This window comes from Maylandia zebra, linkage group LG19 (assembly GCF_041146795.1).
Source record: "Maylandia zebra isolate NMK-2024a linkage group LG19, Mzebra_GT3a, whole genome shotgun sequence".
NCBI classification, from domain to species: Eukaryota; Metazoa; Chordata; class Actinopteri; order Cichliformes; family Cichlidae; genus Maylandia; species Maylandia zebra.
Genome location: NC_135185.1, coordinates 23,571,755 through 23,632,702, shown reverse-complemented (window position 1 = coordinate 23,632,702; position 60,948 = coordinate 23,571,755). Strand labels below are relative to the sequence as shown.

At 40.3% G+C, this 60,948-nt stretch overlaps 2 protein-coding genes across 6 annotated transcripts; both read right to left on the bottom strand.

The window, feature by feature from the left end:
• Positions 1-401: 401 nt before the first annotated feature.
• On the bottom strand, positions 402-37,295 carry fermt2 (FERM domain containing kindlin 2). 4 transcript variants are annotated; one of them, XM_004540347.6, is made up of 17 exons: positions 37,056-37,295; positions 35,734-35,891; positions 22,869-23,102; positions 16,786-16,914; positions 13,578-13,610; positions 11,745-11,970; positions 11,514-11,616; positions 11,046-11,153; positions 8,956-9,090; positions 8,359-8,408; positions 7,673-7,797; positions 7,382-7,488; positions 7,085-7,300; positions 4,699-4,719; positions 3,348-3,472; positions 3,070-3,211; positions 402-2,705 (listed from the first exon to the last, which is right to left on the bottom strand). In XM_004540347.6, the coding sequence occupies exons 2-17, from the start codon at positions 35,888-35,890 to the stop codon at positions 2,532-2,534; spliced, it is 2,085 nt and encodes a 694-aa protein (XP_004540404.1). In that variant the 5' UTR covers position 35,891; positions 37,056-37,295; the 3' UTR covers positions 402-2,531. The 4 variants fall into 4 exon arrangements, with proteins under 4 accessions (XP_004540404.1, XP_004540406.1, XP_004540407.1 ...); XM_004540349.5 differs by lacking the exon at positions 4,699-4,719 and having other exon boundaries at positions 37,056-37,292; XM_004540350.5 differs by lacking the exon at positions 13,578-13,610 and having other exon boundaries at positions 37,056-37,292.
• Positions 37,296-39,677: 2,382 nt separating this feature from the next.
• On the bottom strand, positions 39,678-60,150 carry ddhd1a (DDHD domain containing 1a). Of its 2 annotated transcripts, XM_004540345.3 has the most exons (14): positions 58,913-60,150; positions 57,485-57,661; positions 53,829-53,930; positions 50,736-50,864; positions 49,577-49,724; positions 47,363-47,472; positions 47,138-47,244; positions 46,789-47,051; positions 45,894-45,969; positions 45,513-45,662; positions 44,689-44,753; positions 44,416-44,588; positions 43,546-43,743; positions 39,678-42,642 (listed from the first exon to the last, which is right to left on the bottom strand). In XM_004540345.3, the coding sequence occupies exons 1-14, from the start codon at positions 59,556-59,558 to the stop codon at positions 42,458-42,460; spliced, it is 2,529 nt and encodes an 842-aa protein (XP_004540402.2). In that variant the 5' UTR covers positions 59,559-60,150; the 3' UTR covers positions 39,678-42,457. The 2 variants fall into 2 exon arrangements, with proteins under 2 accessions (XP_004540402.2, XP_004540403.2); XM_004540346.2 differs by lacking the exon at positions 53,829-53,930 and having other exon boundaries at positions 58,913-60,149.
• Between the last annotated feature and the right edge of the window lie 798 nt (positions 60,151-60,948).

Sequence of the window (60,948 nt, the reverse complement as noted above, 5' to 3'; positions counted from 1 at the left end):
CCTTCTGAGGCCACTTCTGCTACACTGCAGTAGTGATGTCGCGGTGGGAAAGCTCCACTTTACACAGTCTGCATTTGTTTACTGTGAAATGTTTTCACTTTTTAAAAAACCTGTTTCCATTTCCTTCCTTCTTCGTTTTGCCGTTCGCGCTAGTTTCTTCTTTGTAGTATTGAGTGCAGTCTTAGCAGAATATAGCTTACTGCAGTGTACTGCAAGTACAAGAAACACACTTGTGGGTTGTTTTTTGTTTTTGTTTTTTTAGAATAGGACGTGTGGACAATAAAATTCCGCGTCGTCGAGTATAACGACGAATTGTTGCAGCCTTAATGTCATATTTTACTTTTGTGCAAATGTTATATTGTAATGGCAAATTATGTCAAATCAAGGACAGATACAGGTAATTAAATAAAAATTATTTTATTCATTTTTTTAAATAAATGCATTTTTACAGTCAGAAAACAGAACAGCAGGACATGCACTGCTACTCTTGACACTGAAGGCAAACAAAAAGTCAGAGAAATTAAAAATTAACAGAACAGTTTTCGCTTACCTCTGTTCTTTTTTTCTTTTTTTTTTGCTGATTTGTCTCTCCTTCATATGGACATTATTTAATTGCACACTTCAATTGTGTCAAATACCAGACAAATAGTAAGTAGTGAAGTAACCTAAAATGGCATAGAGTCAAACTTGCAGCAAAAAAAGCACATCAATGACAATGTCAGTTCTTTTTTTAAATGAGCTAAAAATGACAGAGCTACAAATGGAAATGTAGAAGAGAAAGCAGAAATGGGGGGAGACAGGGCACAGTGAAAAAGGCTTGTGTATCTGTATTTTAGAAAAATATATATACTCAACAGAACTTCTTAACCAAACCTGGAGTTTGAGACTAGTGTTATCTTCATATATATTCACATATATCTTCATCTGAAACTCAGTAAGACTACAACATGAGCAGGCACATTTACTACACGTGTTGACAGATGGCTTACCTGCAAACCCCCAAAATGCAGAAAAACAAAACAAAACTGTACAATTCTATAAAAATGTTTGTGTTTTTTTTACATTAGTTACAAAAAAAATACTTCATTTACTGATCCTTCATACTGAGGACAGAACAAAAAAAGTTTGCATATTTATTTTTTAAACTCTGTGACCTTTTGCTGGTGTGTACTGATAATAACGATAACAACAACAACAATAATAATAATAGTAATAATACTATATGGTGTGACAAACAAAACAGCGTTAATGTAAAAGCCAGTACAAGGGATATGTGATAATGTCCCTCCTGTTATGTAGTGTACATGCACTACGCTATGAGACATCAGTGGTTTCAGATCTGAGGATGCCGTTCAAAGCTGACCTAAAACTGTGGTCAGAAAAAGAGCCATAAACAGATGTGTTAATGCTCTCTGGCATAAAATCTGTGCACTTTAAGCTTTGTCTAAACAGAAGACTGCTTACAGTTTGGAAAATATAAAAAGACATCATGTTTTAAAGGCATGTTAATTACCTTAGTTGAACATTCTAACTGAAAATTTTTACACCTTACTTTAAAAAAAAACTAGTAGGCGGTTGTAGTCAGCGCTACACTCTATCAACATTTCTGCAGCAAGGACATTTACATCAGCCGGAAACCAGATAACTCAAACCCACTTGATGCTCATGCTGTTGCACTGAACTGTAGTGTGCTCTCATTTTTAGCGGTCTATTAAATACAGAGTACATCTCACAATGTCAAACCTGTCAGCTAAAACATAATCAACAGAGAGACTCAACAGGAAGGACACAAGTTGTGAGGCAACGACAGAAATCAGAAGCAAAAAAATAAACGGAAAGTTCAGGACAGCTTATTCATAAACAGGACTATATACTGCACAAGTGCACTTACACGTGACTTCAAAGAAAAACCTTTCACAGAGTGGACAGGATGGACATGCAGATCTGATCGACTGACCTCTGCTGTTATAGATACTCTTGATAACCACCTTTTAGGATGAGTAACTGTAGGTCCCTGAGGCACTACAATTACATTTTTATCTACGTTGTTATGTCAGCCTCTTTAGTCCAGTTCCAAAAGAGAGAGAAAAAAGGAAAGTGAAAAAGAATAAGTGGGGAAAAAAGATTCTTTGGGATTTATTCTGATGTTTGAATGGTGTTAAAGGGTCGTCATGGACGTAAGTTGGTGGCCAGTCCAGGAGGAGAGGAGACAGGTGGTTGTAGGACAACAGACAAACTTAGCTTTCTGCTCAACCACTGGAGTTCATCTGAACTGCATCCACCACAATATTAGTGTTGCAACAAATGACCTTGTCAGCATTAATGCAAAAAAACCTCCAAAAAACTATGACCTTAAAAATAGCGTCAACCATGGCAATAGTCATGCTGCTCTGGGCTTTTCAGCGCAGACCTAAACAATTAAAAAGAAAAAGTAAAATAAATTCATATATTGAGGTTTCCCCCCGACCTCCAGCCACTCCCCCTCCTGGCCCCTGACCTACAATCATTGAACCCTGGCAGCCTGGAACAGCTCAGACCCAGCCGCTTGTCAGCTTATAGAACATTTCCTCATCTAGAGACTCATTCTGGTCCTTGGCACGCGTGGACAGGAAGATGTAGCCACCAATGAACTCGTGGACCACCTTACAGTCCACTTCGGCGCAGATGAATGAAAGACTGGGCTCGTCTGCAAATTCCACAGTCACCTGTGCACACAGAGCACGTCACATCAGTCACATCAGTCGTTTTTTGGCTGACATAGTCGTTTTATATGTGTGATCAGCTAAGCTAACATCACAACAAGCAATGCAAAGAACTTTCACTGTTGACTTCCACCCTTTTTACTAGATTAATAGATCAACAAATTCAAGTCATTCACTTAATTATCAAACACAATTAAACAAACCAGCAAAATAAATCCAAGAAGGTTAAAAGGAAGCTAAATTTGCCTCTTCTGTTTTATAACACTGTGTTAATTTTGTATCTGATCGAATCAGTGTGCCTGTCATGTTCCAATAATGTTTTTAAGAAGGTAATACTAAAGGTAAAGCAGTTATGTGGGTTTCCTACCATCTTGATCTCCCAGTTGACGTTCCACTGTTTCATGTTACTAAAGCGCCATGTCTTGATGGCATCTCCGGTGCTGGCGTCCATCCGGATCAAACGATTATAAGTGATACCGATCAGCTCCTCCCGCTTTCCACCCTGGAACCTGCAAAGAAGAAAAGAGTTAGAATCTATTGTGGAATGAAAGTGTGTTGATACAATGACTAAATATGTGACTGTCAGTATGTATGATGAGTTTTTTTGGATGAAGACACATCTTTAGTCAGTTGTTACAAACATACTTTGCAAGGAAATGAGTGATCCCAAACTCAGGAAGGGACTGCCATGCCTGGATAAAGCGCATCTTGGCCTCAATGAGACTCATTTGGGCCACATTCTGGTGGGCTTCAAGAATCCGGGCTGAAATCTGACAGAAACAAAACCGCACTCATTACACACATGACTTTTTTTTTTTTTTTTTTTATGTATTTTTTATTTACTCCCACCATTTAAAGTATTCACGAACATACACACTAATGACTGTAAACAAATGCATCCCACACACCACACTCTAACAACCCAATGCACCAATTTAACACACGCTTAAAGTGTAAACAAGCTGTGGTTAACCCCATAAAGCTTTCAGAGCAGGGTGTCAATAACCAGTGAACGTTCACAGTGAATGTCTACTACGTACAGCTAGAAAACAATTATGAATCCGAGTCTGCTTTAGAACCCAGACTGAGGTTAATGAGCCAACTTAAGGAAGCTTTCAGGGTGAACTGTGTGAATTGGCATGCATGTATTCACACATGTGTGCCTCCCTCCAGTGGTGCTACATGATTCTTAAGGCTGTAACCTAAACCTTACCATGAGCACAGGAGCAGAAAGTCAAAATGACCACATAGCCCAAAACAAGGATTCTACCATTTCTGTCAGTACACTTAGAGAATGAGTAGTAAACTCCCCTAAAGATAAGTAATCCATCATGGACTGATCATTTTATACATTAAAAAGGTTGCAGTGAAGCTGCCTGAACATCACAGCTTCTCTAATGCACTTGAAAAGCTTTAGTGGTCTCTGCCGGACTGCATTACAATAAAATACGTAAATTAGATTTACCGTGATGGATCACTTATCTTCAGCAGTCTGGGCTCTGCTTTACATATATTAGAAATACATGAACTAAAATAAGCATCTAACTAAAGGCTAAACATATTATTAAAAAAAAAGAAAGAATAAAATACATTAAACTATTCATCAGTCTAAAAACATTTTCACAAGGGTCTGCTCTATTACATCAGTGAGGCTAACGTTAAATGCTGCATATGGACTGTGTGTTAAATGAGCTAAAACATGCAAAAGACCTGCATGGTCCATTTGTTTCACTCAGTCTGTATATTTATAGCCCCACACCACACAGATGCTCACTTGATATAATTATGTGTTACTTTCTTATCTTGTACACCCCAAAGAACACTGTTAGAGTTAATAACAAGTGACATACAGAAACTATACCATCTACTATGGCGGCCACTATGACTTGCTATAGTTATTGTTAGGTTTGATAACCCAGATACATAAATTGTTCAGAGTTCAAACAATCATGCAAGTATCTAAAGCTTAAAACAGCAGCCAGTGGACACAACTTACCAAGTCCCTGATATAGCCTGGCTGAGGAGGAGAGGTAGGTATGGGAAGATAGATGGGAATGAAGGAGATGCATACAGATAGAAGGAATACAACGTTTGGACAAAGAGAAGAAGACAGTAAGATCACTGTTGAGAGAGGAAAGATTAAAAAAAACAACAACAACAATGCAGGACATGACTGTAATAACAGAAAGCGGGGAGGAAGGCTGTGGAGCTAAAGGGGCATGCAGCGTTCAGCCAGGAGGAGGAAAGTACAGCTGCAATCAAGGAAATCACACATTTTCACATAAAGGAAGTGGGCAGTGTAACTGCAGATTTTAGGTCAGATCATGCCTGCCTGTTCTTTGTAAACACAATGAGCCATTAAAAAAAACAAACCAAAAAACCCTGAAGTCAGTTTCTATGTAATATCTTTGTCAGCCACAAGATGGCGATGTGTGACAGCAGCAGTGAAAGGTGTTGGGCTTCTCCAAGCTGCAGGTCTTTATTTTCTGTTTAAAATAAACCCATTTATCCAGAAACCACCCTGACTCACGTAATCACAAAACTCCTGTGTGCGTGTATCTGGCTGGAGATGCAGCACAGAAGTCTACTCTGACAAATCTTGCAACAGGAAGTCCAGTTTAAGGGAGGTGGGGAGGGGCTGCAGCTGGCCAAAGAGTTAATGGGCTTATCCCAGACAGTTTTCCCGCGCAACATTCCCAAGCATGGCTCATTTCCGGATGTCCCACGCCCACTACATGTGTGTGTGTGTGTGTGTGTGTGTGTGTGTGTGTGTGTGTGTGTGTGTGTGTGTGTGTGTGTGTGTGTGTGTGTGAACAAGGGACTGTACACCATTACGCTTTAATGTTATGCCCAGGGAGATCATCTATTAGACTGTGTTTGAGTGCGAGACTGGATCTGTGCCAGAAAGGACCACAGACAGACACACATCCTGTGCTATTACTACTAATACTCAAAAAACAAAAAGGGGAAAAAAACCTTCCTATTTAAGCTAGCCCCAGTTCCATGCAATTATTTTGCTACAGAGTGTTTCTTTTCTGTAACCCCCCCAACAAAAAAAAAAACCCTTATCTATTTCTACACCCCTTTTTTGTCACTGGCCACAACTGCAGCTCTGATTAAGTTATACAGCAAGCATGTAAGAAAAATGTAAAGAGCTCTAAAATAGTGCAGGAAAAGATGAGCCAAAGTGAGCTAGGACTCTTCTCTGTCTCTCAGTGACATCAGGTAAACTGTAGGTTGGGCAGTGACACACATTTATGGCATTTTTACCTGACACTAAATCAACTCTTTGATTTTATTTTTTTTATCAGTAGGTTTTGTTATAGATGTGGAAGTAATTTCATGTGGGTGACCCCAAATATATTTAAGGGATTTCCTGACTAAACTAAGAAGATAGCGAGTCAGGCTCAAATAGAAAGACAGAACTGAAACTTTAAATTTGAGCTGTTGTAATTTGGGATTAACTGCTGACTTTTAGTACTGCTGTGTGTTTGATCTCTTAACATGCACATTTCCTCTATGAAAGGAGCATTAAAGAGAAACACTGCTTTGTACTGTGGTAACCTATAGGAAGTTTGCAGCACAGACTAACAAAGTCTAACTTCTCCTAGAGTGTCAATAATTTCTATTTCAACTGCTTTTAATAACATTCCTGGTTTCCTATGGTTCAAACCTGCCTAGATCCTTTCCTGTTCTACGTCCATTTTTACCCCTTTATTCCCTCATTTCTTTGAGCAATTTTTTTCCAGACATCAATGATACTTAAAGTTATGCTTCAGATAATATTTGAGTCGTCACCTGCTGTACCAGCAGCAGCTTCCCAACATCATTCTAGCCTCCTAGCACCACTGTATTTTCCTACTACGATAAGAACAAATCCAGATTGAGTGAATAAGCTACGAGAAGAGAACCCCCTCCCTCACCCATCCCTGACCATGGCAGCTGTGTACTCAGCTGTTCCAGGGTACACAAACACACAAATCTACATAACACTTGAGAACATTCATCGTTAATGATTAAATGTTACACCAGATTATAACGAGGTCCATAATAACGGGTTTTCTGATCCATTGCATCTGATATGTATCCATATGACTCTCTGCTCTTTAAGTCCTTTTTTCTACAATCACAGAGCTGAGAACGTGGTGGGTAGAAATGTAGAGAGGAGGAGTAGAGGAACAGGTATTTAAACAACTCAGATGTTAGGAGGACCCCACCTGGAATGAATCAGATGCTTTTCAACCTTTCAACCATGTAATCAGCTTTTCTAAAAACACACACTAGACTAGATGATAACCCTTTTTTTCCCCTTACCAAACATTTCTACCATTTTAACCTCCACATTGCTGTAAACAGATCCTAACCTGGACTACATGGCTTACCTGTTTGTTCTTGTACTTCTTCAGGTAGCGCGGAGACACCAGGCATTCTGGGTTGATATCAGTAGCAACTGGTTCAATGGGTAGGTCAGGGTTCATGTGCTGCATCTTAAGGAAGGACAGAATGTTCTGGACCTCCAGGTTGTATGAGCTATCCGCCATGGTCTTCCCCTTGGAGGCCAAGCGGCATGCAGCCATCCAGTGGGCGTACTGTTTCTCCTGGAGATGAAAAGTCATAATTAACCAACTCTAAAAAGGAATAAGACAGCGCATTAAAGGGTGCACCAACTTCAGCCTCACCGTGTCACACCGAAGCCAGATCTCATTCATGCCATCAGCCACAGGGATTAGCAACTTGATGTTGAATTTCTGACCAGAGATGTTAACATCTGGCGTTACCTCACAGCCTACAAATAGAAAAGCATGGTGCAGGCAGGAAAAAGAGGTCAAGTGTCAGAGCCTGTTCTTTAGACATGCAACCTCAGATTTTTTTTATTTGCAGGGAAAAAATAAATGGGCATGACATTGAGGGTTTTTTTTTTTGTGTGTGTGTGTGTGTGTACTCTTATGCAACTAGGGATGTCTCTGCACCTCTAAGATTCATTTGATGGGAAGGTGTCCCATGTGCCTCCTCTTTACTCTTGTAACAGGAAATTGTGATATCCTTGAATGTGCACCAGTACTGCTTGTAGCCCTTCAACGTCAGTTTCTTGGGTCTAGAGAGAAAAAAAGCGGAAGACATGTCAGAGTTCAGGTGGGAGAAAAAAAGAAAAAAGGAAAAAACAACCATTTTCTTTATTGGTGGTGAGGAGGAACAGCGGGGGAGGGGAGATCATAAGTACAAAGGAGGGGGAGGAAAAGAAGTAGAGCTTCTCAAGTGCAAAGTCAGCGAGATGAATAGGAAAGAAGCCAGCACTGTGGAAAACCATTAAAAGAGGAAATGCCTCTTGATATCATACCCCCCATTTTATGAGACAACCACCCAAGGGGCCACCTGCCTGTCAGCAAAAGCTTCAAGCCAAAAATGAATATGATTCGAAAGCTTGGTCCAACTATAATCACTCTAGATTTTTTGCCAAAGAATATTTGCAGGCTGAGCTTTCAGGTTGCCTTTTAAGCTCATAAAAAAATAGAAAAACAGGCTTACTTGGCCAGAGAATGGTCCCGCCATAGTCAACAGCTTTTGGATAAAATGTAATCTTGCATAGACTAACATGCAGTGTTTAGTGGTTTTGCTAATAGTAAAGGTGCATTTAACCTCATGGCACTGGACTTACTTGAAGACTTTAACATAGTCTGCTAGCTCAGGAATAGATGTGATGTCACCCTAGGAGAAAGGGGAAAGCTATTGTTAAAATAAGCCTGGAACACTTTAACATACATACATATATGTGAATAAAAGGAAAGAAAAAAAGGGAAAGGATTAAACACAAAACAATGACCTCACACTTGACTTTGTACATTTTCAATGTCATTGCTCAGCACAGTAAGCTGGCTTCTTATGTAATATCTCAGAGGTCAGTTTCCTCTGATAAGCTAAATACATGTTTCAAGAAGTTGTTGTAACAGTAGAGACATATTTTCAGTGGGGCCTTAGAACCCCCAGCTCTTTGTTAGATGCAGAGCTTTTGAATAACTGTGAAATTTTGCACTTCCAGCAAACTGTAGTGCATTGCATTGTCTTTGTGCGTTTCCTGTCATGTTTATGAGTGCTGATGAAAGGAGACTTCGTCACAAGTAGAAACAAAAGCACCTAACTGATGCCAAGATTTCACAATTGGGGAAAAACAAATTCACATAATGACGCCCATTTGGACAAAAAGGATGCAGGCAAGCCCAGTGCACACTCAAGCACCAGTGGTTTTGTCTCATACCAGTGTGTTGGAAGTCTTCCCTCCCTCCAAGGTAATCTCCAGATCTGACAGGGCTGCATCCACTTCATCCACCTCCTTCTCACTATTATTCATGTGGTTGTCTGATGACATGATTGACAGCTTGTTGATGTGGTACTGAGAATGAAACAAAGAGCGATGCTCTGGTTAAAAGCATGAAACCTGCAATCTATTACTAAAGTGTCCATTCCCTTAAAGCTTCCAGGTCTAAAATAAAACACTTGAGACACGGGGATTTAAAGAAAGTGTGAGGTGGAGATAGACTGTTAGCAGCTTGTTATCTGTTGCACCAACATGGTCAACAGTATTGCTTTTTTCTATAAAGTTTTGCTGTGTGCTACCGGTGCATAAACGCTCCAGCTACATCTTATAAAAAGGAAAAACAATCTGTGATAATTGCCATATAAATACTTTAAGATGTGATGGCATTTGTGTTAGCAAGTGCTGCCAGCATACACCACTGAGTTTACCAGCTATGCCGTTTTTTTTGGAAGAAGCTGAAGATAAAGAAAGTTGTCTAAAGAAGAGAAGTGTGCTAAAGTTACTGGTAAAGATTCACTGAGGTCAGGCTGTTATAGGCAATGAAATTGTTTTTACCAAGTGTATACTGAATGTAGGACTGGTGCAAGACTGTAGTAAGAGATTGTTCTCTATTACAAACCCCCCACAAACAAACCCATCAGTGAGTCACAGATACCAAATTTAGCTTGTAGATAAATGGTATTTATAATGTCACCCCATCAGCAACCCCCACCAATATATGAATGAACAGCTGTCAAGAAAGTGAGCGATACAATGCAGCGTTTGATAGAGATTTAGCTGATTTAGCTAGGATTTAGCTGGCTAAGGCTTCATATTGTAGGACAAAGAGCTTGCCATGATGTCCAATCCTCTGGCTCATCTTTAAAAAATGCAACTCTGTGAAGGAGTGTTTCCCATTTTTCTGTTTGTTTGTGTGATCATCAGAGTTACTTCTTTATCTGCTGAAGTACTGACTACAACCTGTGTCCCAAGTCCATGACTATGAGGTCAATCACTAATCTTGACCACTGATTACCTCATATTTGAGAACTACCATAGTGATACATCCGGGTGACAGCATGCTAAGTCCAGCCAGCTGCATACCAGAGTTGGACAATCATTGCTCTTTATTTAGACCTTAGTATCTGTCAACAGTGAAACCTAAGCTAAAAGCCAAGACTGAAACGCAGTAGTAGCTACTAAAGTGCTAAAAGATAGGCAGCAACAGTCTACCTACCGGCCCAAACACCCAACTTAGATTAGCATCTCTCCCAGTGCAGTGTAAGAAGAAACCAGTGAAGTGTAATTACAACTGGTCAGACGAAACAAACCTAACACCTCAGAGTGAAAGAGTGGGAAAAGGAATGTGAACAGGTCTACAAGACCTTGTCTTTCTGGGGTGGGTGGTCTGAGGTATGGGGTCCTGTGCTCCAAGATGCCCTATAATTACCCTCAGGGTGAAGACAGGGTGGCGTCCTCAGGTCTTGGCACCCACAGTTTATGGGGGTCAGAAATAGAAGGAACACCACCCCAATGGTACATGAGGAAACCTAGGGGTGTAAAAGAGCTTCAAATCTGTACATCACTCCCATTCGAGCCAATATCCATTCTAGCGACTGTCATTTCTACTGATCTACTTTGAACTTGTCTCAAAACCCAATAATCCAATGCCACCAGTGCCTTTAAAGTCCACCCAGACCAAAATTGTGTTTCTGTTTTACCGAGAGTCACGTAATAATTCTTGGGTTCAAACTGTTTGACGAGTACACTTCTGTAATAAGAACCTCTCTTTAAATCTAAAAGCCTATTTACTTTGTTATTAGTATGAACTAAATAGGAAACAATACACAATAATCAAGATTTAGCCTGCATGCTGCAACAGGGCTTTCAGCATTACAGCTTCACTCTGAGCTGCAATCCTATCCAATTCATTACCTTGAAGCTGAGAAGAAAGCGTGCCTTCCACCCAATAAAAAAAGGTCAGCGTTTCTTTAAATTTCATACCTTGCCAACTTAAACTGTATCAGTACGCAAACACTCAACCTTCTTACCTGGAGGGCAGCAAACATCATCATTTCCTCCTCTGTGCATTCAATTTCCTCCAGGAGAATGGCCCACTTGGCCTGTTCATAGAGCTGGTTCACTCGAATGGCATCATACTGTGGGCACATCAAACCATATTATTGAGCAAACTGGACAACTTTGAATACAGTGATGTCAAAGGTAAAGGTTGTATGAGATTAATGATACAAAAGTATCAAATAACTAGTCTTTCAAACGCCCCATTCAGGTCATCGGTACCAGATATAGAACGTAAGCTCTACAGGCCAGTGTTAAACAAATATTTTTACCCAAATCATGGCAACTAATGGCTGGATGTATCCCTGCTTACTTTATGATTATAATAACTTATATCTGGTGCTTTTAGGTTATGATGATACAGAGCTATTCAGCATGGCAGGGTCTCAATAATTATCTCAACTGACTACAATGTGCTGTGCTTTTTCTGTATGATTTACCTTTGGATTGAGGTCAAAGAAGCTGTGATATTTAAACCTCAGCAGCAGCACCTCATTCTCCTTTACATCCTGCTCCATGAGAGACCTGGACGAGTCCAGCCACCTGTACAAACAGGGATTACAGCTAATTAGAATATGTTATTTTTTCACACAACATGAAAGCAGTCTCTTGTAAATGTTGTCTGTTAATGACCTTTTTTTAACTAAACCACTAGGCAAAGTTTAACTCACCCCTGATTGATTTTGGCTTTGTCCAGCAGGGACTGGGGCTTGTACAGTTTGACCAGAATGTCTGGTGAGGAGATTGGCTGGCTCACAGCAAGGATGCTGGGATTGCCCTCTGACAGGGGACTGTCTCCGAACCAGGCGGAAGTTGGTGACAAAGGGCTGCCGTCCCTTGAGTCATAGGTGGGGGTCATGGTCTTACTGTATAAGCCTGGACTAGAGTAGATGCTCCCTGAAAAAAGATAACCATCAGTTACCGTATTCCCTTGCGGAGCCAGAAATACAAACCTAACACAAAAAACTTCCAAATACTGACACTCACAATCAAGTTAAGTACACATAAGTCACTAACACAGCATTGAGGGGGAAGAGTGAAGACTTCTCAGCACACGCAAATGCAGCCTAGCCTGACCAGTTAGTGGTCAAAAACACCATGTGACTACCAGCACAAACTTTGCAGATGAGTGACTTCAACACCACCCTCCTGCTGATGGTGGGGTAGATGTTGATCAGCATGCAGGTGATGCACAACATGATCAGGTTTACCCATTTACTTACAGACCAAAAGAAAAACCAGCAGGAATGCACTGCACACAGCAAACTACAGCACAATTTACCCACGAGAAAGAGAGAGAGTACAAAAATATTGGAGGAGAATACATTGAATATCTTTTAAACATGTTAAAGGAATATAACTAAATAAAAAAAAACCTTTGATAAACTAAGTGTCTAAGCAACTTAAATGCTGAGTTATATGTATATTTGGTCTGCAGTGTTTTAATTTGGGAGTCTGGCTACAAACAAAAGCCCCCAAAGTGAAGTTATTTGCATTTCCTGTTAGTCCAAGTTCCAAAGTATTTTCATTCCCCTCCATTCCAACTCTCCCTCTGTAGGGTCAAGCAACACTGGCTAAACCATTAAACCCCTTCTGAAATGAGGAAGTGGGCTTGGTTTCTGTATGTGAGTGTGCATGTGGATGTTTATGTTTGCAAACTGAGGTCATGAGAACATGTTGCTGGCTATGGCCTCCCCTTCCTTGTGGGGGAGGGTGATCAGTGGTTCTTTCAAGGTTTTCCTCCCAATGCAAAGTTCATCAGGTCAAGAAGACTTATCCTATCACCCGTAGGGTCCCCTGGGGAATGCCAAATATCTAGGGAAAGTGTGTATAAATTGAAAGCTGGAGTTCCATTAATAACACAAAGGAGCCTCCTCCATCCTGTTTATTGAATCTCAAATGCTGGTGCAAAAACAAAGAATGCTAACATGACTTTACTCCCTAATACTCCCACACTAGTGATTCATAGAGGGCTTAGATGGAAGGAGCAGGACCACCATCAGCTGTTGAGACTACAAGTAAACCATGGGATGGTGGTCAATAAATGAACTGTCATGGATTTGGTTTTTACAGCGCTCCTGTGTGGGCTGCTATTTGAAGCATGCAGATAGGATTATAAGCATGTGATTTTAATTCTGAACACAAGTTTATGGGTAAAAACACAAATGTCCTACATATAACTTGCCCGATAACAACCATCTCATATCTGCATACTCAAGCAAGTGATTGGCTATCCTGCAGGCACAGTGAGCAGGCCCCTGGAGTAGCTTTAAGAAAAGTGAGCAATGAGCTAATTGCTAAAAGGGCGCAAAGCCTTTGTCATGACACCACCCGAATCAGCTGACTTCCTTAGGAGGACCAGTCAGGTGACTCGGTTGCTAGTCTCAAATGCTACATATGTCATGTGACCTTAACACACCAGCTGTGGGGTGTAGAGAGGAATAAGGAGGCAATGCTGAGGAAGCAGTGCTGAAAAGAAAGGACAGAGGAAGGGGAAAGCTTACCTTTCACAGGTCCGATGTATATTATCTCAGAGGCTAGGATGAAAAGAGAAAGAGTAAGAAAAAGAAAGACAGGAAAATGTAGAGGGAAGGAAACGGGTAGAAATCAACTCAAGTGGACAGATTTAAGACACAGAAAACTCTACAGGCATAGAAGGAAACAGAGGAAAAAAGACAACAGTTGAGGAATACAAGAATGGGGTATATCTTTGGCATTTCCACAGACACTGCCAACTGCTAGCCTCAGAGTGGATGACTCAGTTTACCCTCTTCACAGAGGGAGATCGCCCTGGCATGACTAGTGAAGTTCTGCAGTTTCCATCCACCCATTCATAACCATCCAACGCAGCATGACTGATTGAAAACCCAGGCAAGGCGTTGGTCAGAATGACCCAGCCTTGCATGTATAAAGTGCAGCACATTTTTACAAAGTAAAGGCCGTTCGAGGTCTGTCATTCTCAACACTGACAAGACAGACGATTACAAACAGCGGGCATGCCAAGGCGTAGCCGCTCCACTGGGAGCTGCTGAACTGGCATCACAGGCAGCGTCGTGTCTATGTTCGTGTAACAACAACAGCTGAGGATGGTTTTTCTACCAAAAATGACCAATTACGTGAGGCAGGTCAAATGAGTGTGGAGACATTTCCTAAATAGTAATTTTAAATATAGAGATTGAGGTTTTGGAAAAAGATTGCCAGTCTACAAGTGGAAATAAATGGTCATGTACCCATTATGGACTTGTTGTTTAGACAAACACCCATTTCATTTGCTTCTGAGATCAGTGTGGAGCTCACTGTACAGTACACATAGGCTATTTTGCATGTGTTTAGGTACTCTATAGGCACACATTTCTTGTATGTATTTCTTTTACCGTTCTCGGCAGTAATAAATCAGTTAAAAAGACATTGAGAAAAAGGCAAAATGATCTGTTTAAAGCTTGAGTATCTCCAAAACATTCAATCGGACTCAAATACTTCAGAAAAGTGTTAAAATAACTGTCGCGTTCTTATGAATGGTATTATAATCAAATGTGTTGTTTTATCAGCTTATTGAGAAAATATAATAATCGCATTTAAAAAGGTGGATTGTGAAAAGACTAATAAAACTGTTGCATATTAATTTCCTGTAGATTGAATAATTGGTTAACTAAGTATTGCAGTTCTAAATGTGATAAAGGTCGTTCTGTGGTACTGATTGCATCTTTTCAAAGCCTTGTGATTTCTATCAGGAGATCTGGGCCAAGAGGCCAGCCCTTCCTCACGAGGGGACGGAATAACATCTTACAACTTGGCCATAAAATGTACTTTGACTGTAGCATGTGATCTGCGATCTGATGTGTGTGTGTGCGCTCACATACACACACACACACACACTCTCTCACACAAGGAGACTGGTGACAGTAAACAGATTCTCCACATTCCTACTGAAACTCTGTTTCTCCTCACCACCTAATACTCTGACCACATTCACCCACTGGGAACAAAATGTATCTAAACCAAAGGCGTAGAGGAGTGTGTAGCACACCCCTTAAAATGTGGTGATGCAACTCTGGGCATGGTCGATGTGTTGGGAAGTAACTGCTTTTTGCAGTTTCAATCACTCATTACGTTTAAATATATGAGTGAATAAATACACCGTTCACTCTGATCCACATAGGTTTGTAATGATACTAGAATTTTAAACTTGATACAAAGTAATGCTCAATAGCATTCTTAGTACCATGGGAGGAAAATAAAATAAGACACATGACTCTTTTCTACAAGATAAGAACTAAACCAACAATAACATCAATGTTATTTTATATATTTAACAATATCTTATATCATTTTAAGCAGTGCAAAATTTGAGGTTGTCTGATGTAGTGCTGTGCATCTGGTGAGTTGGCACCATCCTTTCATTGTTGATCAAATCGTACTGTTAGGGGGTAGAGCAACACACTTTTTAGACACAAATAATTGTGCTAGTCTAACACAATTTACACAGCCTATTAATGTCGGGCAGGTACTGATAACGATTCCTGCCTAGTTCCACCATTAGCATCATCATTAGCACCTTAATGATAACTTAACAGCAGGCTAATGTAGCTACCAGGTAAATGCTAATAGTTAAACAGCAAACTTTTATGAGTCCAGTAGCCAGGTTAATGTTTCTGATAACCGTTTAAAATGTCTTGAAATTCCTTGAAGTGTTGTCCAGTGTTGAACTTACTGTTCATGTGTTCAACTAGTGAGGGGAGGGGCTGTGTGCCTGCCTATCTGCAGCAGTGCTTTTTGAAGGTCTGTGTCAACTAGAGGAGGCAAAGACAGCACTGCCGGGTTGAGTATCTAATCTGAGAGCCATTTTTAGTATCAAATAGTATCCGAGTATCAATTTTTTTGACAACCCTAGATCCAAATCTGTATTTCAGGAGAATTTGTTTTTCACAATGAGTGTTCAGGCTGCTATCCCTGCAACTGGTGAGTCTATATAGTCATTCAGTGCACACAGAGCTGACTCTGCAGAGCAGAAAAGACTAATCGCACAAAGAGTCTCATTCACCCTGTCTGATGGTGTTAGCAGTTCTGCTTAATGCTAACTCTGTGACAGCAGTCTGTTTTGTTCTGCTCCTCCCTGCTCAGATGGTTGTAAGTCTCCCATCAGGAGGGAGGAGGGTCAGTATGACTGCACTCCTGTAGCCTGGTTTGGGTTTAAAATGGCAGCGTGACCAACTATGTGTGGAATCTCAGCCATTTTTAGTCCTCCCTGCCAAGGAATTGAGAGCGAGGGCTGTAGATCCCATGCAGGCCTCAAACTCACACATTCATATTTGGTCACGAGAAGCAGGGCGCACCAAACTCGGGTCATCTTAGTGTTTTGGGTGGGTGTTTTTTTTTTTTTTTTAAATCGCAAGTGCATGAAATACAAAAAAGAATCTAAGAAGCTTCATGGGGCCAGCACAACCTGCCATACAACCTGCTGTCCCAAGAAAATAGGAGCAATTGTTTTTCACAACAAAAGAAAGTGAAAATTCTTCCTGATTACCTAAAAACAGATCAGAATGTAAAAACCTAAATGGTTAGGTTTATACAAACTTTCAACTCATGGGTTGGGAATATGAACTCAAAAATACCCTGGCTTTATTCATCAAGAAATATTTTTGTTCCTAACAACTCCAAACTCAGTTGGAGTTCTTTAGGAAACATTGTTAACGAGCCATAGAAGCAGCTCACCTGATCCAGGTGTTAACATCGGACCCTCCAGTTCCAGATCATCTTCTTCTGTCTCCTCCAACTTTTTCTTCTTCTTTTTGGGATCACGGGGCTTGCGCAGTAGAGATAACTCCTCTGGGTGGCGGATATCTTTTGGGGAGAAACATTAAGAAGATCCATTCAATGTCACATAAGCATAAACCTTGACTAGCAACAAAGCCATTTGGACACAAAGACAGACAGGCTTGGATGTCATAGAGTCCCCAAAACCATACAGTAATTTGTGTTTTTTCAACTATAGGCTTGAAATAAAACCACATGACCTCAATGACTTTAAGCTGTATAGTAGGTGAAAATAGGGACACTAAACCAACCCAAATCTCAAAAAAAAAAAAAGTGAGAGGCAGAGGGGGGGGGGGGGGGGGGGGGGGAAGAAGGACAAAAAAGCAAAGGGAAACAGATGCAGACAGCTGTGCACATAAAGGGTGGAATACTGTAAATCCCTTTTCTCAGGGCTCTAACAAATCTTGCTTTAACTTTAATCCCCAGCTGAGACTGAGCAGACATCCTCCATCGCCCTCCTACTCCTCTTCCTTAGACAATTCCTCCAACACACATTAATAACACAATTCAGCCGACATTGGAGAATAGTAAGGTAGCGTTACTTTTACCCCCCTGCCCGCCAAAAACCCTCCCAAAACTATTCACAACAAACAGGTAATAAAGATGAAATGAACCAAACTGTAACTGCATGTATGCAAATGGAAGAGAAGTGTGCAAGATCCAACTCGGACAGTAAGACACCCGCCATATTGAATATAATGACTAAAACAGAGCAGTCTTTATTCCCTGGCTTCTCGCTCTTTTCCCTCCTTCCCTTGGGCCTGGAGGCCAGGGAACCATCACTCAGCAGCAGCAGAAATGATGTTTTAGGATGGCTTGGGGCGGTTCTGATATAGGCGGTGAGACGGCCAGAATGTGTCAGGACTAGAATAGATGGAGCTCGGCTAGAAGCAACGCACATCTGGACCCACAGCTGGACTTGGTTTTCTCGAGGATTCCATATTAACTGACGAGCACGCAGATACTTGAGAGCAATATTTCATATTTTTATGTAATCAAGTGCATAGCTATCCATTTTCTCATATCTATTGAATCAAATCATTTTTTTCAAGTAACTGAAGAAGGTGTTGTGGAAAGCACAGGCAGAAGGGTTGAGAGAACGTCTTGGCTTGATGTGCAAGCTTGTTTGGTTTGTGTAACTAAAGCAAAAGCATTCCAGGAGTTTTAAGAACTACCAGATGGGAGCTCACCCTTTCTCTGCCTCCCTCCTCCCCCATTCTCACTCTGCTGTAACAGACGAGCACAGTCCCCGTGCCCTTATACAGCCATGTGAGTTCCAGGCCTGCTGCTGCGCTTTAGCCCCCGAGGAGGCAAATATACACAGTAAAGTGTGTATCAAACGGCAAGTAGATGGATAGGACTGTGTCTTTTTGTGAGACATTGCAGAACCATGTGGCATTTAATTACAACCTAACTCTGTTTAATTGTTATGAGCCTATCATCAACACTGGGAACTTTTCCATATTATAAATATTAGCATGACAAACTCTGGGGGAGATAATGCATCTGATGTAATCGATCTCTATTATTTCAATGAAATGAGTTAACGCCATGTTTTTCAATTGTTTACACTACTTTTGAGTTTGTTGTCAAAACCAGACAGCTCAAAAACTTCATTTAATTAAGAACTATAAACATGTACACGTATGCAGCAGTGTATCTGATTTCTGGAAAAATCTGTGGCTGCTTAATAACGTGCAAATTTGTTCCACTAAAATGCACCGACATCCAGAAAAATTATCTACTCAGGAGATCATTTATGCTGCTCGTATGCATGATTACATTCTTTAGGTCACTACCCACCACAGTTAGTGGCCATAGGTGGTAGGAATGTAGATTATCTCCATAACTGTTGAAACTACATCAATCACCCTGCTGATCTTCTGCTCAGCTCTCCTCGTACTTGGCAACCAGGCTTCAAGACAGCTAAATGCCTCCATTTAAAGAAATACTTCACTCTTAACTCAGAGCAGGCAGTACACCCTTTTCTGGCTGACAACCATGGTCTTGGAAATGCCAATTCTCATCCCGGGCAAGTGTTGTAGTTAATTTTTTGCTGACATATTTCATACTCCTACGCTCATCACTTTTGGCTGGTGTCAGGAGGAGGAAAGAGGAGGAGGGTGATGGTCAGAATGCTTACAAAGGCTTGGTGGATTTTCATTTGCAGAAATGACACCTAGACAATAAGATCCCAATCTTCTGTCCTGCTGACTTGTGGCAGTAACCAGGCCTGAAGCCAGAGGAAAAGGATTGACTGGGAGCCAGCAGCGCATGCAAGATTTACTCTTTGGAACAGATGATTCACTGCAGTGAGTAAGACCAGCCGCAGAAGAATCACAAACATCATCACAGTCTAATTTTACAGCACTTAAGTTTGCCGTATAAACTGATATAGACCTACATGGGCAAAAAATTACAAAGGAATCATCTGGTTCCTGTGTTTCCCTTGCATACTCCTAAATGTTAAGAATAGGTGGTCTAGTTCCCACATATAGGCTTTACTTGGGCGGGCTGCCCAGGTATGTTAACAACAGGCCTAGGATATTTGGCGACTCGTTTTTTTGTTTTTTTTTAGTTCTGTTCTTTTTAGCTGCTCACCACCAAGCCGGGCCCTTTGCTTCACATGCTACCAGTCTGGTGCTGTAGCGGTCCTCCATATAAAATATGGAAAACCTTTCCCAGTGGAAAGGACTACAAGTGGCGAGGATAGTCCTTCAGCTCAGAAGATCTACTGAGCGCTGAAGGGCACTTCAAACCTGCACCTGTAACAGGTGGAGTGGAGAACTGGTTCATGCAGCTCCAAGCCAAGCTCACATGAGTTTCAGAACAGGCTCTGCTGTCACCACACATGGAAGCTAGATGTTGCAGTTGAGTCACAGGTCTAAAGACTCACACACACACACACACACACCATTTGCATTATATGTTTCAAGAATTGAGCTGATTACACATAAAGGAATGATAAACTTTTGGTGTTTATATTAAGTCAAATCATACTACGAGTTCATTCAGTTCTTAAAATGGCACAAGTCTCTTGTACTATTTTTCACTCTGGCTTTGACAATCTATACCAAACGGCCTTAGTGGCTTGGGAAGAGTGACAGTTCTCTTTCTCTGTCAGACACAAGGCTAAATATGTGCTAAAAGGCAACTCAGAAAGGATAATGATGCACTTACATTTAGGAGATGGAGCTGAGGCCAAACCACAGTACTCCTGTGTTATGACAACAGTTGAGAGCACATTTGGGCCCAGTCAAGCAGGCCACAGGTTGATGGGTCATAACTCTGCTGGACCAAAACGACAGAGCTAAGGTCCATACAAAAATCAGAAAGGTTTCTTGAGGACAAAGTGGTGGGACCAAAAAATTACAGATGTCTGCTTCAAAGTCACTCTTCATGTGAGGTGCTACTGACAAATTACTCATGAATCTGTTTTGCCAGACATTATTTAATGGCTCACTGTAACATTTCATTACTGGTGCTGCCTATTAGCCATTCCATAGAAAACCCTCTGTGTTGGTTTTCAAGCGCACAGTAGTTTAAAAGAGCTTGCACAGTTGCTCTGAGTGCAGCAGCTTGACTCTTGTTAGTCTGAAATGACGCTTTTCTAAGGGAGGCAGCAGATTTGCACCACCTCAGGCTCCAATGTCCCCAGTCATGTGTTAGTCAGTTATGAAGAGTACATTCTGTCTGCTGGCTCACAGAACAAATGGTGTTAGAGGGTGTGTGTGTGTGTGTGTGGGTGGGTGGGCTGAATATATATTTAGTCAATATGAGAAACCAGGTTGTGAAGATGGCACAGTGAGCAAAAGGAGGAGCTGGAATTTTGGTGGGGTGCAAAGCAGCTTGCAGGAAAGGCAGCTAACAACAGTACACCCTACTGTGGGATGACATTAGCTGATCCATCAGGATTGGGGAGTGAGTTGGATTTCATGACTTGTCTGAACTTTAATTACACAATATACCGAAGTTATTGGTTGCATCATTAAGCAAATGAAGATTCAACAATTTCTTCTGTTCTCTAAAACTTTAAGCTGAGTATCTTTTGGTGTGAATTGGGCCAGGAAATTGTGACAGAAGTTTTCCCTGTAGCATTGTAGTTGCATTTCTTCACAAAACAGAAGACATTACAAAAAGTGGAAAAAATATAATTTTGGAGAACTCTGAATTGTTTACAGAGTTCAAAATTGTTATCTTTAAACTAATTGTGGAAAATCCCAAATGCCTCTTTTTCCTATCAACTAAGCAGTAGAGGACACGATGTAAGGTCAAAACAGGAGTGGAACTGAGTGATTTTTGTGTATTACAGTACATCAGCCTTTTGCTGAGCCCTCTTCTCTTTTCCAGTCTTACCAGATGGAGTGCATTTGTCAAGAACAAGCTGCTTTGGACATGGGAGAAGTATGTAATGACAATGAGAGTGTTATGTTGATTTCTTATGCTGGATGTTCACTGACAGAATTCAATTGCTCTAGCGAGACTAAAAACCAGACAAGACATTAGTTTGGAGGAAAGAATAATGTTTGTTAATACTGCAAAGTAAAAGACTGTTGCATGAGGTAGTTGTAAAACTGTTTTCTCTTTCTGTTTTGCAGACTTGCACAAGTAACCCAATGACTGAAGAACTAAACACGAGAACTAGATCTGGTCTTAAAGCCAAGCTCATCATCACTGGAAAAAAAGAAGAATCAAATCTGGTTTCCGTCTTTCACTATACCTGCTCCTCCCTTTCTGCTGTCTGAAACAAAGGCCAGCTGGACAGGCCTCCACTCTTCCTGTCCACTCGTATTCACTATGCAGCTCACAGGCAGGCAGGAGAAACTATGCAGAGGAAACTGTCAAATTGAAAGCTGCCCAAATAACAAAAAATGCTTCCAGGTCACTGCAACTGTAAACTGTCATACATCTACAGCAAAAGGAAAAAAAACATCCCCACTCTCTATTTTTGAAAATAAAATCTTGCAACTTGCAAAGTCAGCTAAAATAAGTTTTTCTAAAATGTATGCTTATGTAAATGTGAATATAACAGATGTCTCTGCCCCGTATTTTCAAAAAAAGCTTCTTTGTATATTTACACTAAATAAAATGCTCTGCAGAAACTAAACTAAAAGCTAAGTCAAGCGATACCAAAAGGAGACCCTGTCACTGGAGCCCCGGATCCTACTTGCCGAACACAGTTCAGTGACCAGGACACAACAGGTGTGTTATGATCCTGTCTAAGGATACACGTGCGTGGGAGTTTTTTCAAACCTTCAAACTGTACTGTAGATAGTGATTGAGAGGCAGAGGCAAGGGGCAAGGGGCAAGGATTGAGATCTGAGCTGAAGAAAAGTGGATGTTAGTAGGTCAGGGGTTGTTGGAGTCCAGCATGTGACCTCAGTCATCTTTGGCAGATCAGCAAATATCTATAGTGTGTGCGTGTGACCTTTAGGCATTAGTTACGCCATGGAGGACACTTAAATTAGAACTGATGTTATAAGAAGGAGACTGTGACCAACAGTAGGAGTCATTTCTGTGTACCTTGTTGCACACCTTTGTTTCTGAGACAGATAAATAATCTCTGTTTACGAAACATTATTGTGAGACTGATTGGAGCCCAGGTTTCAAGGACATGACTTTAGATTGGGCTGAAAGTCAGGAGACACCACTTTGGCTCTGTGAGCTTAGACTGTGTTTAATAAACACAACAAATTGCCAGGGATAAAAACAAAGAGGGAGGAAGGGCATGATTAGCTATGTTTGATGTCGAGCATTTTAGACCTTTTCCAAAAATACTATCACCACAGGAAGTTTCCAGTTAAACAGGGTGTGCATAAGTAAACTGCATGCCCCATTTTGCAAGTGAAACAATTTCAAATACATAACTACTTGCCAACAACACCTCATCTCACACTGGCTTCATGAGAACTTTTCACATGTCCACTTAAAATAAAACTGTTCATTCTATTCCTCTGAAAAGGAGTCGATCGTTCACTCACTGAAAGTTTTGCAGATGTCCGACACGGCCTTGAAGACCCGGTCAGAGAAGTTGACCTTGACTTTCATGTGCTTCATGTTGGGGAGCTGGAGCCGTAGCAGTTTGTGCTGCGGCGTAAAGAGCAGCCTGGCGTCAGCTTGGATGCCGTACTTATCCAACGTCCAGTGGGTTTTTAACAGCCATGTCTTCTTCTTCTCCCACCAGAGAGCATGGTCCGACCAGTCCCTCTTTACATCTAAGAGAAGGCAGAAAAAGATGGAGAAGTTACAGTGATCAATATGTAAACTGAAAAGCTGCAAAGAAAACTAAGCAAAGAACGGAGCATTTATATTGCTGTATGGTAGAACACTGTATAACACTCTACTGATAACCCAACCAAGTATATCCCCTCCCAGCTGGAGGTCACACTTGATTGAAAAGGGGCACCAGCACATTATTGCAGAGACGGTGAAGTCAAAGACAGAGGAGGGGGGGAAAAGACTGAATGTGTGAAAGACGTGGCTGTTTGTGTGACGCTGAGGGAATATCAGGTTCATACCGCCCTCTTTGTTCCAGAGTCACACCGTGATCCCTTTAAAGCAGACGCAAGGCACCCAAAACCCTGCATTGCTTCCAGGCTTTTGCTCTGCAGGGGATCACCAACAATAGCGACTGACCTGTAGTCTCATGGTGTATGTGTCTCACTTCAAGGGGAAGGTGAAAACCACAGGGATTTGAGGGAACTCAAAGCATCTGTTTTGCAGATCACCTGGTTCTCGTCTGTATGTGAGCAGCTCAGCAATGTGCTGAAGCTCTATTTGAATTGCAAATCAAAGTGGTGAGCAAAACCGAATATTCACAGACATAGTGGTAGCTCTGTTAAAACCATTGTTCTCATGTATTAATGCGATTCATCAGTGACTGGGATACATTCACAAATTAGCCACGCAAGTTAAGCGGTTAGCTCAAAGGCTCATAACTTTACACGGTGTTTAAAATACCAACCGGCTATTTATGTACCCCACACTGTGCACGTGTTCCTTTATGATCAAGAGTAAAATTTAACAGTCTTGTTAGCAGACTGATAGTTGAGATGACGTGAATAAGCCTGAAGTTTTTTTTTGACTACTTTCAGATGTCCCCCGAGTAGTGATGTCATTATCCCGACATTATTTCAGGAAGGCATTTCCCAGATCGGTCTCATTTCCTCCACCCACATACCTCTTCACTGTTTCTCCAGCTTATTCTCAGTCTCACTCTGAGTCTCTCTATGCTCTTAGTGAGTCATTGCCCAGACAGAGACGTCAGTTTGCTCAGTCACCGTTTAATCAAATCATTCGATACTGATACTGCGGGGTCAGTGAGGGTGTTTGAAAAAGGTCTGTATGCTCGTCAACAACCTATTGTCAGACAGACGTTTGATATCCCTACAAAGATAAGAAACCAATAGTCAGATCACAGGAATATAGTGCAAATACAGTATATTGGCACATCATGATTCAGGTTTCAGTTAGAAAATACAAAAGCTCAGTAAAGTTTACATATGCAGACTAAGGGAAAGGTTTTACCACAAAATACCCCTATGAAGCTTCCAATTGTGCTATTTAATCTCAACTAACTCTAATTCAATGAATTATCGAGTCTGTACATTAATGGAAAAAAATATGTGCTTTCTTCCTCATTAAGGACACCGACCTAGTTTGCATTCAAGGCTGGTAGCACAGGAGAGAATACGTTGTCAGCTCATTACATCTTCTGCTGTTATGACACGAGGAAGGACACAGGTAATAATGCACAAACTGGAGCCATAATGGATTGCAATTACCTTCAAGTACACTGTGAGCAAGCAGCAGTTACACACAGAACAGCGCAAAACCTCACATCCATTTTCCCTTTATAATGTTGATGTTTGCTGGTAATTCATTCTATAAATTGAAAAGTACATCAAAGTGAAAGACTGCAAAGATGATCTTGAATGTTTCTCTTTGCGACCTTCTCTGTCAGTCAAACAGTTTGGTGCCACCATGGTGGGCTTTTGTTTCCATGTGCTGCTGTTGTTTTCCACGACCTTTACATACAGGCATCTATACACACTGTTGACACACTCCTGCGGACTCTGCCTAAAAGCTGAATGAATGGGATTAGTGGGTGAGGAAGTGAAACAACAGATTGTCTCTCCTTAGACCAAGGAAGCAAGACTGCTGAGATGTGAGTAAAGCAAACTGGGCTGAGGAAAGGATTACAAGAGATGGGGAGAACAAGTTTAAGGAAAAGAGTGGCCACCAGCATGTCAATGCAGATGGCATTGTGAAAGCCTAGGGCTCTGTGAATTCTCCTGGGGAGGGGTTGTTTGTCAGGCTGTTGGCACTGTTTACTCCAGTGGGCAAACACTTGGTACTTGAGTGAAAAGATTCCAGGCTTTCTGAAGCCCTGTGAGAGTTGCTTTAGCAGCATGGGGTCTAGCTGTCATCAAGCAGTTCTGATGCCTCAGCTGTGCAGATAACAACTTCATATGCTACCTTTAGAGAAACTGCTCCCTTAAGTCTTCTACAGCTATTAAAGGCTGAAATAATGAGAGGGAGCACAGAGAGAAAATCTGAAAATAATCCTGAATGTATTTTCATAACTCTGCTCACAGTTTTTCCTCTTTCAACCTTGTAATTTCTGGTGTCTGGGAGCCCTGCAGAACAACTAGCATTAACGTTTGGCACTCAGGTCTTCACCACAGACCACATTCTATAGAAATATCCTTATACTCGGCATGCATGACCACCATACAATCTGTGGCAAGACATGAGTGCACTTTTTGGCTGGTCTCAGCTACCCTCAAGAAGCTCTCTACGGCCCCTGCTTCTGTTTCTTTGTTGCCATCTTATGCCAAAACCTTCCTGGACACGACTTTATCGTCTCGTTGCTTGTATCATTACGCAGTGGGTCGATGTGTCGTGATTGGATAAGGGCAGCTCGGGCAGGCCTCCATTGGACTCTTAAAGCTGTAACATGGTAACTCAATCCACAGATAGAGGGAGGGCCAATGGCATCTACCAGCTAAAAATGCAGTCTGCCAAGCCTGACGTAATACAGCAGCCAGAGGAATGGGGGGCCTAAGTAATTGGCTGCATTAAATGTGGACCCACAGCGCCTTAACAGAATGATGTGTGTGTGTGTGTGTGTGTGTGTGTGTGTGTGTGTGCGCGCGCGCGCACGTGCGCATGTGTACAGCTTGAATGACATGAGGAGGGGAAAGAGAATGGGAAAACCGTGTTTTATGACCTCTGCAGGATATGACAGATGATACAGAGTATGTGTGAGGAGGTGTGGGTATTAGTCTAGGGGAGGGTGGTCTTCTTATGCATGCACTAACTAAATTAGCTCCCTGTGTTATGTGCGTGTTCATGATTTAACAAGCGAAATTAATTCATAAATTGTGCCCAACCAACTTCTTTCCCCATTCGTCACCCTTACTGCCGCAGCTTTCAACCAAGACCACTTCCTCTGCTTTGTGCACCAGATACCACAACCAGAATTACTGGTTTAGAAAAAAAAGAGGACGGATTAATAATGCCATTGTTTTAGGAGGCATTTAGCAAAAAAGACAACAGACAGACAATGCTAAAAATTGTACTCTAAAGGGCTTGAACTGCCACTCCCTTCTACATCCTGCCTCTTCATCCATTTTCTTTTAGTCAGCATCGGTGCAGTTTATATTAAGTGACTGTGTGTAGAGAGCCCGTCTGTGAGGGGGAGAGGACGGGACAACAGAGAAAAGCATGAGAAAAAGGGAATGAGAGAAAGGTCATGGAAAGGAGGAGTGGAAGAGGATGAGCAGAGGACGGGGAGGAGCTCTGTCTAGGGACACAATGTGAGAGGACAAGTGATAGGAAGCATCAGGAAGAGGAATTTCAAAATGAAGGTCTATCTGTGAAAAACACTAAATATACAGAAACATCTTCGATTGTCCTCATGCCTCCAAAAACTAAAACATTCATGTTTGCATCTGTTGCAGAACAATGTCATAAGCTCATAAATAAATCTTATCTGATCAATGGAAACCAATTCTCAATTGGAATAATGCTTCTATATTTCTAAAATGTACAGAATGACGACAAAAAAAACAACCAGCAGTTCTGCAATCATGTGACCATGTTTTCAGCTAACAGTTATATTTATTTTCTGAACTAATCAGCTAGTCTTTAAAATGTCACAAAGTGTCTCTCTCAGTTTCTTGAAGCTCAACCTGAAATGATGAAACGGCCAATTTTCTTCCATTAACAAACCAATTTACCAACAAATAAGACTGAAAAGAGCAGGAAAAGCCCACAAAGGACGGAATTTTAAAAACATAAATGATCTGAAAATAGCTGATTATTTTTCTATTGATCACTAGATGAACAACCTATTACCTAATTGTTGCAGCCACACGATGATGGGACGCCAACAACAACAACAAAAAAACCACACAAGTCATTCTTAGATGTGGTCTCTGTGGACTCAGTGACTCATGCCCTCTCTTTATTGGGTTTCAACCAGCACAGTGACAGTCAGCTGTTGCCTAAAGCAAAATCCAGGCTCATTTCTAGCTTCACTGATGGAGATGATTTAAGAGAAGACATGGTTACAGCTCTAGACTATTTCTTGTGTTAGCAAAGAACAAAATGATTGTGGCTATCACAACAAATCTGTTAGCTGTCAGTGATATCCAAAGCCACGCAGTGCAAGATTGTATCTTTTTTTTTTTAAGCTGCTGATAAAAATTAGCTCGGTCATGCAGTTTCCTTGGTGACTTCTGGCTGACGCCACGGGGAAGTGGTGCAGGGTGACAATTTGTTTTCATACACAACAAAGACAGTGCAGCCTTATATCTCACACACACACCCACACTTTCTCCCCCTGTACAAAGAGAAAGCCCTTCTAAATATATTCCACATCTAAAGCAGGGTGAAGGTTGGTATTGACAAGCAAAGATACAGCCAACAACTGCAATGCACTAAAATAGAGTTACAGCAAATGGCTTTTAGGTTCTTTGTAGCTCGTACGGTCACGCTGGATAGCATCAACATCAGATAGCCAACATGTGCACAACAGGTTAAAAAGAGAGGTGATGACAGTATCTGTATGCAGGGCATCAGACAAAGTCACGGTGGATTGTATTTAAAGATCAAAGCGATACAATGAATTCAGCAGCTGGTGTTAAAGACAATGTATGGAGTTGTAAACAGTGTTAATCACTACACATCAGAAGACAGCCACACGATGCACATGTTCCATGTGATACACAACTAAGAAAAGTGTAAAGTTAATAAGACAAACATGCAGTGTTAATCCCTTTGCTATTCACAAAGCAACACTGTTAAAACTGCAGTGCTTTCCATTGACAGGCTAAGTTAAATTAGCTGAGATTACTTCAGCCTCTTTTGTTACGTAACACAGAATTCTTCCAATACCTCAAACATGCCATTTATCAAAGGAAAGAAATATGCAATACACACAGTGCCCAAAAACCATTTAAGTGCATTCTGATGTATTTTGGAATTTATAAATCCCCCCAACACACACACCCAGCCTAGAAGACTTCTATTTACACAACAACACTCGAAACTATACCATTACTGACGTCATCTTCATGACGGTTTCACCACGCCTTTAAAGGTCTTTAGTCTTTTGTCTTCCCACCTACATCACATGCTACAAACTACATCTTTTCAAGCATAAACAGGCCCTCTGGGTTTTCACATTAGGCTGGTATATACTTGAACACTTGTGTACAAGGTACAGAGGTAATCTGGTTGGTTGTTTGGTCAACACCCTTTCATTCAACCAAAATTGCTAGACAATAACAAGTTTTACTTTAAAAAGGAGGAAAATGACCACAACAGTGGCCTTTAAGAACTGGTCTGTAATCACCGAAGGAAAAAGATCTACCCTGCATTTTCATGGCTGCTAGCTTTATTAAGGTTTACATTTACTGAACTCTTTTTTTATCGTTGGCTTAAAGTTTAATTGGCAGTGACACTGTCTAAAAGAACAGTACAGTAACTTGTCTCTGTTAACATGTTTTACCAGTGTTGGTGCAGAACACTTTGGACTTTCCATCTATCCATGGAAACTTACCCCACTTAGGGTCGTGGGTGTGAACACATCACAGTAATAATACTTTTATAATGAAACAGCCACAGATTCATGAGCCCCAGCATTTGTCAGCAGCAGCTAAAACCAGACCAAGCTGGTCTCTCCTGCAAACAGGAAACTGGCCGCGTCTGTTGTTATGATTTCAGTTGAAAATAACAAGTTCAAATAAGATTTCAGATACGATTTCAGCCAGGATAGTTTTTTTGCTTCAGTTAACCTTTGATTATATATAGACATGAATAGCACACCCAAGTACTTACTCCTATTGTACTTCTTTGAAGTACACTGCCTGCAGCGCGTGTGAACCATTACACAATCTATAGAAAAGACCCCAGAGTCGCATATAATTGGCAGGCATCACGGTCAGGTCTACTGATGGGAAGGATGGTGGTTCAATACCTGGCTTCGCCAACCTTAAAGTTGAAGAATCCTTGGGCGATATTGAGCCACAAATTGCCTCCAATGAAATAAAAGTGTGTGAATGTTAAGCAGCAATTATACTATCTGTGTCTGTAAGATCTTCATGATCGACTCAGGTCCCAGAGACATAAATTTTGTCATCAGACAGTCCTTGTGCCTGCCTGTTTTCTGTGACCACACCAACTCGTCCATGTAGAATTTACATTAGAATACACAAACTACGCATGTGCCCCAGGCAGTGGTCTTCGAGCGTACATCAAAAGACATATAACGCCTAGATTAGACTCCACTGCAGATGCAACAACAACAATGATCAAGTAGTCATTGCTGTTATACTTGTTTGACGTACGCTTGAGGTCCTCCACCTGATGAGAATGCGTAGTTGGAGCATTGTAATGTAAATTTTCTGCGAACGAGTCATGGTCACATTAAAGTCTGCATAAACCCCAGCTCGTTGATTTCAAAATTTACGCCACTGGGACCAAAGTGGACCCTAGCAGACTCCCGGATGTGGAAAGTATAATTCCTGCTTACCCAAATGGCTACTCGTCTGTCGTGTATCTAGATGTCTATCGCTGCAATGCGGTAAAACCTAGGCTTTAGGTTAAAAGTGTTTAGGCATATAGGGAAAAAGCACTTGCATGAATGTGTATGTGTAAATGGGTGAATTTCACTTAGAAAAGTGCCACGTAAGTAGCCCATTTAATATTACCCCTCGTGCTCACTGCCTAATGATGAAATTTAGGTCACTCAGAAACCAAGCAGACCCTCGTGCACTCGCTGACACATGAAGTGAAATCAAGGCCTTACAGTTTTACATCCCAGTCTCATCTCAGCAACTTACAACTCTGCAGGACAAGATCAAGCAGCTTCAACTATAAATGAAGAAGACAATATGGAGGCCTACACGTAAGATGGTAGTGTAAGAGCTGCTGAACTAGGCTTTTATAACATTGAATGAGATATCCTAACATGAAATTTACTGATAGGAGTAAAAAGGGTGTAACAGCGCTGGCTTTGATACATTAGGAAAGGCCAGAGGGCTATTAAAGGAAAACTCCTTAGAGACAGATAGTTTGTATCCATTTGTGTCATAATCCAAACACAGCAAAACAGTGAGGGTACTCCTCCTCCACCCTAACACAGCTTTATGCAATTAAGTGTTCAGGGACCCGGTGGAATAATGACATTACAAAGTTACTCTGGGACTAAGATCAGTGGAACAGATACACAATACTCATTTGTCCTCCATGTATGAAACCTACCAGACGTGCCTTCAGGACTGTGATAAGCTGGCCCGCTGATGCCCCTGTGATTTGGATGGCAAAAAACTATATTGCAACATCATGAGAAATTCTCAGGAGAACAAACATACCAAAGTGAAAGTTCTAAATACTGGAGGCAGCTAAGAAACTCTTATTTCAGATGATTTGATCACTGAAACAAAACTTTTCTCTATGAATGGGAGAGCAGAGGGGAAAAAAGAGGTGGGGACAGCTTTAAAATGAATGAATGTGGGCTGAGAAGCAGAACAAAAACTCCAGATCAGTTTACTCCATTGACACACAGGTGTGTGGTGTTACAACAACAATGTGGAGCGCTAACATTTCCTTCCACTGGATCCTTTGTGCTGTTTGTACTACAGAAAGGTCGGGGGGGGGGGGGGGAGGGGGGGGGGGCAAAAAAACAACAACCTGGCATCAGTGTCGCAGAGGAGCCAATAATATTTTGTTCCGGTGCATGTTTCAGATGCCAAACATAATTAATTAAATCATCCATAACAAACAGCAGTCCTTTCATACAAGTGCTTACAGAGAGAAGGCAATGGAAAACAATGATATTAAAATCCAACTGGATAATGGTGCACTTTTCAAATCTACATTTGTAAAGGGGATCAGATTACCAGCCATTTTCAGTGGGTAAATCATAATCTTGATAGCATTAAATGAATCATTATTAAATTAATCCACTAATAGCTCAAGCTCTGAACCTAGCACTCATGAGATTCTGGTTGCATCAACTTCAGCTGTATAATCAGCTGAATATTAAAAGGAAAAAAGAAAAAAGAAGTAGCTCAGCAGACCTAATTGGGCTGCCAAACACTTCTATATATGGCCAACACAGAGTATGTATAGAATTATACTGACCAATGGCCAGCATATGATCACATTTGCAAGTCTAAGTACAGAGCAACACAATCACAGCATCTTACCGGTGAAACAGGAAAGCTCTAGCCTGGGCAGGACCACCACTTAGGATAAGTACTTCCTGCCAGAGAGATTAGACAGTAAGATGAACACACAGCCTGCCAGGCCATTTCTCACTTCATGAGGGCAGACCTTTCGAAAGGCTCCACAGCCACAATCAATGAGTCTCATTAAGTATAGCAATTTGTTTAAACCGTGTGTCGGGTCACGATGATAGAAAACAGAACACAGGTGGTTATAACCACCTATCAGTGTTGTCCTTTGTGTACTGTAATAAAAGTAAAAGATGTGAGAGATGTGTTCGCTCTCCTCGGGAAAGCTATAACTGATATTGCAGACCCATCTCTCTCTCCTCAGCCCAAGGCGAGGATGCAAGGCACACAGGCAGGAGAAGGTGCATTTAAAAAAGAAAAACCATAGCGGAAGGTCAACATCCTGTGCTAAACGGCAGCTGTTCCCCAATGAAACCTGGACACCACCGTCTTAAACCAGGGCCTTCTGGTCACCACAACCTGCAGCAGCGGCAAGATCAGTTTTATTAAAGACACCAAAGTTAAATAGCTGACCAAATAAAGTATTATCTTGAAAACCAAATTTGTTCAATGCAAACATTACAGTCACTTGCAAATCAATCCTAATTCAACACTTAACAAAAAAAGAACATGGTGATCATCACAAATGCATTGAGGACATGCAGCAAAGGTTTTCTGTGGTGGGTTTGTGGTGAGGGATCCAAAAACTGCAGGTCACTCACTGGAAACAATCACATTAACTCTCAAAAATATGCAAGCTCTATTTTTGTAACACTTAACAGTCAGTGTAAATGAACAAACCTGTGTACCTCTGTGTTTGCTATTGATTATTAAGCCTTGCTACGCCAGAGAAGTGGATGGTTTTGAATATTCAGACACAATAATCAAAATATATTTGAAAAAAGTGGAACAGAGAAAAGAGGGTGAAGTCAGAGTGAAACATGGAGAAAGGAAAAGACAGAAACAGAGCAGTAGGTGGTTGAAGCAGGCAGCAAAGACTCCAGCAATGACGGCAGCGACCAGAGCAGCATGCCAAACCTTTGGAGTCATTTCCTGCTTCGTCGAAGACTTTTATGGAATTTTAGCAGCGTAGCTAACGTCACAATGAGGACAGACAGCAACAGGAGAGACAGTTCAGGCCTATACTCTATACAACTTCCTCTCCCTCGCTTTCTACTCTAATTTCTTCTTCTTTGCGGGAAAAAGATGAAACTATATATTTTTTTCCTGCAAAGAAGAAGAAATTAGAGTAGAAAGCGAGGGAGAGGAAGTTGTATAGAGTATAGGCCTGCCACTTCTAAAACATTAATCGATTATGCACTTTACCCCAGTTTACCCAAACTAAAAGCTGCACAACTTCCTAATGTTGTTTGTACAATACTTGTTTTGCCTCCTAAATGGCGCAGAATTGCCTTTTAGAGAGGAGTGCAGCACTTTTAGAAAACATCAACAAAGTCAGAGAAAGCGCCAATGATTGAGCACAATGGCAGGATGAAAGGATTATAAGAGCAAGGGACGAGGGGTTGGTTAATCAGCTGGCTTTAAATACTGCTCTCCTGGAGTTTTGCAGGGAAATGGAAGCAGTGTCCGCTGCTGTGATCAATAGCGGAGTGCCTTCCTGGCATTTGTCTATTTAATCCATTATCGAAGGCCATCTGAGCCTGCACTGTGGATGGGAGACCTGCAGCACAGAGGAAGGGTTGAATGATGAAAGCAGGATGCATGCGGTTGACACACACCCACCAACCCACACAACCATACTCGCATGTGGAAACACATGGACAAATACTACTAATAGGAACAAATGTATAGCCTGTTGTTCTTTGCATAACAGGCAGACAACACACACAAACACGCTCATAAAACTATTATACGTACTGTGTGTGCAAATATACCCTATCACACATATTAACAAATGGTGCTGACAGCAAACAAAACAGTGCTATCATCATTGTGGAAAGCAGCTGAAAAAACTGAGTCAAAAGGTGGTTCCTTCATTTTAAAATGCAAAAGACCAAAATACGAAAAGAGGAGGGAGTGTGAGACAGAGGCCTTGCTTGCAAACACTCTTACACCTGTGTTCTTTCTCAAAGCACCATGTGAGAAATGCCATCTATGTATAACCACTACGACCAAGCCACCAGCAAATCCAACAGCGAGTACCCGACAACACTTGAAGGGTGTTTAGTACGCAGCACTCTCACTACCGAGAGCTGCGAGATATGGAAACAGGTTACTGAAAATGTCTTGCTTTTCATTTCCCCCAAACTCAGAATGTAATTTGAACAAACAATTCATATTGTACACCAACACAGTAACAAAACTTCAACTAAGATAAGAAGTGCGTGTTCAAAGCAGCCAAAATTCTGTGTGACAATAATAGTGCATGCTGTCCTGCAAAGTGCAGTCATGTGGATAACTTATACTGTCTATTGGTTAATGATTACAGTGGAAAACAAACTCGTGTTTAGGGATAGAAGAAAGTCCCAACAGTCTCCATAAACATGTTAGAAAGCACAAAAACATCAAACCATCAGAAAGCAATTTAATGCTACTACACAAGCTCTGCTCTACTGAAGTATACTTGAGTAAGCCAAATTAACTGCAAAAAGGTTGCTTGCAACATGACAGTATGGAAAAGATTCCAATATATTTTATGAATGTAAACAAGGCTGAAGCTACAGCACTTTTTTATTGTTTGATGGGATGTGACAAAGGCACAAACAAATATGTGAACCCACCTCCTCCTATTTTACAGCCAACATCAAGCTTAACAAATCAAAACTATTTTCAGTTGTGGACGTGAAGACCTCAAGTCACTGGATTCTTTAGGAGATTAGAAGAATAAAAGAATAAGTCATCAATGACAACATCCTTACAAACAGGAAAACAGAAATTAGAGATGGTGAAAACAAAAGATAGACAATCAGCCTTGATGCGGCCTCTGATACATGATGATTTAACTGTAATAAAACTGGTCTAACCTAAAACACCTTTTGTGTTACGATATAAACCTATCATATCCCATGTATGAAACGTAATGACGCACAAACACCAACAAATGTTTGATGTGCTTTCAGTACACTACATGGCCAAGAAGGTGAAGAAAAGTTAACTCAGAGAAAGTGACAAAGCCATGCCTTGAGCAGAAAGACCAATGAATTCATCTCGTCCCACGCTTGTCAGCAACACTTCCCTCTCCTAGCAGAGATGCCACTCCGCACAGTCGACCACAGCGAACAAAGACCTCAATTATGTGGAGCTCTAACAGGAGAGCTAAAAACAGTACCATGGGCAGGGAATAAAACCTTGGAGCGCTGCAGGAATTCTGAGCATTCAAGCGTCGTCAACACACAACAAACTGTCACTCCCAAATGGCACTGCAACCACCACCGCTACTGACCTTTCTGCAGACTGCATGAAACAGGGCTGTGTTCAAGTGGCTGGAACAGAAGACTCTTATGCTTACTTTCACCCAAACTTGTCAAGTGCATAACTGCAGCTACACAACAGTTCATGAAAGAGTGGGGGGAGGGAAACAGTGTATGGTTCATTTTATACCTTGGGTTACTGACCCATATATGCTGCAGGGTAACAAAGAGCAACATTAAGCCCCGTTTGAGCTGGTTGCAAGCAACTTTTATTCTCATTAAGCAATTTGCACAGGCAAACCAACAGGCTGCCCTTTATTTTCAAAAACAATAGCAAACTGTGTCCAGACTCTAAACTGATCCCCTTCCTCTGACTTTCCTTCTGATTCCTAAATCCATACTTTTAAGCTTTGCCCATATAGACTTTGTGCTTTCACAAGAAGAGCTGTGTTTCTGTGTGGATGCTCACATCTAATTTGAAGAGAAGTAGTATTTACTGCCCAGCAAACATGAACAGATAACACAAATCAGCCACACGTCAGAAATTCACCAGTGGCAGGATGACACAAGGAAAGGTTTATTACAACAGGAATACATCTAATTATGTATCTGCTTATTGACTGTGGATTGCTTTCTTGTGTTAAGACCACGCGGTGCCTGTTTATTACACTTTAGATTAGCTGATTAAAATAGTCACAACCACTCCAGCAAGCAGCACACTCGCATACCTAACTTCTCCACCAGTTTGAGCATGACTCCACCGATGTGGATTTCCCCAGTGACCCTCAGCGACACGTCCCTGTAGAGGTCGGTGACATGAATCTTCAACTCCCACGTCCCGTCGGCATAGCAGCCATCGGGCATCCGGATCCCATCCAGCGCCATCCTGCCAAACAGAGCCAAAGTTTGAGGGACTGAAAGAGAGAGGGGGACAAAGGTCTTATCTAACCTTTGTCACACTGATGTGAAGAGAAGCATTTTGGCCACTGTAAGTAAATGCATGTGTCGCAACCCCCAATGCATGCTTTCAAGACCTTGAGTAAGAAGCCTGTTAGATGCCTCAAACAGAAGGCTGATTTCCTTAGCATGGGTACATTTACTTTAGTAGTTTACTAAAAACAAGTTACTTGCTCATTTCTTGAAAGCACAAACCTACTGTGCTTTCAATTATGACATTATCATGTCATTAGGGTGAACAACACAGGCATTTACAAGGGACAGGGGGTATTTTGAGATACAATTGGTGCACATTGTGGGGAAATCCAGGATACAGTGTTTCCAGTGGAGTGTGCAAGGTCACTGTGGGAAGTGTTACCTTCTGTGATTAAAGAATTTACCGATTGCCACAAACATCTGAATGTTGGTATAATAGTTAACCCCCATTCAGCCACTTTTTAATTACTTCTTGAAAACACTTCCACGCTTATGGCAAAGCTGTAGTTCTGACAGTTGTGGTGAACATTTGACCCTTGGAGAATGATTAAGTGAAGCAGGACGGAATTAACCGTTTTTCCATCGCGCCACATCTCTCGCTGGGAAGAAGACGAGCTCTGCTGTTGGAGGACCGCCAAAAAGTTACAGTATAGCCAATTTGTCATTCCTTGATCGGAGAGTGTCCGACAGATCAAAACAGCCGTCCAATCAATAAAAAACAGAACAAAGGCTATAGTCCCCAGGCTACAAGTTAACCAGAGGCCTTTGGCAGCGGTTATTTACACAAAAGTGCCGGTTCACCTGTTAAAAATAACGGTAAAAGCAGCCTTACAAATAGGCAGAGAGGGGGAAATTATGTAAGCAGAGCTCGTACAACAAACTACCCGGCCCCGTGTTGCACATTCACCGAGTCGGTCCGTAAAGCGGTAAGTTCAGAAGAAAGTGTCTCTAAAAGCAGACAAGCCTCTTAAATTAGCCGGAAAAGTTATTAATATTGAACGTTTTATTGAACGCAGCACAGGCTGTAGGAGGAAAAAGAAAAAGGTTTTCTTTTTATGTATTTCACAGCAGAGAACGGGCACAGCTTTGAGGTCAGCATTTAACTCTGAACACTCACCTTCACAAAGACGAAAAAACGCTGAAGCAGTCGTCTACACGGTAGAGAATAAGTCCCCCGTCTTTAAATCATGTAGAAAGTCTGTAAAAGGAATAAAAAAGAAGAAAGAAATCCCCGAAGAACTCGCTGTAGAAGTGAAGTATCCCAAACTGTTTTCCCGCAGGCTTCGGCTTAATGGAGTCCAGCCTTCCCCTTTCCTCCCTCCCTCTCTTTCCAGCAGTATAACGTCACCGTCACTTCTCCAATCCCACTTTTCCTTTCATACTGGGAGCTTTTCTGGTCGCGTACTGGTCCCTTTGTCGCCTCTCACACACGTAACACTCGAAGCTTTCAAATGATTTGTGTGCCTCTGTGTGTGTGAGAGAGAGTCGCCTCCCTCCCGATACTTTATGCGACGTTGTAGAAATAATAATTAGCGTGACATTTAACTATTACTTAATTAAAATGCAATAAAACAGGACATTAAAAAAGGTAAAAATAATAGCATCAAAATGAACTCAAAAGTAAAAGTGCGGTGCTGATAGATATACCAGTAATGTATATCCCCTATATATAGTACAGTATTTTAATATTTTTAGTAAATCCATGATGGAAGAAAATCGTGTGTCTATGTGATTTTCATTATGTATTTCTGCCTACTTTATATAGCTACAGATTGGAGCTTTAAGCAACAGGAATGAAAAAAAAATGTACTTCTACAAATATATCATCTTCCTTATTCTAGATCTTAAATGCAGCATATGAGACATAAAATCCAACATAATGGCTCAGGTTTTAAAAAGCTGTCTGACAAATTCATACATTTATTTGACAATCACGCCATCTAAAAATATAAGTCATGTGTGAATGTGAGCTATATGTGCAAGCTGTTTTATTACAGCTTTGCTTTCTGGAATAAGAAATTCATCCGTTTCTGGTAGTGTTATTAGACATGCAGTTAAGATCTCAAGCTACCTTTTATGGCAATCGTGCTGCTGAGCCTTGCAGCAGCATCCAGGGATCTTTGGTTCTTTATTCATGGGAGTAAGTGGACAGAATAACAGGGAATTTTGGTTTCATCACTTTTCCAATGTGTTTTTCCAAAATCCCACTTTACTGATAGCCATAAATACTGTTATTTTCTTTAAGTGAACACTATTTCAGCCAGTCGATTAATATGAAGTGTGGAAATTAGCCAAGCAATGCAGATCCCTCTGTTCTTTGCTGACATTGAAACATTTGGCTGTAAAATTTGAGCCTGTGAAGAAAACTTCCTCACAAATATTTATTTTTATCTAATAGAAAACAATATACCAGAGCATAAGACGTAAAACTCCAGACAAGAAATCTAAAAAAGAAGAAATAGGTCAGTAGTGAATAAATAATCTTAATTAGATTATCCAATTCCACATCACATATTATCTTTTGTAAACTATATTTAACTGTCTCTAAGCCACTAATTACACTGTATTAGAAACTAATTGAATTACAGAAGCATCACATGTTGAGTGCTGATAAATCATCAGTAACTGCAGAGAAAAGGGAACACTGGGAGCTTTTAGACATGCTTTCTGTGAGGTGATCAAATGAAAACTTTGTGGGGGGGGAATCAGAAAGCCAGCCATCTCCTTTCTCTCCAGAGCAGCAGAACAATACCCGCTCTCCAAGTGAGATGCAGTAAAGGGCCATGAATCATCAGTGTTTCTGGCTCTGTCTTCTGATGAACTCACTGAGCTCCAATCCTCCAGCTCAGGAATCTGGGCCTTCAGACTACGGTCGGCATCAAAGCGATTTATAACCGCTCTCCTTGCAGCTCCGACCCCCTCGTCAGTGTCTGGCAGTCGACCCATTGCCTTTTATAGGCTGTGTTTTAATTGCAGAGTAAACATTTGAGTCAGCCAGATGCAGAGCAGGAGAGTCAGATGGAGAGCTGGCTTGGCTGCTGGTGATGTGGATGAGGACAGAGGAGGTATAGTGGAGGAAGCAGAGCAGTGAAGGAGGTAAGGGTAGGAGGTAGCGGGGTGCTCAGGGATTCACATTTATTGGGTTTTTTTGGCATTTGTGGTTGTAGATGGCTGTAGTACATTCCATTTTTCCTTAAAGGTATATAAGTGAACACAACAGAGCAGTCATGAATATATTTAAGCATATTAATACTGCCAAAAATAGCTCAACTAGGTAAGAGCAATAGATGGAAATGACTTAAGAGGAAGGACACTGGACAGCTGGTCACTGTGGTCCTGTTTTTTTGAGTATTATCATTAGATGACCAATGACTGACCTCTTGTGGTCAAACACAGAACAACAGGGCCTTTTGTGAGTCACCTCTAACTGGTCCCATCTGTGAGCCTCGCCTTTGCAGATGTTGCTAAACTGCATTAAACTCGCCCCCAGTGGAAGCCACAACAGCTTTAATACAATGCAGGCTATTCACAATCTATAAGTCGGCTTTGTTGTTCACTTCAGGGGGCGCCTCGGAAAGAATCTGGTCTGAGTTTCAGATGAACAAACGCTTCTTTTGTCCTCAGTCTGGAAATGAGAAATGAAAGCATCGTCCTCCTCCACAAAAAAAGTTTCCAATCTCAATATTTTACTCTGATTATTAAAAGTAAAAAAAAAAAAAAAAAAAGACAGTTAATGAAGTACTGATTACATCCAAATTGGAATACTTTATAAAAAGGACATTTATACAGTGTTTTGGATGGCAGTTAGAATCCAATACAGGCATGAGTTATTGCACAGCTCCTGGGACATTTCTCCAGATCACCATATCCCTCATCATCCCATTTCATTCAACACACCCACAGTTTAATGTACATCCATTTCCCCAAAAGCCATTTATAAAGGTCTTTAGTCTGTGGACACCTGTGCTAAACTGTTTAATTATGGCTTTAATCTGGTATTGACAAGAGTGTTGAACCTACAAAAAATGTACAAGCAGACATTTCCCTGATACTTGTGGTATCTTTGACAAGACAAAAAAAAAAAAATGTATTGTCATTCAAAATGTTGTACATCAAAATCTCATACAGTGAAACTTACAGCATATTTTACCAAAATTATCTTTAATGCGCTCCAGTTTCTTGCCTGTGACACATTTGAAAATAAGCCTAAATATGAAAATGTGCAAATTTTCACACAAGTTTTAGAAACAATGTTATTGTTACAACTACGTATTTGCTGTGTTGAAACTCACAATGTTTGACTCAATGAATGCAAAGTAAGAACAGCACTGTGTATTTGAAATACATATCCAGATTGTTTTATGCACCGTAACAGACGGGAAGTAAAGAATAAATAAAAAGTCAAAAACGGGCTGTGTTAAAATAGTTTCTGTGCAATTTATAGCCCATGAATGTTCAAGAGCCACCAGATCAAATACAGTAACACTTAACTACCCCCCTCCCTTATTAGACCCAGCTTCTGAACTACTTCCTGGTTACCTATCAGGTGATCTCCACAAGGCAGCCTGGTTTAAGTCAGTAGGCCTTTGTACACATAACACAGAAGTTAAAGAAACGACAGTCAGCGACAGCCCTTGTGTGGCACAGTAAAGCTGCAGCTTGCACCATAACAAATTCAAAAACAGCTGATTACTACATTACAATAAGCAGAACACAAGTTAAAGTTGACAATGACAGAAAGGCTCGTCTGTCACATAAATATTTACGAGGACAGTTTCATTTCATAATCTACAGCAAATAAAATCTATTCATTAGAAAAGCCAAAAGCAATCACACGTTTTTAGTCAGAATAAAGTTTCTTGGATGTGTGTTGGCACGCAGCATTATTCTTGTCCCAACAATCCATTTACTATTAATTTGACACCATGCAAAGTGAGTAAGCACTAACTTGTGCTGAATCAGTACTTGGAATTATAGCTACAATAACCCCCATCAGTACTACTATTATATTTTTATATATAAAATTTTATGATTTTCCATCATTTGTCATCTTTCTTTTCTATTTCAACTGAATTTGTAAGTAAACGATCAAGCTAGCAAAGTGTGAACTGTGGACAAAAAAAGGCAAACAAGACATTTGTTTTTATAATGAAGGTAACGTTTAAAAATTAAATAATCTACTCTACTTTTTTAACTCCAGGCCAACCACAATTTTGCCTTAGCATTAATTGAGCAGGGCATCTAATAAAAGGTGACACATACAAGTTATTTGGCCACAAGCTCAAATCCCTTTTTTTTTTCTGAGGTAACATCCAGTTTAAGATCCCCAAAGTGTCCGAAAGTTACTAGGAAAAAATATTTCTGTATTTGTTTTAAGAAAAAATACATCTAGTACCAATGATTCATCAATACAAAGCCACGCGGGCAAAAATCATCTCCATAAGTTATCCCTAAAATAGAAGCTTGTATTTAGGAGGAAATAGTGATATTGTTTCGAGTGAGTATGTAAGATTTAGATTTTAGACTATGGTTTAGATCTCTACACTGTAAGAAAATAAGTAAATACAATTTAGTCACTGTGTTTGTAAGACACATCTGCCCCCTTGGTACTGCACTATTTATCAGTGACGATTAAACACAAAGGAAAATGTTATACTCTATTTGTGCAGTATAAAACTAGTGTTTTACTTGGGCTTTATTTGGTGCACTCTATTTCAAGACTCAAATAATTGAAAATTTAAAAAAATAGAGGGGAAAAAAGTACCAAAATAATAATTATTATAATAATTTGCCAAAATAATATGATTTAATTATAATGCATTATGTGTCTTTTATGTGGGAAAGTAAAGAAATATTATATATTACACATTGCCTTTGTTTGCTCCCATGGGTTTCTTAGCATGCAGTAGCTAAATATTCAACTTGAAGAAGAGAACTTTGCCAAAAATGTTCTTTTCTTTATGTTTGTGTGTGTGCGCGCATTTGTGTAACAGAGAAAAACAAACAAACAAAAATATCAGACATAACTTGACACCTTAGTGACTGAGGCTTAGTCAAATGTGCCCCAAAGTTTCAGACAGAGTCTGTAGCTGAGCAAATTGACTTAGGTATTGTTTTACATGAAATCGATGGACATGATAGACACAGTTCAGCTGTCGAAATTCACACTGGGAATGAAGTTAGAAGTCTCTTCCTCTGGGTGCAACAATCACCTATGCATCAGTGCTTTTGTTCCTAAATAAGAGTTCCTGGTCCACCGGATCCACCATCAGGGTAAGCAATTGTGCAGAACGTAAAAAACAAACAAAAAAGATGAAAAGTTTGGAAGAAAGTTCTGAGTCTGTAAGTAATGATTCCCAAGTATTAAAAGTGCTTGATCGGGAGCCAAACAAAGACAGGATTTTCTTAGCGTATTTAAGTTTGTAAGCAAGAAAAAGTAATGAACAAAGTCACTTTATGTGTCACAAGAGATGCTTTCACTCTTTCAGTGTTGTGTTCCGTTTTAAAAAGCATGCTGCCTCACTCTGGATCCGGGGTATCTGCTGGGTTAGAGGGTGTCGCCTTCTGTTTATATATGAAGGTCAACAAGAAGAGAGCTATGTCATGTGAGCACCAGTAGCTTGTGTGTGAGGTCACTGCTGACCAGTAGCGGCTCTCAACCAGACCCTCTCTGAGCTCAAAGTCAATGCGACGCTCAAGCTCCACTGCAAGACAGAAAAACAAATGAGTAAAAACAGGAAGTATCAAGACAAATGCATAATAATACATGATTAAAAACAGACACCACATGACATCAATAGCCTGCACATAAAAGATGTCCATAGCCACACTGACATCTAGTCGACCGAGCACGTAGTGAGTGAAAGTGTGAATCTGCCTGGAAACCAAGGGCACATCATGCTGATAGTAGTGCCTTGTTCATCACACAGCAGACATGCCCTAGATTACTCTGCTTTATCCAGTATCCGTTAACTTCACTTACTACAAATAAAAAAATCATTTTTATTTAGTCTAAGGAGCTTGGAAAGAAAGTGACTGGACTTCATTACATTTCTTAAAAGACATATCACCTCTCATCCGCAAAGCTTCTTCAGTTCTAAAAAGAACTACCATGACCCTGAAGACATCATTTTTATTTATGTATTTTTTCACATTTTCATATTTTTAGACTAAACTCATTAATATCACGAATCAAGAGAACAGTAGGTTTATTTTCATAGACATCTACTCTATCCTCCTTCTTTATGCAAAGAGCAGTCGCCCCCTGCTGGCTATGAGAAAGAATGCAGGTGTAGGCCGTTTGTCACTTTCTCTGGAGGCTACAAACATCCTTTTCTTTTAAATAAAAACAAAAAACATTACTATATTACTACACTATACTATAACTATGTTACTGCATTATTTATTTATCTTTAAATCTAATTTAATTAGATTTAATCTAATCTTGAGTACAGTGAACCTCAGTGCCATTTCAAAAACAAAATACTTAATAAGAAAGTTAACAGATGGATGTGGATGATATACTTTTTTGCCTTATTTACAAACCAAAAAAAAAAAAAAAAAAAAAAGAAGAATATAAACATTACTCGAGGGATAAGTGAACTTACAGGATGTGTCAGCAGTGGGTGAGGTGGGTCGAGTCAACATAGAGAGGCCGTATGCTGACTGACTTTCTGTGCGCTTTTGCTCCTCTTCTTCAACACTTGCTCCACCCTCAAGTCCCAGAGACACTGAAGGCTGGCTGTTGGAGCGGGAAAAACGTGAGAAGAGGATTCCTCCAATGCCCTTTCCTATGCTTGCTGCTCCTGTAGTGTCGGAATAAGACAGTAGATAAAGGTAAAGTGTCTATATTATGATTTCAAAGTATAAATGCATTCATTATTATAAAAGGAGCATATTCCTCTCATTTCCACTTGATGGCACTGTGGAGCTAAAACTGTGATTTAAAAAAAAAAAAAAAAATCTCATCTTACCTACATACAACGACCTCTTAGGATAAAATAGATTCATTAATTACAAAGTACAAATAGCACAGGGATTTTTTTCCCAGCTCTCATTCTGAGCACATAGTTGTCATCAGAAATTAAAAGAACAGTCAACAACCTGCACTGATCAGCGACAGTATTACGAACATAGACGAGTGAAGTGTATAAAATTATCTCAGTACAATGCAAAGTTCAGCTGGAAATCCTTGGATCCTCGCATTCACATGGCTATTAATTCAACAGCGAAAACTCACTTAAGCATTTTTTCAGACTAACACATCAATTACCTTTTACCACAGTAGTCTGTTCCTTCAGGTTCATCTAATCTTATCCTGAAGTAGTGAACAACCACAGACACTTTGATCCTGAACAGTCATTACTCTAAACTTCCTTACAGACTATTTTTAAATTCTTTCAAAGTGTATAACTGATGCTGGATAACAAACACTTGTAATAACATAAACACATGTGCTCAGTTTGTGTTGGACTTACCCAATATGCTGGCCTTGCCCAAATTAGTGATTGACTCCCCATAGTGCCTCCGGGGTAGGACAGGTGATGTACTGGGGCTGGGGATGCTTTCTGTATCCGACGTGGGATCTTTAACAGGGTTGAGAAAAGTAGGCCTGATCTCATCATAAGTTGTGGGGTTAGTGGCGCTACACCTGATGAATACACAGACCACAAATAGTCAGAGAATAATTACTTATAAAATATTAAGAGTCCATTCAAGGAATAGCAGGGTGATAAAATTCAGATTGTTACCAGTGTATCTGAACAGGTGCAATGTTGCTATAATGTTTCAAGATGAGTGGCTCCAATCTGTAGGCCTAAAAAGGCAGTAAAACAGGAGTTATTGACATTGCACAGTGGAAAAAACAAAAAACCTAAACTCTTCAGAACAAAGCGCGCTCTAAATTCATGCAGACAAAACTAAATCTTGACTTAAGCAGTTACATTACATCCACCACATTTCATGTGCATTCAGAAAAAACGTGTGCTCACCAGCAGAGTTTAAGTTTGCTCTCACAGCTAACTTTTATCCTTTAAGTGCACTTTCCCAGACACAGAGCAGCCAAAGTGTCAAGATGGACTGCTGTAGGACTGTATGGAGATTGATCAACTTGAAATGTAACAATTTCATCAGCTAATATATTCACTTTAATAATTAATACAGCAAATGGAGGCCAATTCAGATTAATCGGAAGGGGAAAAATGCACCTGCTATAAAAAAAAGCTTTATCATCACTCTGGGATTTTGGCTAGCTTAGCATTAGCATGCTGTCTGTGCAGATGCTTGCAAAGACCCAAAGTGCTGTTAGCAGCAAAATGCCGTTGTTTTTGCTCTGAATGTAAATAAAAATTAAAGTATCGTCCATATCCATGCTGTAAACTGCGCCACTAATTTCCTCCTCAGACACACGAACTGAAATCAGCTGTTTGTAGTGTAAATGGAACTGATAAGCCGACGCGATAGGTAAGCAGACCGATAATTCCAAAGAACTGAACTACTGGGAACCATTTCTCGATTTCCTTTCCTGCTCATCTATAAAGGACAAGACAGTGATGGGTACAGTAAGGGTACTGACCACAGGGTCTGTGGGATGGAAGACATTGAAGAGCCTGCTACAGATTGAAGTGGGCAAGATGTGGTCTTGGTGAACACTGGTACCAGGGCGGATTCCTCTTAGTGCCAAAAATACTGCCAGAGGAGAACCCATGCAGAAGAAATTCTCTACCTGAGAAATGAAAGGTGCCAAGATTATTTACTGTAAATGTAGAAGTCTTTCGTATTTATACAGACAGGATTTATTTGTTGTGTAAATGCCACATTTAATTTCCGTTTTATTTCCTATATGGACATATATTCATTTATTTTAGGAGTACAGAACATATTAGTTTAACACCTAAAAGTTTGTCAAAGATTCTTACACATTACAGTAGTGATATTTTACAAAGCAATATAGTACCTTAAATTTCAGGGCTGGGGGGGCTGAGGGTTTAGAGGCCTCAAGTGTGGCGAGTTGATTTTCCAGCTCTTGTAACCTGCAACAAGAAGCAAGTAAAGAAGCCCAAACTACACCTTATAAAGAAATTTGAAACTTCTAAACTCCAGCGTGAAAATCTCTTTCAATATTGATACCCATTGCCCTATTAACAAAAGAGGCCAGTCATCAAAAAGTCCCCTTTTCAGTCAGATCAATAAACCTTATTACAGCATTTTCTTGTCTTACAAAGTTAATGGTGCACACAATAATGGCACTGTGCACACAGCGTGATGGGCAATGGCCAGCTGATGTATTACTCTGCAGCCCACACACACACACACTAAAAACAAACAAGTAAAAATAAAACTTTAAAATAGGGCACGAGAAGAGCAGCATGCAGCACATGGCGTATTTATTTTAAATAAATATATAACTGCTCACCCAACACACGCACACACACAAAAATATTAGGCTTGATGTTAAATTTAAGGATATAAACTGAGTGACAGTAACACTGAGCCACTGATGTTATGGCATAGATGATTAAGGGAAACATTCGGAGTAAAGTAAAGTTCAATTAATCAGATTTTTGGAGGCAAAATAAACATTTAATTATGAGCTTTTCATTAAAATTCAGTATGAGTGGCTATTTTTTAAAAATATTTTAATAAACATGTTAAATTTAACCTATCTAATTCGACTACAAAGCTGAATTGGGGAGGGGGTTGCCATTAAAGTATCAAAACTCAATTCTCAAGGCTCCTTGACATTAACCGCTTTAAACTCATATCTTTTAGGATCCAAACAGACACAACTGAACTGAACACAACTATACATACAGCGCAGGGTGTCATTAACCTACAAAGGAAAGCTCTACCTGTTCCTTGTTTGCCTCTGCTGCTCTAAAAGGTGCCTCTCTTCATAGGACATCCAGCGAAGGTCTAGGTCCTCCTCCACAACGCGATGCTCCTGCAAACAAAACCGCACGGGATCCCAGCCAGTAATGATGTCATACGCGATGACACAGCCAAGAGAGTGAGACACGATAGACACTTTGCCACCCTTTTTCTCGAAATCAGGGTTCCGTGAACAGAAAAGTGAGTAGAGCTTGTTCAGCTCCTCTGTTAGACCCTTGGTAATCTGGAGAGGGAGAGAATGTGAAATAATGAGAAGAGACGAAGAGAGAGCACCAGGGACTCTAATTACTGAATCTGTATGACTCTTACTTCATCCCGGTAAAGAGGGCTGTTGTAATACATGATATCCATGGCACTGCTGTTGAGAAGGTCTCTCAGTCCTCTCACTTTGTCTGGTGTGATCGAGTCTACCGTATCTGCAGAAACATACCCACATCTGAGCACAAAAAAAAGAGCTAACGACAACAGACTGTTCATATATGCAGTCATCAAAAATGTATTTCTTCCACAAAAGACAACAACATGCATGCACACCTCCGTCCAGTGTGAGTTTGGAGCGCCACTCGACAGGCAGGAACTCCACATGTTCCTCATTGTGCTCTGAGAAGTGTTTCTCCTCCATCTTCCTCACACCTTCCCGCAGCCTAAACATACAATAACAAAACAGCATATAATGTATTTAACAACAATATTGCAGATATACAACTGAAGGACTTAAGAGTGCATTTGCTGTTTAGTAACCATGTCATTGTCACTTTGTCTCAGGAGCAGTTTATTATAACGACAGATTCGAAGTCTAAATCTATATAGTCTTAGTCATACGACTGTCAGACAGAAAAGAATGATGCCCATTTTACTGATGCAGCTGCTTCCCTTGTGCAGCATGCATACAAAGGCTACACTGCTATTAGCCCTATATGGGACACCATTAGCTTGCAGGATACACTAAATACACAAAGAGAGAGGGGTGAGGCAGTTGTTGACATGGATAAATGGAGGTTGGGAGAGGCTTTTAAATGACTGCACTGTGAAAAGAGCACCTAATGCAGGTTTTGACAGGACTTTCAGTGCAGGGGAAATGCTCAAAGGTCTGAGTGCTGCTTTACAGCTTTCCCAAGTTTTGTAAGGTTTTCCTTGCTTTTAGATTGGCTTTAATGAAGACAGTCAGGTTTGGCATTTGAGGATTAGCAGGTTTACACTGTCTGATTTTGTTTTAGGACATTGTAACTGGAACATCTCACCACAATTTGCTTCATCAACATACATGTAAGAGACTGAAAAGACAAATACCTAATATTACTTCAGGTAAAAAGAAGCAACCAAAAATCAAACAAATACATCAGGTTTTCAGGATGATTGTTTCTCTTGGCTGAGAAAGTGTGTGCGCTATAATCGACATGAAGATAGAAGAAATGTTTACAATATGTTTACAGTAAACATTTACATTGCAGCTTGACTGTGTACTTTATCTGCTTTAACTCCTTAGTTTGTGACACAGTGACAGTTCTGCACAAGTGTAATTAAAGCTTCCACACCTATGGTCCAAGGCTATTTCAGTTATTCCTTTAGATAAAAACAGACATATGAAAGGACTGCATCTAGCTTAAGCAACATATGATCAATACTGTATACACAGCTGAACTCCAGTGAGTTTAAAAGAGAAATTGATGCTGTGATAACTTACTTTATCAGATTTCTATAGACAGAAGTGTCTATTGTGCACTGTCATTTTAAGCTCTACATAATTTACAATTTTCTAAGTTCCTCATAACCAGATGTAACTTTTGAAAGACAAAAGAAACTCAGTAGGTTTATTCAAGTAAAGTATCAACACAGCATCAAGCTGACTGTTTTGTTTTTATGTGTCGAGTGCTCTATAGAAGATCCAAATAAAAGAGATACATCTTCCCACTGGCATGAAATCTGGACAGATGAAGGTTATATAACCAATAAGTATATAAAACACTGAGACAGAATGGCACGACTTGATTAGGAACTGATTAGGACTGGAAACATGGGCAAAAACTGTAACCACATTTTTGCCTATGTTTCCAGTCCTGGAAACAGCTGGTTTTATTCTGCAACATGAATCCTGTCATTTTTCTTTACTTACTTTTATAGAACTGCATTTCCCTGTTCTGTTGTGTCTATGTGTGTTATTTTTAAGGTTTGGTACACTGTGTGATCACACATTAACAACGCAAGTGTAAATTAACAGAACGGCATGAGCAGACCAAGAGTGAGAAAGATGGGTAGAGAAAATCAGGCAGGAGAAGAAAACAGAGTCTGCAGGAGTGGAGGGGGGAAAACTGAATGATTTAGTGGATACTGTTGTATGAGCAGTGCTTCAGTTATGCACTCTGACACTTCAGAAATGCACTAGCTACATAATTGGCAACAAAAGAAGACAGACAGGTATGTGTCAGGTTTATGTCAAATCCATCATATCACATTGCAAAAAAACCACAACAAAACGATGTAAGCTTAGTTAGGAGCACAGAAACGTTAACACACAGAGAAACTATGAATCTACAAAAGAGGAACAAGAAGTGAGACTGTTTGTTTTTAGCAGAGAGAACATGAACTGTGACAGTTCCAACATTACACCACAGTATGTCCCAGGAAGACTTTTCTTACATTGCCTTTGACTTCATCTATACTAGGTTTTAATTTTATTCCGGATTCCATTGGAATGAAATTGAAAGTACTGCTATCATAAAAAGAACAAACATACAGGTATCAACTCACATTCCAGTGTTTTTAATAATGCGCCCCTGGTCCATCTTCTGTCCAATGCCATGAACCACAAAGACAATGTGCGTAGTCTGAGGCGGTCTGTCCTCGGGTGAGGCCTCCTCAACATAACCCCGATGGAGCCGCGTACCGCTGCTTGAGGCTAAAAGACAAGTAAGGACGGGGTTGGAGTTTCATTTTACAAAAGCAAGCTTTAAAAAGAAAAAAAACCCCAGCTATTTAAACTTAGTGTTTTCTGTAGAATTTATGTATTTAAAAACACATTACAACTATGTTCACCAGAAAGCTATAAAAAGCTGCAGTGATGGAGTCCAAAGAGGCCAGTAGGTGAAACCTGGGAACCCTGCTGTGATTTTGGCTGCCAATGTGTCAATGGGGCCAAGTGTGTCACCTTATTTAGAATCTATAATCTAGTCTAGTCATGTGTTACACAGCAGGGTAATAGAATCTACTGGACTGCTGCCTGGTTAGCACTAAATGAACATCTCAGGTAAAATTGAAATAACCAGGTCCATTTTGTCCAATAACCTGAAAGCAGGAGAGATTAATGTGCTGTAGGGCTTGAAGACTGTAGATCAGAATAGAGTCATCCATCCGGATCAAACATCAATTGCTTTTTGTTATCTTTTCAGTAGCACATGGGCCCTTTAAGCACTTGGCAGATGGACACAGAGTGACCTCCTGGGCTAATCCAGTTAGGACACTGCGTTTAAATACCTGATGCAAACTACAAATGCATTAATATACAGGTCGTTGTGTGCACTGGACGCTTGCTCAAGCTCACGAAATAGGAAATCAATTCGATTTTCTGACTAAACACTTGGCTTCACACATTTTATAGGCATATCCTTAGCAAAGAGGATAAACTTTATTGAAATAAAATTTTTCTCCACCTATGCAAGTGTGCATGTCGAAATCTGTAAGGCTTGAGTCAGTTACTTCATGCTAACCTTTAGCAGATATGCTTACCATAACAATGTGTTAGCAAGCTGGTGTCGGCTGAATACTACACAGTAGAACACATGCATGTAAAGTCAAGGGATGCTAGTAATTGTAGTTTGAAATCATTTAAGCAGATATGATGCGTTTCTGTACCGTGCTTTCATCAGAAATGCTAGTAAATAAATAAAGGAAACCTTAAGTGGTTACAGACCTTTGGAGAAGCCCAGTTTCTGGGTGACTGTTCTTGCAATTTTGGAAGTTGTGGCATCGCTGTAGAGGTAGATCTCGTCCACGCTGTGCCAATCCACATGTGATCGACTCAGCTTTAGACTATGGATGGCTGCAGGGGGCAGTGAGAGAGAGGAGTGAGTACATGAACAGTTAGAGGAAAGACAGGACACAAGGAGATTGGTCTTGGGGGGGATAGAAGGAAAACTTAGGTAACAGGAAAAATCAAAATAAATCAAATTTACAAAGCAGTAATTAGGAATGTGGTGCAAATTAGCAAAAGTAGGAACAAACTAGTCTAACGGCTTGATGAAATGCAGCACAGAGCATTGATCTGCAGACAGAAAAACACATCAAACCAACACAAATTATGTTTGCAGATTTCAGCTCTGGCTTGTTGCCCTCCTTGTGCATCATCAGCTGTAGATATATTTGGTACTGATATCTACATTTAGTTCTCTTACTGTTATTTTTTTTTCCTCCTGGTTCTCAATTCAAAGTGTAATGCAGTGACTAGAGCAAGTAAGAGCAGAGGTAGACTAGAGAGCAGGCACCATTTGCTACAGAAGCTAAGAGCAATAGGTGAGACTGGTTCACTCAACAGTTATTTATGTCTCTGTCCTTTAAGTGCATTGTGCAATCAAATTAATTTGAACAAGACTGGTGGAAAACTCATGCACTGGTCCAGTGCACAGTCTATTGTCTGGTTCACACACTATTGTACAGCAGCTGAAGGTCACATTTCTTCACATTGCTCGGAACCAAACTGGGAATTAAAACCCTTAAGAACAAAAAAGTATAGTACTTGGAAAAATGCCATTTTCCAGATTGTGTTCTCTAGTTTCAAACTCTTTAATATGGTCACACAAACCCTGGGGAAAAAATGGAACTGCATTACTATTACGCAGAGAATCTAATTTCTTAAAGTTTAAATGCAGTTTTTACTTAATAACAGAGTACTGAAAAAAATGAACATGTGTCACAACTATGCATCATTTCCATATTTTTATTAATTAAACATTCCTAACAAAATGGAATGATAAATAGTAAATAAGACATCTGTCAATAAATTTGAGAATTTACCAGCTCCCTCTAATACACCTGAATTTAAAATGTGCTGATGCATCTGTTAAACTGGTCTACTGTTGCTTGGCAGGATACTTTCACTGTGGGTAGGTTTGCTTTATGGGTAATGTGATGACAAGCCCTTATTAAACTGTACTAAAGACCTGTTCACTTTGAATGTAACCAGTCCCAAGCTGAATGACTGCCTCTAAGAAATGAGGATAACTTGTAGAGATTGAAAAAAGAAACGTTTGTTGAAAAGAACAGGCAAAGTGACAGGTTGTCACTTTTATTTGGCAGATAAAAAAATAGTTTGTTGTGACATTCTTTCCATTTGAGGCAATTCTTAGAAAGTTTTCTCTGTCACATATATTTCCGGTCATTTTAAAATTGCATCACCAAATACTGACAGTAATCAACAAGAAAGGGAAACGAGCAGTTCTTCTTAGAAGAGCGCCTTTTGCCAACCAGGCTGGTTTCATCTCAAACAGACTCCTTACCTCATATCTCTGTACCCAGAAGACACCATACAGGTGAAAAGGAGGGTGGCATTTGCTATAAGAGCTGCACAGTTCTAAACAAACTAGTTTGAGGCCAACTCAAACTGTTGAGACTTATCTGTAGCCAAATCCACAGTAAAACAGGAGATACTTAATAACAGGAAAAAACTAGGAAGTATGCCTAACTTCTCCACTTTACTGGTTTTATTAATATCAAAAGTTTGAGTGAAAATTGTTGACTGATGTTTAGTGCTGTAAAATAACACTTCCTGTTTTACAGTGAAAGGCAGCAGGTAAGGAAATGAAGGTAAAAGAGGAGGGGATCAAAATGTACACAGGGACAGACAGACAACCCAAAAAAAGAACTCACTGAGCTAGATCTCTAACAGCCTGTCAAGAATGACCAAGAAACACAGGATGAGAGTATTTGTTATACAGGGATGGGCAAGGAGTGAAGGAACTGGGGAAACTCTTGAAGAAAGAAACTTCATGTATGCAAGAATCTCAAATCTGGAGAGAGGTAAAAAATAAATATTGGGAATAAGAATAAAAGGCAAAATTGAAATAAAATGAAATAAACTGGCCTGGGACTGTGACATTTGTTCCTGACGAAAAGTTTCAACTTTTTTCTTGACTATGTCTTGACAAAAATAACAGATTCCTTTCATCCAGGGCCACCTCAGAGCAGCAAAGACAATCCAATTTTCATGTAATATAGCAGCTAGGCTTTAGATCGGCTGCTTCAGATTTACTAGAAGATGAGGACACAGACCCCAGGACTTCTCTATTCAATAAATCCAGAACTAGGACAGTGATGGACTTGAAAGAAGCTGTTAAGGGTTATAATAGTAACTGTTCATAAATGGCTTCTCTGTTTGGCTCATCAATTGTGCTTGGGTCTCAACAAAGAGCTTTGTTCATGGCCCTTAAAGTGGGAGCTTATGATGGTGGTTCATTAATGGTACAGTCATACTGCCAGAGGACTGAGATAAAGAGAGCAAAGAAAGAGTGAGTAAGAAATGGAGAGGAAAGGAGTTTTTTCGTTTTTTTAAAGACAGCAGAAGCCTTCAAAAGGCTTTTTTGAAGACTAGCTTATTTATTCCATGTCTACTGGCATTAGGGATCTTGCTCTGGTAGTTGAGTGAACCCTGTTGTCTACTCACTATTCCAGCAAGGAGATGAAAGACACATATGCAGGATTCCCCAAAAAGCAGCAATGCTAACAACTATAGCACAAAACTCTTAAGTATATGCACAAAGGAAGATGTTCTAGCAACTAGGCCCAGTTAAGGCTGCAGCACAGAAAGCAGCCTAAATTCCCTTTAAAACAACTGCTAACTGAGCCTAGGTCTAGTTTTTAAATAGTCAAATTATTTCAAAAGTTTGAACCACACAAGAAAGAAAACTCAAGTTTCAAAGGGACCAAGCTGCTATAAGAAGGGGATACAAGCTAGATCTAATACACCAGATTTTTTAGGGAGAAGAAAAAATAAAATTGTATTTTACAGTACCTTGGCAGCGTTTGCGCTTGTGACATGTAGGTTTAGTACTCGTCTGATATCCACTCCATTTGAACAGAAAAGGGAGGTAGAAAGGGGGCAGGTGGGAAAGAACTAACAACCAACAGTGAGTGAGTAATGGCCATTACCCTGGTGTCACACAGACTACTGCTGTCATCACTCTTGAACAAGTAGCTCTATCAAGTAGTGCTGCAGTCAGGTTACCACTTTAACCAGGACAGACTAAGAGTCTGCGCTGGTTACCGCAGCGACCTGGTGGCTATAGGAAATGTCCTGATACAACGCGAACTTATTGTGAGCCTTCAGGCCGAAAATGCAGCACTGTTTGACATGTGCTATAGACGACATTTTTACACTTATCAAAGAAATACAGAGAATATCTACACATGGCATGACTCTGACTATACAGGCTACAAATCCCCATTATTTCTTTTTGTTTACGTGTACTACATAAGTTCATGTCTAACAGCATTAACAGTACTTATTTTTCCATTTCACTTAATGAATAATTCATATGTTCCTATTTATAACCATTTTGAGGAGGTGATGCTGAAACCAACCTACTGACTACATTTTTACAAAGAGCTCTGAATAAGTATCTGGGAGATTATCTCCAATGCCTCTCTTACCTGGAGCACAGATTAGAAGATGTATTTCTTTCCACTGTGAATAATCTAATTGCTTTGTATATGATTTAATTAGTTAGAGATAAGTAGGTGTTTTAGTTTAATTGCAAGCGCTTAGAAGTGGTGAGAATGAGGATAATTTACTGCCATATCTTATTGGATGACTGATCTAATTTCATTTTCTCCTTCAATAAATGAGTGTCAGCTTGTGAAAACAGCCATGTAAAACCACACACATAAGTCCACTGTTCGATAGAAACTAAAACTTGGTTATTCATAATATTTTATCATGACTGGGTAATTTTTTCTCTATTGATTTTATTACTAAATTTATGCTAGTATTTTAATTAGTAAGAAAAATGCTACGTGACAAAATCAGTTCCACAAACATGTAGGCTTTCTCAAATTTGTTAATCAAATCAGCAAGTGCACAAGACATGTCTCACTAAAACATTCAATCAAAGACAACACAGACATCAGACTTGCAAATACTGGTAGAGGTGAAAAGCTGTGGAGGACAGAACTGCTGAGTGTATGGGAGGGTTTTGTTATAAAAGCTACCAGTAATGTGCATTTGGGTATTACAGCACTGATGGATCCATTCATAACTAAGTGGTTCCTTATGATTGAGATACCGAGTATGAGAGGAAGCAGTCCAAACAGGTCACAGTGAACTGATAACCTTCATCTGTTCTGCATCATATAATATAAAACTATCTTTGCGGATAAGATAAAACAAATCCCTTTACCAACTCTTTGTTACAGTAGGCTGTGAATGTAAACACTGTAAACCTGACTCTTCCTGCCAAATGACTTCTTTGTTTGTATCCTAAGCACAAGTCAGTACCATACATCTGTCAAATGTACGCTATGTTATTAAGTGTGAATTTTCTGTTTCTTTTAAGTATGTATCAGTCATCAATTATCCCATGGTGTTCCTACACTCTGGTGTTTAATAAAATGTAGCAGAATATGCAGCACACAAACTAACTTATGAGGCTTGCCTACGTCAAACGACACACACTGCATTGCTCAAAGATGACACAGTGTCCAGCCTGCACGCTTTGTTTTTTCCCTGACGTCTTTTAAGGCTGACATACTGGACACGCCCTATAGTTTTTACTACTGGCTTACACCAGTGATCACCATCTGCGATTCCTGTCAGCTTAAGACTCAAATGACAGCAGGCATTCCTTGAAGAAAGTGTCAAACGATAACAATAAAAAAATTTTAAAAAAAGGAAATAGGGGGTGACGCCATTGTTTAATTTTCTATAACAGTAAAAATCACAATGAATCTTCACTTCATAAAATACACCATATCACGCATGGGTGACACATCAGATTTAACTCTTCCTTGTTTATTATTTAAGAAGAACCAGCAGAAGCAGTATATCAGCCCATATTTTGCACTTGCACCACACTGATGACGATGTACCTGCAGAGCATACTGGTATGCCTACCATGTCTTCTGCTGCACTAACATTTAGTCTACGCTAGGGAACACAATAAAAATAGTAGCAATAGGTAAAGGAGACAGCGATATCTTGGGGAATGTATTTACTGCAGTACTGTCAGGGATTGCTGCCTTATTGAATGACGCATTTATAGATCGTGGTGCTAGCCCTTATTGTTGTCAGGGCTTCAAATGATTAGTTTCAAGATAAAACATATTTCTTTAAAAGCTGCCTGAAGGAGGAACTCAAACAAGGTGAATTATCAGGAGCTACCATTCACTTTCCCTTCATGCTTTTACAAATATAAGAGGAAAATACTTTTTTTTTTCCCATGCAGATCTTGAACGTTGCCAAGATACGCACTACATGAATGCACATGCAAATGATGGTTCTTTAGGTTTTATTAACATATATATCTTACGTATGGCTTTCAAAGGGTGAGTAGGTTATTCTCCCTTGCAATAGTACATTAGACAAGTTAAAGTCTTATGATCTGCGCATTGAGTAATGGAGAGTCTGCCAAGTGTCACAAAACCAATTTGTGTGGCCTTGTACATTATTTCTCTCACCTTGCAAATAACTGGACTTTGAGCCTTCTTTCCACTAAGACTTTATACACTTGCATCCATATACTTCTAAATCTCTTAGCGTCCGTGTACACAATGCGTGTCAAACATGAGCGACTTTATATCGTTTTCTCTTATATGTCTTGAGATTAAATAAAAATTGAAGAAAAATAGTGACATGTAATGTCACTAAGATTGAAGCAAGGTATGCAATGTAGTACACAAGTCCCAGATTACCTTGGTGATATTGTGAGTCTTGTTTTTACAATAAAGACTAAACTTTTCCCACCATCTTTATCAGCTGCTGCATGCTTTTCTCTCTGCTTTTGCTCTATTTATCACACACCCACACACTTATCACCAGTGAAGGTCCTGTAGATCTGGCTGCGTAAAGGAGACTGCTGAATCAAAGAACCCCTTTCTTATTGCCTTTCACAGCTAAATGCTGCTACATTTCGCTTGAGCCAGCCCTCAGAGGAGGACCAGCCAGAACGTACGAGTTGCACCTGCTATATACTAGAAGGGTGACATGACAAAACCTACACCCACATGAATGGACACACCTGCCTCATTCATTTCAACTGAACGTGCATCTACACTAGCAATTTTGAGCTGTCTCAAAATTGCTCATTTATGACTCTGGTTACTTTTATTCTAGTTTCACTGTTTCACAGATTTGGTGCGTTTTTCACTGACTTACTTTTTAAAGGAATTTATAACCAGCAATGGCTATGAGAGCATTTAATCTTCTCACTTGCATTCGCAGTCATCAGTAGATGCATTGGAAGGTTATTACTCAAAGACATTCTGGCTAATGCAACAATCAGCATCAGATTAAGCTATGATCTAGTTAATAAGTTCATTTATTGTGTTAGTTATAAGAATGGATGCTTCAGTGCTGTGTTCTTTAACGCATTTTTGTCTTTAAACGCTTTATATTACAGAATTTACTGCACCAAGGTTAAGGCTGTCCTGCCCTTGCCCTTCCCCAGAGCTCACCATCTTTACTATCAATGGTCCTGGGAACCAAATCCATCTCAAAGGTATCCTGCACGTGTTGCCCACGGAAATGGTTAAGGTGCTCCCGTTCGATGAGGTCGCTTTCGTCTTCATCTAATGGCAACCAAGTACCATCGATAAACCACTGGCCTCTCATCACTGGGATATGGTCTTGTTCTGTAGGACAACAGCCATTATCTAGTATCAAATCCAAAACAAAACAAATAGCTCCTGCATGGATGGGAATCATGAAATTTCAATTTTTGGCAAGGAATAAATATATTGTTTTATTTAGCAAGTAGAAATGAAAGTAAGTCGGTTTCTGGAAACTGAATCCTTTCGTTGTAACTCAACAAGTCTGACAAATCCTGGGGGGCAAAGTCTCAGTGGTTAATGCAGAGAGGCCATGTTTGATTACAGTCTTGAGTGACATCATTAAGTAATTCTCTGGTGGTGAATAAGAGTGTAGGATCTTAAATTAGGCTGCCTTGGAAAGAGAACTTCTCTCTCTCTACAGAGTGAGCCTGTTCAAAGTCTGTCTATTTCTATTTAAAGACAAAGTGTTCTAAAGCTAATGTAGACACATAGACTGACAGTAGGTACAGTTCAGTCAAGTAAGTTTGTTAGGCTTGTCGGCAATATGCCAAACTAAAGCTAAGAACTATTTAACACAACCTTGATTTTTATTTTTTTATTTTCTAAATATTCTGATGTTTTCTATCTTATAGTATATCAATGACCTTTATACATGTTCCATTGTGTAAACTAATCTCTCACTTGTGAACTGATATGCTTTGGATGACTATTCAAACGTCCTCCTTTAGTATCTATTTCACATTCTTAACTGTTAACGTAGCCGTCAGACCACACTGAAAGAGTACAGAGAGGGTCTCAATGCATCCACAGCATCAACAACTGTGAAAATAACCTCTTCTGTAAATGTCATTTGAAATTAAGCTTCAAAAGACCCAGTTAACCATGAACCCTATTCATTCAGGTCAGGTTTTCCGAAGCTCTATAGCAACTGCCTTCCTTTGTTCCCTGCCTTTTCCTGGAAATATCCACGAATTAGTTAATGCAGATCAGCTGAGCTCAATACACTGACATCCAGAAAAAAAGGCCAGATGAAGTACTTAGCTTGCAAGAAAAAAAGAAAAAGAAAAAGAAAAGACAACTATGCAGTCTACAGTAAAAGTCTACAGAAAATGTATACTCAGCTACAGGTTTAACATTTAAACTAGAACCTTTTACAGAACAGTGTGAAGTGTTTTGTAAGCTAATATATTGCAGATCTCTGTAGTTTTCATAACATCTACGTGAGGTTTGACTAATAGAAGTTGTGTTTCTTATTCTCTACCAGGAGCTACTTTACATGTGACTGATGCAGAGGTGATTTAATTTGGGTTGCATTGGGGTGATTATACTTACGTTTCCAGTAGACAGGATAGCATTGTCTCTGTATTATATCAACCTGATAGAGTCCTCCTCGCACACACACTGACTCTACATTGAGTTCAATGCTTTCAGCGTCCCTCTCATCAGAGGACACGGTGGATGTGTCCAAGGACCCGCGGCCTCCGTGCACACTGCTGGTCCTCGTTTCTGCTGGCACTGCACCGTTCATCCCTGTGCTCTCCAGCTCTCTAGACCCGCTCTCCTCCTCTCTTCCACTGGCCTGGGGGCATGCTGCACCGGGGTTCAGCTCGCAGTGTTTCCGAAACATTAGCTCAATATTAAGTGAATCGTGGCCCAAAAAGGGCTTCCAAGTTTTTTTGTCCTCTTTGTAAAACCACCGCACTTCCTCCGGACCGAGCTCCGTGACCACCTCGTTGAATCTATGTCTGGAGCTGTTGGATCTAGATCTCTTTCTTCTCTCGAACAGAGGACCGGTGTTATTCCCATAGTTGTCATACTCAGGAGAGCTACTGCTGAGGTAGTCTTCCTGGGAGTTCAGATCCAACACCAGACCGCCTTGAGCGCTGTGATGTCTGGCGTGTAAAAGCGGCAGCTGCCCTTCCAGTCCCGACTGGACTGAGGACATCCCAGCCTGCAGTGTTTCATCGTCGAGACTCATCTCGTGACAGCACGAAAACACATCGCTTCTCAAAACTCACTCTTTGTTGCCGGTAGTGTCAGCGCTGACCTTTTAGTATAAAAAGAGCTTAATTGAGGGATTTTGGTTGTAATGTTGATGCTGCTCATAACTATCCAAGAAACCCGACCTCAGCGCTGTGCTCACTGCACCTTCAGAAAGCGGTTACTGCTCCGCGGCAGCTATCGTCAGGCTTCATATTAGTCCAAAAATGAAACTTTCATAAAGAAACACGCCTAGACCAACTTCCATCACATTTCCTGAGCGCACCACAGCGGTCGCTACATCACCTTGTTAGCCCAGCTTGCTAGCTGGCTAAGCTAATACCGGCTGGAGAACTCGGAGAATTGCGTATTAGCGAATCTGCAGCGATAAAACGAGAAACGAGTTTTCTTGCCCTTTAAGTGAAATAAAAACATGTCAAACCACTTTCCTGTTATCGACTTGCTGTAACGCTGCTTGACAAGAGTAAATATTACCGTCACTATACTTTGAGTGTTCCGGGTCACTGTGGAATTTCCGATTCATTCGTTGACAAACAAATCTCGCGTAGTGCGCTAGCATGCGTGTGCTTGACAGCAGGTCACGGGATCCATGAACGCGCACGTAGAAACTGTGAGAACATTACGTCACTCCGCCCTCTGTTTAAAAACTGAATTGTTCTTATCGTGCACTAGATGGAGATAGAAACCTATAATAGCCGTTGGGCACGAGTCTATTGCAATGATCGTGACAATGCTCTAATTCCCACTAGATGACAGTAAAGACTTGTTCATTTTAAAGAGATTCCTAATATCACCGCTTTAGGAACTATTTAAGGAACTGCAAGTTTACACTTTCAAAACACATTTCTATACACAATTAACTATTATAGGGACATATTAATAGAAACAGTTGACAGTGTTGAATGCCCTTTAAAAGTCTGACACATATGACACATTAATGCAAAAAAAAAAAAAATCATATATAGGTGTTCAAATGACTTGAGATCTGGTGACTGAAAAGGACATAGCAGGTCACCTAATTTTAAGATCCATCAGACTATTCTGTACCCCTCTCGTGCCTTGTGGATGGGGCCATTGTTATCCTGAAAGAGGACCATCAGGTCATCACTCTGAACAAGTCTATGCTAATTTACACTGACTCTGAGTTCAGATGTTGCCTTATTTGGTGTCTGTGCAAAATATAGGTTAATAAAGTAATTACAACAAAAATGGTGCCTGCTGACTGCCTTTCAGTCATCAGATCTCTAGTCCTTTGAACACCTATATATGATTTTTTTTTTTTTTTGCATCAATGTGTCAACAGCTATCTCTACCACCATCTTCAAAATAATACATGTGGGAATATCTTTTAAAGGTATGGTGTTCAT

What these genes read in the sequence shown, in the direction of transcription:
- fermt2 (XM_004540347.6), bottom strand. Translation starts at nt 35,890, where the DNA reads ATGGCGCTGGATGGGATCCGGATGCCCGATGGCTGCTATGCCGACGGG. An exon ending in TCTTTGACCTCAATCCAAAG is followed by an intron (nt 11,154 to 11,513) that starts GTAAATCATACA and finishes ATGTGCCCACAG; the next exon opens with TATGATGCCATTCGAGTGAA. An exon ending in ATCACTCATTTCCTTGCAAA is followed by an intron (nt 3,212 to 3,347) that starts GTATGTTTGTAA and finishes TCTTCTTTGCAG; the next exon opens with GTTCCAGGGTGGAAAGCGGG.
- ddhd1a (XM_004540345.3), bottom strand. Translation starts at nt 59,558, where the DNA reads ATGAGTCTCGACGATGAAACACTGCAGGCTGGGATGTCCTCAGTCCAG. An exon ending in CTATCCTGTCTACTGGAAAC is followed by an intron (nt 57,662 to 58,912) that starts GTAAGTATAATC and finishes GTTGTCCTACAG; the next exon opens with AACAAGACCATATCCCAGTG. An exon ending in GAAACTGGGCTTCTCCAAAG is followed by an intron (nt 49,725 to 50,735) that starts GTCTGTAACCAC and finishes CTTGTCTTTTAG; the next exon opens with CCTCAAGCAGCGGTACGCGG.